The sequence below is a fragment of the Vanellus vanellus genome, assembly GCF_965231255.1.
Source record: "Vanellus vanellus genome assembly, chromosome: 11".
NCBI lineage: Eukaryota > Metazoa > Chordata > Aves > Charadriiformes > Charadriidae > Vanellus > Vanellus vanellus.
In genome coordinates, this window is record NC_138916.1 from 1,023,247 (window position 1) to 1,095,007 (window position 71,761).

Genomic DNA, 71,761 nt, shown 5'->3' on the forward strand with positions numbered 1-71,761 from the left:
AAAATGCCCTGAGCAAGGAAGCAGCCTGCACCACCAGGTCCAGAATCCTTTCTCCCGAGTGCTGAGTGAGACTAGCAGAGCCTCAGGAAGAGCCTCTTCTGGTTGTAGATCCACTCTCTCAGCCTCAGAAAGGACATCCCTCCTCCTGCAGAGGCAGAGCATCTGCCTGACAAAGGGCTGTCCGTTTCCCTGTGCTCCAGCCCTGGTAGGGGGTCCCTCCACCTCTTTGCAAGACCTTCAGAGGTTGGGCCCTGCTTTTGCTGCTCCCAGACACTCCTCCCACCCTGCTCAGTCCTGCAGATCCCAGGGAAGGGGGTTGCTGAGGAAAGACCTCAGCAATGCTGATTCTCTGGGACATGCACTCAGAGTTGTGACTCTGTAGAGATTGAACCCTTCTCCTGTGAGCAGGTGTTTCTCAGGTCCTCTCTGAATGTAACCTGCCATTTGATTTCTTAGGCTTGTGCATGACAGCATGATCTGTCTTGTGGATTCAGAACTTCTGGATCCCAGCCCCATGCTTTGGGCAGACCAAAGGTACCAGCAGGTTCTGTCCTCAGTGTACCCGGGCTGCATTTGAGATCCAGTAGACTGTCCCCACATGTGCTTGTTCCTGCCAGACTGCTGAGAGCAAGGGCCCTGCTCTCAACACACAGACTCAAAACTTGGCACAAGGAGGATAACACCACTGCGGCTTTTCCCTGCTGTGTGCATAGCTCCTTCTTGGGCGGGCAGTTTGGTGGTCCCAGGGCACGAGGAAAGGTTCCCTCAGGCTCACAGTGAAACGTACCTGAGTCTGTAGCAGCCTCGGGAGTAAAAACGGCGCTCTCACTGAGGGAGAAGCCACTTTGTGGCAGAAAAGGACAGTGTGTTCTCAAAGAAAGGACCAGGGTTTGAGGTCAGCCAGGACTACCCCAGCAGAGGAAGGCAGTCCAGCTTGTGCATCCCATAACAAGCTACTTTGGGTCCTCCTGCTAACTCTTTCCTCTGTTGAACTTTATCCCCTGCCCTTTCTCTTGGTCACCTAATTTGGCAAGGTCAGGAGCTCGGCTAGGATTGCAACCAGGAGTAAAGATATCTGGCTAATGGCTGCTTAGTATGAGCTACGAGGTAAGAAACTAGAGAGGCAGTAACTTGCAAATGCCGGTTGACAGGCTGTCCAACATGGGGGTGAAGGGAGGCAGCAGCAGAGACCACAAGTGCAAACATGGAACCACCAATTGCTGGGCCGTGAATGTGCTTTGTGAGGTGCAACGCTGAAGAAGTTCCACTGGAAACTTCATAACCAGGTCTAATCAGGAGAAAGCAAGATGTTCCCAGGCCGGGTCTTGTAAAAGAGGGCATGCCGGGCTTCTGCAAAGAGCTCTGCAGCTCCCTCAAATGGTTGAATGAATGCAGAGTGCTCAGTGGCCGTGGAAGAACGCTGTACTTGGTGATATCCAGGGAGATGGAGAGACTGGATGGATGTTGGACATCTCCAAAGATGGAAAATATACAACCTCCCCGCGCAACCATTTCCCATCTTTGACCAACACTGTTTCTGGCATTAGTTGTGTGTGCAGCTCAGTCCATTGCTTCTTCCACTCTCCATTTCTCTGAAAATGTTCTGTCCTGCTCTTGTCTACTTGCTTATTTTTGGTGCTCTGGTATCAGTTCAGGCAGTTTCACCCACAACTGGCAGTGCCCCATGCATGGGGATAGACTCACTATCATGGGAGAGAACAGGTTCTCCCTCTTCCTTGCAGGGGTGTTGGACAACTGGGCGAGGAAGAGAACAAACCACCACGAGTCTCCAGCTGTGCTGCACAAAGTCTTTAATGAGAAGGAGCAAATGCAGTGGCACAGACAGAGAAGAAGGAACAGGACTGCAGTGCTGAGGGGGACACAGAGAATGGCCCATTCCCCAACAACAAGCTCCACACAAAGCAGGCAAACATGAGTCATTGTGCTGTGGACTTCAGTGGACACAGTGCCCTAGTTGCAGACATGCCAGGGATAAAAGAGCTCATAGCCCCAAAGTGCCGCTTTACTCAAGGGCATTTCCTCTCATTTTAGCACCATTCCTGAAACAGCTGGTACCTCTTCACAAGCTTGTCGCACTGCTTCATTCCTCAGAATTGCCTTCCAGTGGCTGCTCACCATCTTGCCTCCACTCTGCCAAGCTCCACAAAGCTAGTGGAGCTCAAAGCCTAGTCCCCGGCCTACCAGCCAGGGACTCTCACAGCTGAACCTCCAAGGCCCAGAAATGGGCCACCAGGAGATGACAGTGAGGGTGTCGGCACTGCTAAGCAGATCCCAGGGTTACAGAGTGAGGTCTCAAGATGGACAGGAAGTAAATACCATAGGGCATCCAGAGGTGCCCTCTAACCTTCATTGTTCCAGGGTGCACTGAGTGTCATGGGCCCTTGATCAGCCACTGCAAAGCAATGCCTTGGAAGGCAGCTGCAGCACGAGATGCCAGAGAAGCAGCCGTTCTTTCAGGAATGGTGCTAAAATGAGTGGAAATGCCCTTGAAGAAAGCACCACTTTGGGAAGAATGAGGCTATGAGCTCTGGTATCCCTGAGGCTGAGGCTGGCACATCATGTCCACAGAAGTCCACAGCATGATGACACATGTTTGCCTGGAGCTCAGGGATTTTCCCAACTCTTCCACATCACGATGACTCCCAGGTGCTTTGGGACACTGATCCCAGGTCCCTTTGAAACTTGAAATGTGTAGAATGGGCCACCTCATCCCTGACCCAGGAAAAAGAGCCATGGGCTTTTGGCTCCCTGCCCTGGGCCCCTCCTCAAAAGCAGGCCATCCAGGATTTTGGTGTTTGGGATGCCCTTGCTGAGCCAAACAAGCCAATTTGGGTGTGAGTCTCTTTCAGGGAAGGATGTGGGCATCTCTTTGATCATCCTCCTATGCGTTGATTTTCTTGTTTCCAACAGGTTCTCCACTTCCCAAGCTGAGCACAGACCCCTGGTTGGAAGACCCCTGGTCCATAGGGCAATAAAGGAAAATGAAGGAAACCGTACCCCATGATGAGCAAAATGGGAGACCTTGCTAACAACTGATATGGAGAAGATGGAGGTAATCAACATCTTTTTGCCTCAGTCTTCACTAACAAGTGCTCTAGCCGCGCCACCCAATTCACAGAATGCAAAGGCAGGCACTGGAAGAATGAAGTACCACCCACCGTAGGAGAAGATGAGGTTCAAGACCATCTAAGGAACCAACCTGAATGTGCACAAGTCCATGGGACCTGATGAGATGCATCTGAGGGTCCTGAAGCAACTGGCAGATGAAGTTCCTAAGCCACTATCCATCATATTAGAGAAGTCATGGCAAACTGGTGAGGTTCCTGCTGACTGGAGAAGGGGAAAAATAGACGCCATTTTTTAAAAGGGGAAAAAGGAAGACCCAGGGAACTGCAGGACGGTCAGTCTCACCACTGTGCCCAAAAGATCATCCAGGCCAGATCCTCCTGGAACCTATGCTAAGGCACATGGAGAACAGAGAGGTGATTGGTGACAGCCAACACAGCTTCACTAAGGGCACATTGTGCCTGACAAACTTAGTGGCCTTCTATGACAGAGTGCCAACATTGGTGGATAAGGGAAGAGCAAGCGACATCATCTACTTGTGCAAAGCATTTGATACTGTCCTGCATTATCAAATGCTTGTCTCTAAAATTGAGAGACAAGGATTTCAGGGGTGGGCCACTTGGTGGATAAGGATTGCAAATGATACTGGACTGAATTCATAGCCTTGATCTTCTAAGAAAAAGCTACTCGGAAGAGTCTGTTTTTATTTCTCCTTGTTCTGACTGGTAGGTCACATTCAAAGAGTTGTGGTCAACGGCTCAATATCTTTCCATAAGCAGATGGAATCAGTGTCCATCCTTGCCAGAACCAGGAAACCTTCTTGGCCACCTGGGCACACCACTGGCTCATGTTCATCCAGCTGTCAATCAACACCCCCAGGTCCTTTTCTGCCAGGCAGCTTTTCAGCCACTCCTCCCCAAGCCTGTAGCGCTGCGACCCAAGTGCAGGACTCGGCACTTGGCCTTGTTGAAGCTCCTTCTATTGGCCTCAGCCCATTCACCCAGCCTCTCCAGGTGCCTCTGAAGACCCCTCCTACCCTCAAGCAGACCAACACTCTCGCCTAACCCTGTGTCGCCTGTAAACTTACTGAGAGTGCTCTCAGTCTGTGCATCTAGATCATTAATAAAGATGTTAAAGAGGAGTGGCCCCAACCCTGGGCCCTGTGCAACACCACTTGTGACCAGCCGCCAACTGCATTCACCACAGCTCTTTGAGCCTGGCCCTGCAGCCAGTGTGTGATCCAGCTGTGCGTACGCCTCTCCAAGCCTTGGGTAGCCATTTTTTTTCAGGGGAATATTGTGGGGAACAGTATCAAAGGCTTTACTGAAGTCTAGGTAAATAACATGCACAGCCTTTCCCTTCATTACCAAGAAGGAGACCAGGTTAGCGAAGCCGGGCCCAAGAAGGAGACCAGGTTAGTGAAGCCGGACCTGCCCTTCGTGAACACGTGTTGACTGGGCCTGGGAGACCCCAAAGTTCTCTGGGCAACTATCCAGGGCTTCAACACTTGAAGGCTGTGAGAGGAGTCAAGGGGAGTGTCTTGACCACCCTGTGGGAGCTGGACTTGCTGTGGGAAGCTGGGCTGTTTTGGAGCAGCAGAGGCAAGGCACTGTGGAGCCTAGCTGAAGAAAAGTTTGCTTGCGTTGGCCAGGAATCGAACCTGGGTCAACTGCTTGGAAGGCAGCTATGCTCACCACTATACCACCAACGCTCTGCATGGGCTGCTGACTCCTGCTCCTCCACACCAGAGCCTGCACTCCCTCCTGCTCCTCCACTTTCCCATCTCACCTGCCTTCCGCTCTTCCAGCTCACAAACTGGCCTGCCTCCTGCTTCTCCATTTTGCAGACTGGACGGCCTCCTCCTTCCGCACCCCTGCACGCACACACGACCTCAGGGCGCCGTGTGCGCTTCTCTGGGTGTGACACGTTGCATAGGCAAACTCAACATGCTCCACGCTGGTGGAGCAAAAAGGGGGGAAAGGGGGAAAATATATTATTGAATATATTTGTTTGGGACATGGACAGTGGGATTGAGTGCACTCTCAGGAAGTTTGGGGATGATTTCAAGCTCAGTGATGTGGCTGATAATCTAGAGGGAAGGGGTGCCATCCAGAGGGACCTTGACAGGCTAGAGAGGCAATCCGTATGGCACAAATCCACTTAAAATGTCTGCACAGCTAGCCTGAGAACTCCGAGTTAATTGGCCATATGAAGCTGGGACACAGATGAATCGTTTTGACGTTTGGTTCGTACGAAAAGGGAATGCAAAATTTCAGATGAAAGAGGTAAGGGCTTAATCACCAGTGGGACCTCGGCACATGGCAACTACTAGGTGTTCAGATGCTTCATGAGCAAGGAATGTTTGTGACCCCCCAGGGCTCTGCGACACAGCATAAAAGCCTGCACTACTCCAGGATCCGCATCTTCCTCTCTTGCCTCCCTGTCCTCCAGGAACTAGGTAAGCCTGAGTCTGTTCCATCTCTCCCTGTGGGCTGAGCTGCTGTCATGGTGGCTACTCAGGTTGCTACTTGGGCTGCCTGAGCTTGGCCCTGCAATGGAAACATTCAAGGGCTGTCACCTCTTTCCCTTTTGATGCGGGTGGCTGTGGAGAGCTGTGGAGAGAGGGGTACTTTCAATCAGAAGGGTGTCAATGGGGCTCAGCTGCAAGCAGGTCTGCCCACCAGAATTTGCACCTTTAACAGACGGTCTTTAACCAAATGGCCAAGGGCATCCAGTGTCTTCTTCAATGCAGCAATGTTTATTCTGGAGATGGGGTACGATCTTTCCACAGAGGCTTTAAACCCACTGTGCTGGGTCCTGTCCAAAACTGGGTGAGCCTTCCTGTGCCGTGACACAGGGAGGGCACAGTGAGGGCTGTGGGAGATGAAGGCCCACTTTGTGTTTTTAAAACAAGGAGGGTCAATGAAGAGAGCTGCGGGAAAGACAGACAGACCGATCTTGAGTTGTATTTTCCCTGCCTGCTCTGTGTTTCAGCTTTGCCTGCCTCACCCAGAGATGTCTTGCTTCAGACCCTGTCCCCCACGCCCCTGCGGAGCCTGTGGCCCAACCCCGCTGGCAAGCAGCTGCAGCGAGCCCTGTGTCGCCCGCTGCGCTGACTCAACGGTGGCCATCCAGGCGTCCCCAGTGGTGGTGACGCTGCCGGGCCCCATCCTCACCTCTTTCCCTCAGAGCACAGCCGTGGGATCCTCTCTCTCAGCTGCCGTTGGCAGCTCCCTCAGCACCGGGGGGGTTCCCATCTCTTCGGGGGGCTCCCTCGGTCTGGGGGGGTCAGGGCTGTGTCTGCCTATGCCCCGCTGCAGTCTGAACTGCTGAAGCCGGCGGATCATCCCCTGTGGAGCACGAAGGAAGTTGGGAACTCTCCAGCAGAAACATGCTCATGGCTTACAGCTGGGCTAGGTGTCCTCATTCCTTCAGGCAGGAGGGACCTGTGCCCGCTGCTCCTCGATGCATGGAGGCCTCGCTGTGCCTCCCCTGACTCTGCTGTATTCGGAGCTCTCTGAGAAATGGCTCATTCTCTTCTGCTTTGCTGAAACTCCTGCTGATGGGGAGAGGGTGCTGGAGTTAGGGACTGCTCTTGGTGGCCTGGGATTTCCCCCAGGAGTAGCAGAATGGGAAAAGGCAAGCGCTTTGTGTGGAGCTTGTTGTTGGGGAATGGGCCATTCTCTGTGTCTCCCTGAACCCTGCAGATGTGTTTCTTGGTCTCTGTTCTGTGCCACTGCATTTGCTCCTTCTCATTAAAGACTTTGTGCAGCATAGCTGGAGACTCGTGGTGGTTTATCCTCCTCCTCCCTCAGTTGTCTAACACCTCTTCAAGGAAGAGGGAGAACCTGTTCTCTCCCATGTCAGTGAGTCTGTCCCCATGCGTGGGGCACTGCCATTTGTGGGTGAAACTGCCTGAACTGATACCAGAGCACCAAAAAGCAAGTAGGCCAGAAAATGATAGAAAATCTTCAGAGAAATGGAGCATGAGTCTCTAACCTGGTCATCAACGTCCTTTGATGTGTCCCAGGCTCAGCCTTAAGTCTTGCCACTGAAAACATTCAAGGGCCAATCTCATGTCTTTTGCCAGTGTACCCATTTCGTCTTGCATGTATACTCAGGAAGTAGTGACTTTTCACCGCCTGCCCTGGCAGAGGACAGAAACAAGCTTATGAACTGGACTGACAACACTTCTTGATGTGGCAGGAAAAAATGGACGCGTGCTCAGCTGAGTTGTTGAGGGCACCTTCAGAAACATGCAGAGACTAGTTGCCTTTCTGAGCATGAATCTTAGGCAGAGTCCAGGCATTTGGAAGTCAGGTTTCTATCTCCTTTCCTTTTTCTGATGCACCTTGCTTTTCACGGGTGTTTTGGAGGCAAAAAGTACCTAAGCTGCTTGGCCTCCTACATGCAAGCATGCAGCCAATCACAAAGGAATATCCAGTGTTGCTATTTACTCTCTCGGATGGGGCAATTCTCTCCTCAATGCTGCACCACCAAAACCTCTAAACAGTCATTGCTGTTTGTGGTTCATGAACTTTGGGACAGGTGCACGTCTTCCCCTGACTGAATGTTGTTGCTTCTGCTTTCTCTTTTTTTCTAATCTGCTCCCCTCAGCAAGTGGAAACCCTTCTGCAAAATGTCCTTCCTCTGCGGGAAACCTGGACAGCTGCATGTCAGGTGCCTTTACAGGGACTTCAACAGGGTCATCGTGTGGCTGATTCCAACTTCTGCACAGCTAGGGGCTCTGTCAGCTCTGTCAAAGGGCCGCTGAGGTGACCAAAGACTTAACTCATCTGTCATACAAGGACAGGCTGGGACAGCTGGGGTTGGTTAGCCTGGGGAAGGGAAGGCTGAGGGGGCACCTTGTCCGTGTCTCCAAATGCCTGGGGTGGGAGGGATGACAGGCAGAGTAAAGAAGACAGAGTTGTCATCTTTTCAGATGTGCCCAGTGAGAGGGCAAAAAGCAATGGATGCAGGTGGAAATAGAAGACATGCCACACAGAGTAACCCTGTTTTACTGTGAGGATGGTCAAAGACCAGTGTCCCAATTGCTTAGATGTGAATGTTAATACAGACCTTTTCACAGATCCTCTCAACTGATGTACCTAAATGTCATATGAAAAACAGCCATTGCAATTCCTTCTTTCATTGGTTTTGTGGAAATAAACTCCAGGGGATGGGTATATGGAGTTGAAAGGAGGAGAGTGTTGGTTTTCAGGTCTGGACATAGGCAGTGTGACTGCAAGATGGGGTTAGGGTGAGCATTTCAGTAGGGAACTGAGTATGCGCAGTTACGATCCCACTCTTCATAACTCCACTTGTAGCACTGCTGGTGACAGAGTGGAAGTTTATACTGTGCCAACCCAAACCCTCCACTGCCCAGATTGGGTTTTCACTGTCAGCACACCAAAGAGCATTGCTTTTTTTTTGCTTTACGCAACCCTGCAATCAGACACTTGAGGATCTTTGTCCCCTTGAAGGCAAAGAGTCTAGTTGTGCGATGGTGTTTCCCTTGGCCCATAAGCCATAAGCTGCAAGAGAAGTGAGGGAGTCTCAGTTCTTAGCAGCCAGGAACATCATTACATCCAGTTCCAGTAAACTTCAGGATGCATCTGCAATGCTGGAGCCTGGACAAGATAAGTCAGTGGCCCTGCATATGGGCTGGTGGCATAGGGTCTCCCGGACATGCAGTCTTGATGGTTAAACAGAGTATTTCAAACCAAGTTACAGTGCGTACCAGAATCTGTTTTCAAGAAAGAATGTTAGAGAGGAAATAACACTGTGCTCTGAACACAGGCATTGTAAATACCAGCGTCCCCTCTGCAGGGGAAGAGACCCCACATTTGACCAGCCAGCACTGGAGAGATGCAAAAAATGTAGGAGGACAGAGAGCAAATTCACTCCAGTGTGATTTTGAGACATTATATAAAGAACAGGCATCCTCCCACTGTACCCCTGTATTGAGTTTACCTGGCAAGGTTTTGGTAGTGGGGAGGCTACAGGGGTGACTTCTGTGAGAACATGCTAGAAGCTTCCCCCATGTCCGACAGACCCAATGCCATCCAGCTCCAAAACAGATCTGTTGCTGGCCAAGGCCAAGCCCATCAGGAAGAGTGGTAGCACTTCTGTGATAACATATTTAAGAAAGCGGGGAAAACAAACAGCTGCGCAATCGCAGCCAGAGAGACGAGTGAGAATATGTGAGAGCAATACTCTGCAGACACCAAGGTCAGTGAAGGAAGAGGGGGAGGAAGTGCTCCAGGCACCAGAGCAGACATACCCCGCAGCCCGTGGTGAAGACCACAGTGAAGCAGGTTGTCCCCCTGCAGCTCATGGAGATTAATGGTGGAGCAGATATCCATCTGCAGCCTGTGGAGGACCCCACACCAGAGTCTCCCAAAGGAGGCTGTGACCCTGCAGAGAGTCTGTGCTGGAGCAGGCTCTTGGCAAGACCTGTGACCCTATGGAGAGAGGAGCCCACACTGAAGTAGGTTTTCTGGAAGGACCTGTGGCCCCATGAGGGACCCATGCTGGAGAAGTCCATTCCTGAAAATCTGGATCCTGTGGAAAGGACCCAAGCTGGAGCTGTTCATGAAGAACTGCAGCCTGTGAGAAGGGCTCATGTTGCATAAGTTTGCAGAGATATATTTCCCGTGTGAGGGACCCCATGCTGGAGCAGGGCAAGAGTGTGAGGAGTCCTCCCCCTGAGGAGGAAAGAGCAGCAGAAACAACATGTGATGAACTGACCACAACTCCCATTCCCCGTCCCTCTTGGCCACTGGGAGGTAGAGAAATCAGGATTGATTTTGAGCCCAGGAAGAAGGGAGGCATGGGGGGAAGGTGTTTTAAGATTTGAGTTTTATTTCTCATTACCCTACTCTTACTTCTAATTGAAAATAAATTTAATTAATTTCCCTGAGTCAAGTCTGTTTTGCCCATGGCGGTAATTGCTGAGTGATCTCTCTGTCCTTATCACAAGCCTTTCATTATATTTTCTCTTCCCTGTCCAGCTGAGGAGGAGAGTGATAGAGCAGCTTTGGTGGGCACCTGGCATCCAGCTGGGGTCAACCCACCACAACCGCCAAATTGCATGCCTGGCCTCATGAAGTACAGTGTGTGCCCTGGTCCCCACTGCAGCATTCTCGATCTTCATCTTTACACTGCCACTGCATGTGGTGGTATACTCTTCCCTTGCCCTGCCCTCTTCCCCGTCTCCTGCTCAAGCCGTAACTGTCAGTGGGGGTTGTGATGAGTTGCACCTGGAGTTTGGGGGATGGATGGCAACACAGCCAAACACAGTCTAGAATAGGGACCTAAATGTCTCGCTGCTATGCGAATATGACTATAGGTCAATCATCTTACTCTATAAATAGCGGACAGCACAGGGCCCATTGAGCTCTCCTGCATGGCAGCGGGCTGCACACCAGGATCTCCATTTGGGTAGAGATGACTCTCAAGGTTACTCCACAAGGTTAAGAGATACCTTGCCACAACAGATCCTCAGTAAGTGTTTGCATGCTAAATTTTGAAATCTTAGCTAAGTGATATAAAAGGATTGATTGTGCATATATGATCCTTTAGACATAAACCATTGACCAAGTCTGGGACTAAGAATGGATCCAGCCACACCTAGAGAAGGATTCTCTCTGAGAAGGATTTTAGAAAGCAAGGACGTCCTTTCTGAACCTCGTGACTCAACGGGAGGGTCTCCCTGACTGGTCTATCTGACCCTGTCCCCTATGCAGTAAATAACCGAGTGTGCCTTGCCATCGAATCTTGTTAAAACACTGATGCATTTACTATCAAAGTTTTTTAAATCCCTGTTTTATATTTCACCGCTTCTCTTCTTGTGCGTGAAGTGAATCACTCCATCCGTGACACAGGAGAGCATGCTTTTCTTGCCAGGTGAGATCAGCAGCATCAGGTTCAGCTCTGGACCAAGCTGAAAATCCCTCACCACCACAGCGCAGAGCCCAGCCTGGAGCCACCTCAGCAGAAAAAAAATACACTGATCTCAGCGGGGTGTCCTCCGAGGCCCCAGGCAGCTGACGCTGTATCAGCATTTCTCACCAGAATACCTGGGATCCCTGGGAGAACTAGGGATGAAGAGAGCGAGCCTGCTCAGGAAAAGCAGATGTGTCATGGCAGGGAATAGAGGACTGGCATAGAGGCTGTTGTCTCTCACCCAGGGTTACAAGGACAGCCCCCTGCCTCCATGCTGCTCCAATCACAACCGTCCAGAGCTGCACAACAGAACTTACAAGACCTGGGGCTATTGTTGGGGGACCCAGGAATAGGGCTGAGGCTTTCCCTCCTTACAGGCCTGGGAGCTGGCCAGAGATGCTTGGTTTGGGGGACACGGTGGTGTTGCCATAGGTTTTGTGGAATCAGGTCTGCTGTGGGCGCTGGGAGAAGCAGCAGGGGGAAGGGCTCCGAGCCTGCCTGCATGGCTTTTACAGGCAGCACCAGAGCTGCCTGCCAAGCAGCTGATCTGTGCTTGCTTCCTCCCAGGTGGGAGCTGCATTGCTGTGGGAAGCTGGGCTCTGCTTTGGAGCAACAGTCACAGGCACCACGGAGCCCGGCTAAAGCAAAAACCCTGCTTGCGTTGGCCGGGAATCGAACCCGGGTCAACTGCTTGGAAGGCAGCTATGCTCACCACTATACCACCAACGCAACTGCTGCACAGCTGTGTGCTGCTCCTCTGCTTCCCACACTGGCTGCCTCCTGGCCACCCCCAGCATGCATGCTACCATAAGCTGCTACAAAGCATGTGTGTTTCTCTTGGCTAGGAAACCTCAAGCTGCGCTAGCCACCGGCAAACCAGGACTGAGCTCCAGGAACTCTGCACAGACCTATGGTATGTCCCAGGGTTCAAGGGACCTGGTGGTGTGCCTGTCGGAGGGAGGGTCTTTGTGCATCCAGTGCTGATCTCCAGTCCTGAGCAGCCAGAGAGGAATCACAGAATCGTTTAGGTTAGAAGGGACCTTGAAGATCATCTGGTCCCACCCCTCTGCCCTGGGCAGGGACACCTCCCACCAGACCAGGTGGCTCCAAGCCCTGTCCAACCTGGTCTTGAACACCTCCAGGGATGGGGCAGCCACAGCTTCTCGGGGCAACCTGCGCCAGCGGCTCACCACCCTCAGAGTGAAAACTTCTTCCTCATATCTCATCTAAATCTCCCCTCTTCCAGTTTGTAGCTGTTAACCCTCATCCTATCACTACATGCCCTTGTAAAAAGTCCCTCTCCAGCTTTCTTGTAGGCCCCCTTCACATATTGGAAGGCCACTATAAGGTCTCCCCAGAGCCTTCTCTTCTCCAGGCTGAACAACCCCAACTTTCTCAGCCTGTTCTCATAAGAGAGGTGCTCCAGCCCTCTGATCATTTGTGTGGCCCTCCTCTGTCCCCACTCCAACAGGTCCATGTCCTTCTTGTTCTGAGGCCCCAGAGCTGGATACAGTACTCCAGGCGGGGTCTCCCCAGAGCGGAGTAGAGGGGCAGGATCCCCTCTGTCAACTTGCTGGCCACACTTCTTTTGATGCAGTCCAGGATGTGGTTGCCTATCTGGGCTGAGAGCACACATTACCAGCTCATGTTGAGCTTCTCATCAACCAACACCCCCAAAGGAAGAAAAGGGGGGAGGCATTTTCCCTCTGGTCTTTCTGACCCTTTTTTTTCTTCTTTCTCTCTCTGTCTGGCATTTTCTGCCCTTTCTCTATTGTGTTTTCATAGAGGCCACAAACTTTGCTGATGGCTCAGCTGTGTCCTGTAGTGGGTCTGCTGTGGAGATGGAACCAGCTGTGTCCAGCACAGGGCAGCCCCTTATCACTTCTCACACCCGTCACCCTGCAGCACCCCCTAACTCCTACACTACCAAACCCTTGCCACATATAGCCAGTATAGTGCCCACTGGGAATATCTGCTCAGCCCTGCTCCAAGCTGAGCTAGACCTGTGAGTGGGCATGGCAGCAAACAGACTAGGATGGAGAAAAACCACACATGGTCAAGTTGATTGCATGGGTCTTTCCCAAATGAGCACCAGCCTTGTCCTCCTCCCTACCTGCAGGTTCCTGCTTGTGGCTGGGAAGTTGGGATGGAGCTGCCTGCGGGAAGAGAGAATCACCTGTCCCCCCAGGACACCCATTTGCCTTGCTGAGGGGCACTTTGGGAGAGCTGGCTCCTAAGAAGACAAAGGAGAAAGAAGGTGGCAGTGACAGAGGGAAGGGGTAGAAGGTGCACGGATGGTCACAGCCATGGGTGCCCAGAGAGCAGGTGCACAGTGGTGCAGGTTAAAACTTGCTGAAGAAGGCGGGGGAAAGGTAGGGGCTGCCAGGAGCAGGGGAAAAAACCTACTAGCAAAGGATAGTTTTGATCATTCAACCTCTGGGTTATGGGCCCAGCATGCTTCCGCTGCACCATTCTGCTCCCCTTGGCACTTTAGCTGCCACTTCCCACAGCCCTGTGTGATGCTGCCGGGCATTGCCAGCACCAGCACTTGTGCCCAGGTCTCCTTCCCTTCCTCCTGCCTGTGTTCTGTGCATATTTTCCCTAAACAGGTTGAGTTCTTTGCAAGTAATCTCTGATTACTTTTGAAGTGAGACTCTGTTATTTGATATGGTCCCCCTCTGGACCCACTTCTCGGGTTGGTGTGGTTTGTCCTTCCACTTCTGAGATGGTTGGGTCCCTTCTGAGATCACTTAGTCCTACTCTTTGTGATAGTTTGCATCTGGCATTGGTTTAATGCCCTTGGTACCATATAAGTGCATGCAAGTGATCTATCATAAGTATATCTGATGTTATATTAATAAGTTCACTTTACTAGGAATAAGTTTGTAGTAACCTGTAGTATTATACATATACATTGCTGCAATTATTGAGTGCTGCTATTATTGTCACTGTTATTGATTGTTGCTATTATTTATTGCTATTATTATTGACTGCTGTTATACTATTGATCCGTGATAAAAATTTGTAATAGCTTGATATATATATTTGCTTATTAATCATAGGTATACTTGCTAGTGGCGATTTTTTTGTATTTGTGGTAATCTGGAATCTCTCCATCAACTTTGATAGGTCCTGGAGAACAGGTGAGCCGCTTGAGGACTGGAGGAAAGCCAATGTCGCTCCAGTCTTCAAAAAGGACAAGAAGGATGACCCGGGAAACTACAGGCCGGTCAGACTCACCTCCATCCTTGTAAAGATGATGGAACAGCTTGTTTGGGTTGTCATCTCCAAGCATGTGGAGGAAAAGAAGGTTATCAGAAGTAGTCAACATAGATTCACCGAGGGGAAGTCATGTCTGACTAATCTGATAGCCTTCTACAATGGCACGACTGGATGGGTGGATGAGGGGAGGGCACTGGATGTTGTCTACTTTGGCTTCAGCAAGGCTTTCGACACTGTTTCCCACATTATCCTCACAGGCAAGCTTAGGAAGTGTGGGTGAGATGAATGGACAGTGCGATGGATTGAACAGTGGCTGGCAGATAGAGCTCAGAGGATTGTGGTTAGCAGTGCAGAGTCTAGTTGGAGGATCTTTAACTAGCAGTGTTCCCCAGGGTTCGGTACCAGGTCCACTCCAGTTCAATATATTCATCAATGACGTGCATGAAGGGATAGAGTGTACCATCAGCAAGTTTGCTGATGACACAGAATTGGGAGGGGTCACTGACACGCCCGAAGGCTGTGCCGCCTTACAGCGTGACCTGGACAGGCTGGAGAGTTGGGCGGAGAGAAACCTTATGACATTCAACCAGGGCAAGTGTAGGGTCCTGCACCTGGGGAGGAATAACCCCATGCACCAGTACAGGCTGGGGGCTGACATCCTGGAGAGCAGCTCTGTGCAAAGGGACCTGGTAGTCCTGGTGGACAACAGGATGACCATGAGGCAGCAATGTGCCCTGGTGGCCCAGAAGGTGAATGCTATCCTGGGGTGCATCAAGAAGAGTGTGGCCAGCAGGTCAAGGGAGGTCATCCTCCCCCTCTACTCTGCCCTGGTGAGGCCGCATCTGGAGTACTGTGTCCAGTTCTGGGTTCCCCAGTTCAAGAAGGACAGGGAACTGTCAGAGAGAGTCCAGCATAGGGCTACAAAGATGATGAGGGGATTGGAGCATCTCTCTTATGAGGAAAGACTGAGGGACTTGGGTCTTTTTAGTCTGGAGAAGAGAAGACTGAGGGGGGATCTTATCAGTGCTTACTAATCCTTAAAGGGAGGGTGCCAGGGAGATGGGAACAGTCTTTTTTCAGTGGTGCCCAGTGACAGGACAAGAGGTAACAGGCACAAATTTGAGCATAGGAAGTTTCATCTTAACATGAGGAAGGACTTCTCTCCCATGCAGGTGGCAGAGCACTGGCACAGTCTGCCCAGAGAGGTGGGGGAGTCTCCCACTCTGGAGACATTCCAAACCTGCCTGGATGCCGTCCTGTGCAACTGTTGTAGGTGACCCTGCTCTGGCCTGGGGTTGGACTGGATTATCTCCGGAGGTTCCTTCCAATCCTGACTATTCTATGATTCTGTGATTCTGTAATAAAGTAGAGAAATTTTGAGGATAAAGCCTTCATGTTCTTGTATATCACTGAATCCTACAAACACACAGTCACAATCTGTACACAACCACAATCTGTACACAACCACAACCACGACCCTTTAGGTCGTGATGGCATAGGCAGCTCAGTGACACCTACAGCTTTGGGCAGCTAAACTGCACTCGGAACTGCATTCACCATATTATAAGATCTTTATTCTACATGCTGTGAATTCAGGCACTGAAGTCTCTGTAGGATCTGGCTTCATCCAGTCTTTGTTCCACCTCCTTATATCCTTTATTAGGTACAAGAGAAGAAGCAATAGCAATTGTTGGAGCTTTTGCTGGGCTTGAGTCACAGCACCCATCCCACTTCTGCCCCATGCACATCTGTGCAGGGCTTATAAAAGAGATTACCATTGTTGGTTGGATACCATCATTGTGGCCTGTACTTCCTCCCTCACAATGGCATGACAAGCATACATGAAGCCCTTGTTATCTATCTGCAACTTAGATAATATGATTGCAGTTTTAGAGATTTTGTTTTCCAGCTCAGTGCTGAAACTACTGGGCCACAGAACTCTTAGAATTATCTAAACTATTGGGCCACAGAACTATTAGAATTATCTAAAAACATGAGAACAGTGTTTAACATGGCAAGGGAGAAAAAAAAAGTCAGCTCTGCAGTCATCTATCCAGAGACAGGACCCTTCGGGGAATGGTCTGAAGGCTTGCTGACAAGGTCTCAAAGGTCTCTGTGTAGAATTATGCTCCCGTATACAGCAAGCAGTCACAGCCTGCTTGAAACTGTCAGAGATTCACTGAAGCCTGTGGAACCATGACTACTTAAAGACACTTCTGATTTCTCCTCCATATATGACTTCAAGGGTACAAAGGAAACACAAAAATATGGAGAAGCCTCATAAGATGGGACCAGTGCGTAGCTGATTCTCTTATATTCATGTGATGAGGCTCAAATTTTGGTCTTCTTCAGCCTTGCCTGTGAACTTCCTCAAGTCCCAGTCTTGTAAGTTCTTGCAACCAATGTCAGGATTTTATTTTGGAGAGATTTGTTGCACATGTTTATACCAGACATAAATTATGAGGCAGGTTGGATTGGTGATTATCTTTACAGAAAGATGCTAAATCCTCTTTCATGATTTTTTTTAATACATAAATTACATTTTGATAAATAAGTTTATTCTACATTTATATTTGGGCAAAACTGTGAACTACAAAGAGAAATAATGTTAATGTTAATATGGTGGTGGTTTAAAATAGGTTTCAAAAGTCAACAGTAATTATTTTTATTGAGATTTTAGTGTCAAATAAATTCCTTCTGAAATTTTGGAAGTTTCAGAGTCCTGATGCTGCACTGATCACTCCTGATTTTCTGCAATAAATTGATCACAGTAAAATGGCTGCAACTGCTATGACAGCTGTTGTTCTTGAACCCTGTCTAGTGGCAATTCATTTGATCTGAAAATTGTCATTGTCTAAATTTTAGCTGATCATCCAGGAATTGTACTCTACAATTAATGAGGAGAAAAGTGTATTAAATGGATCCAAAATTAGGTGTCAAAGATGAACCCTAACGTCTGATATGCTTTTTAGATCCAAGTCTGTAAACTGGTGAGAGATTTTAACTGAAATTGTTTCAATGATGTTGAAGGTTGCTTTTTTTCATAGGCAAAAATCATTTTCCAGCAAAATTGTTTTCACCTTCATGAACTCACAAGGATCATGATGACAATTCTTATTTTTAAAAATGAGAATAAGACAAAAAAACCCTATTATTTTAAAAATCACCATCTAAATATATTTATTTTATTATAGCATGAATACCTCAACAAGTTAATAAAAGTAGTGAAATAATGTATCATATTTGTTTTCACCTGTATTTTGCCTTTACATAGCATGTGGAAACAACTCTAATTTTCTTTTTTTTTTTTTTTCACCGAGTTAAAACGAAGCTGTTACAATTCGCCTAACAGAAATATCATATGCACTTCTTTAGGGTCATAGGATAATTCACGTTGGAAGAGACCTCAGGAGGCTTCTAGTACAACCTCCTGCTCAAAGTAGAATCAGCTCTGAGGTCAGAGGAGAATCAGGTCTCAGGTCAGATTAGGTGGCACAGAGCTTTGTCCTGTCATGTCTTGAAAATCTTCCAGGGTTTTTCAAGCAGAGCTTCTCCTCAGCCCATCAGTCCCAGGCTCATATTGCGGCAAGGTCTTCTTCCTTCCTAGTGGTGGAACTTTGCATTTGTCTTTCTTGAATTTCATGAGTTTCCTCTAGGCTCATTCTTCTGGCATGTCCAGATCCCTCTAGATGGCATCCCTGCCCATGAGCATATCAAATGGTGCCCTGGAAGTGGCGTCATCTGCAGATTTGACAAGAGTATACCTTGTTGCTGAAGACTGAGACAGAGAAGGAGTAAGTATCTCTGCTTCACCAGTGTCTGCTGTCACTTACTCATCTGTGTCATTCAGCAACAGGGACCCATTTTCCTTGTTCAAACTTTGACTACTAACGTAGCAGCAGAAGCTCTTCTTGTTGCCCTTGATGTCCTTTGCTGGTCTGAACTCTAGCTGAGCTTTGGCTTTCCTAACCCAACGCCTGTATCCCCGGAAAGTGCTTCTAAATCCCTGCTTTGTAGTTTCTAAATTCCTGCTTTATTTCCATCTCCTGTATGCTGCCTTTTTGCACTGCAGCTCCATTACGTGTTCCTTGTTTAGCCAAGCCCAGTTCCTGAATATACTGAAGTCTGTTGTCCTGAGTCTGTACTATGCTGTTGCTTTTTATTCCCTCTCAGGATCTTGAACTCCACTGTTTCACGGTTCCTTAGAGCCAGTGTTTCCTTTACCTTACAAAAACATAATGAAGTCATTGACACTTTATAGTCTCTTACTTGAAAATGTCACTTATGAAAAGGTGCATTTGGTTTAAACAATATCCTGGAGATCTGGGGGCGGGTGGTGTGTGCATGGTGGTTCTCTTTTCTTACAGCTAGAAATTATACTACTTAGGAATGTTTAAAAGTTAGGCTGCAAGATATACACCTAAAAACTGCAGTGGATTACAGATAAATAGGAGGGAAAGAGAGAGAAGGTATAAGAAAGAGAGAAGTAACGCGAGAGCCCAGAAAAGAGAGAGAAGGGGCAGGGCAGAGATTGCAACAGAAAGATAGAAACAAAATATTGTTTTGATCCTTTCTTCTCATTACTATTCTTTCCTGAAAAAAAAATATTTTAACGCTTTGATGTGATTTTTCAGATTGCCTAAGACAACAAAAGTTCCTAACAATATATCCCTAAGTGAAGGAAGAGGGGTGGAATTCAGGTGTCCACATGAGAACCACTACCTCTGAGTCAGTGCTCTAGACACCCTTTGATAGAATCCTTCTTTCTTAGCATCTGGGGTCTAACATCTAGTCAATCCAGTATTCTGTGATTAATGACAGAATTGGGCACCTCTTGATGATGAGTCATCCCACCTGAGGACAGATGTGTCAAGTAGCTGGAAGAGAACACACATATATTTACGGACGATTCAAGCAAAATCCTGGATTTAATCTAGGATATAGTCATGTTAACTGGCATGTAAACCCAGTTAATGGATTTCTCAAATATTTCAATGAAGTTTTATAAAGGAATGCTGAAGAAGTCAGACACCTGTGGTCAATATCCAGGAACTAGAATTTCTGTGTGATTATTTAATTTTTTCTTCTCAAGCTGAAATAAATTATTTTAATATCTCATTTTCCTAGGAAATGGTCCATCAACATAGTTTTAAATTTATCTTATAACAATGTAACAATTCTTGTAAATTTTCCCATTTTAAAAAAAAAAATAGTACATTCCACATACAAACTGTTTCAACAGGCGAAAATAGTGATAGGGGATGACCAGTTGTTGCTTCCCAATAACTTAAAGATCACAGTCCTGAGGCACTTGAATCCAAAAGACTAGATGCAACAACTAGAATGAAGGTAAACATAGGAACTGGAGGTGGGATTCATCAGAATGTACTATAAATGGCTTCTACTTGGACATCTATTCCCGTACTAGTCATCTACATTTCCCTTGTTATTACTGGACCTGCAGTTTTGATGCAGTGTATGTCATCCTAAGGTAGGTGTCAGTAGGTCAGATGAACTGCCTGTTTCTTTCCATTGACTGAAAGGGGAACCTACAAGGCACCCATATAAAGCTTAGTCAGACAAATCCTATCTAGGGTTTGGAATTTTTGTTCGACTTTTGACTTTACCATATTCTGTTTTCTTTTTTCCTGCTCTATGGTTAATCTCCAAGGCTCAGCTCTGCAATCCTTTGCATGGAGCAGAAGAATTCCACTCAGGTCCACGTGTTCCTCTTGCTAGGATTCCCATCCTTAGCACACTTGCATGTATTGTTCTCCATAGTATTTCTACTGACCTACATTTTAACTGTTTTGGAGAATGTGGTCATCATTGCCCTGATCAAGACAAACTGCGAGCTCCACAAACCCATGTATTTTTTTCTTGGTCACCTCTCCTTTATTGAGGTTTGGTACACCTCAGTCACTACCCCTAAACTCTTGGCAAATTTCATTGCTGAAGACAGGAGTATTTCCTTTGTGGGATGCATAACCCAACTGTTTTTCTTCAGCTCCTTCATGTGTACTGAGTGTGTCCTTCTCTCTGCAATGGCATATGATCGCTATGTGGCCATCTGTCAACCATTGCGCTATCCGGTCATAATGACATGCCAAATGTGCATATACCTGGTAGTTGTCTCCTGGTTCAGTGGGTTCACTGTGTCTTTGATCAAGATTTCCTTCATCTCGCAGTTGAAGTTTTGTGGTCCCCATGTTATCAACCACTTTTTCTGTGATATTAGCCCTGTGCTGAACCTTGCCTGCACTGATATGTCACTGGCAGAGATGGTGGACTTTGTGTTGGCCTTATTCATACTGCTTGTTCCCCTCTTCATCACTATTGTCTCCTACCTATTAATTATCATGACAGTCCTGCACATCCCCAATACCCAGAGTAAGAAGAAAGCCTTCTCCACGTGTTCTTCTCACCTAACTGTGGTCACAATTTTCTTCTCAGCCACCCTCTTCATGTATGCCCGTCCCAAGAAAATCGACCCTTTTGACTTGAATAAGCTTGTGTCAGCTGTGTATACCGTTGTCACTCCCATCCTAAACCCCTTCATTTACTGTCTGAGGAACCAGGAAGTGAAAAGAGCACTTAAAAAAGTTCTCTGTGAAAAAATTGGTGTCTCTAAGGTCTCCAGATCCATCCCTTCTCTCCAAATGCAAGGATAAGTTATGATAAACTGGAACTGATAAGCACACCATAAGGATGTCTGGCTAATGACTGTTCTAAAATGGACACAGACAGTGATCAGAAGCTGGAGAATGCTGACAACCTGATCCATCGGAATCAGTCACCCCTAAGACCATCAAAGGTGAATGGCTGAGCCGTTATCACTGGTACAGAAACCTACTGAGGTGATTCAACAAATTAAACTCTCCCAAGTGCTATGCAAACTAAAAGGGACTGCTGAATAAAGTTGTATAGAATTTGCTGTAGGAAGTCTGGGGGTGGAGGGAAAATTTGGGATTAAACAAAAGAATTGGAGATGTTACAGGTTTTTAGGGAAAAGGCCAAAGGAATATAAAGAAAGACATCATGCACAGGAAAATGAAGAGGACATAAAAGGGACTGGTCATGCATAAGCAGGCTGTTGGTCAACACACTTGCCTGGCCAACCACTGTACCTAGTTACCACCTTTCTAATAAACTATTTGCCTTTCTGTGTCCTGAACCAAGATTTTCTCTTTTATGTGTGCATGTGCACATATGTGAGTAATTTGGTAATGAGCATAAAGCTATCAAGTAGGACAAGAGGCCCAAAAGCCAGATTTTGGAGTGGCAGAAGTTTAGGGGACAAAAATTGGAAAGATTGGTGCCAGGGAGCACAGTACTGGAGTGACCATATGTCCAAAGTCCGACTACTGGACAGACTGGGACTCTGGATGTCAGACATTGAAAATACCAAGGTCCTGGGAAATCAAAACTGGGGAGACAAAAGGTCTGGTAGACAGAGAAACCCATGAAGGGGATTTTCTATTAGTAGAGATCCCCATTCATGCTGTCAGCGTTGCATGAAGACCTGTAAAGACAGTGTCCTCCTTGTCGGTATTGATCCCTTTGTGGCTCTGTGTGTGTGTGTGTACATGCACCTATTGGGAATTCATGCTCAGGCTCACTGCTAGTGGTGGTGGACTTGGCAGTGTTATATTAATGGTTGGACTCAACGATCTTAAAGGTCTTTTCCAACCTAAACGATTCTATGATTCTAGCAGGACATAAAAACGAGGGTAAGGAGCAGTCATTCAACTCCCACGCCCAGGACAGCAGGAACTCCTTAGCTCTTTTAGTAAATTGGATTCAGCTACTTTCAACACACAATTGAACGCAGTTCTCAGAATCTCTAAAATTCATCAAATTTGAAATTGTCTATGTGAGATACAGCAGCTAAATTAACATTCATTCACTCTAATGCAACCATTTTCTCATTAGTTCTTGTCACAGCTAATGTTTGGGCTTCTGGTTTTTTTTTTAAGGGTTTTGGTAGGGCTTTTTTGGCAATTCCAGGTTCCTCCATTCCAGATTATGTCTGTTTGGAAACTCGTCTTCTAGTATCAGAACCACAGCAGTAATCACAGTCTTAGTTGGTCATAAAGACTCAGATTAATTGTTTACAAGACATACTTGAAAATCACTTTTTCCAAACAGGTTTTTAGCACATATATACCTGTGACACAGCACTGGCACAACAAAAATAGAAAGTTCCACTAGGTGGAAACTATTCCATGAAAACACTGTATGGTCCCAAATGTCACTTTTGTACAGTGGCCAGCGGGGTGTAGACTACCTTACACTGTGTCTTGATACCACTCTGCAATTTCATACCTTCCATGGGGCATTGGTTTCTTATATGCTTAATAAGAATTTCCCCCATTTCTTTTTTGCAGGACGCTCAAACACCCTTTTAATTTCTTCCTGTTACCTCCAGGGTCACAGAAGAGACATACTGGGAAAAATATTAATAAAAAGTAAAATCACCACACCTTGCTAAGCTGCAGCAAACCCCCTTTTTGAGTTGAAAAATTTAAACAAGAACATTCACATTTTTGGAGTTGTGCTAGATGGCTACACACAAGATGAGAACCAAGAGGCACCTAACATAAACAGTATGCCATGTGGTCACGGGTAGTTTATTCCACAAGGTACAAGCTGTCATTTATTGGGCAAAAGAAGGTCTGCACCAACTGAGTCAGTAGCAGAGATCTCACTTTGGTTTGATCCACAAAGAGAGCACATGCACGGCCTTTCCCAGCACCACTGCAGCGCTGAACACCAAGCCGTGTCACACAGGGAGACAAACACTTTCTTCACTATGGGAAGCTTTTTGGAAAACAACGGACACGTTGAAATAATGAGCTTGTGAACTTTGTGCAACAGAAGAGATAAAAGACAAGCTGGTACAGTCTGAAGATTGACATGAAGGAGGAATTCACACGCTGATACTGAAACTGCTGCGACCCCTAAATAGATGTATTGCTAAAATACATACCCCCTAAATATGTATTGCTACAGCTGTATTTAACCAATAATAATTTGTATGTACAGGGTTAAAGGCCAATGAGCACAAGACACGATACTAACCCACGTTGTAGTAAAAGTATATAACACTTCAAGTATTGTAATAAAACAGCTTTCAGCACGATCATATTGGTCTGCGTCTGAATTCCACCGCACTTCACAACTTTCTACCTAAAAAAAAAGTGCATCTCTTCATGAACTGCAGGCCCCCGTGCTGAAGTTAGCTTCATTCCCATTCATTCTGATTCATCCTGCGTTGCAGTAAAGCTGCTATTGAAAGTGAAGTCTTATGTCCTCCTACATTATGCTGCAATGTATCAGTACTTCCAAATGTATTACAAAAGCTTGTCAAGTCTTCTCTCTGTGTCAGGGGCAGTTGTTTTTAATGGCCAAGAGTGGTGGAAGGAGCATGTGGATGGTCAGGGAGGGTGCACGTGGGGGCATCTATGCCTGGATGTCTTCAGCATCTGTTGCCAACATCCAGGAGTCTGTTCATGTCTTATATTGATACCACGCATGCTCCACAGGGTTGGCGCATATGAAGCACAACAAATGGATTTCTGTGCTTTCCAGAGCATCAGGTGTAGGACATGCATGTGTCTCCTATGATGGCTATGGATGCCTTTTCTTAGGCAACCAAATCACAGTTGTGCTCTTATAGCAAGTATAGGTTTAAATGCCTCACTGTCAGATGCTTAATGCTATTGCACGGATCTGAACTGTCACGCTGGAAAGGGTGAGACCTTTCTAAGCCTGTGGATTGCAAAGGCATGACCAACGGGGTCAAGGTATCATCTCCAGAAGTCACACCTGTAGTTGGGAGTTTGCCCTCCATTCTCTGCCTCTAGGCCATAATGCAGACAATTGGGAGTACCCCTGTATTCCGTCCTCAGTGATCCAAAAGGCAGACACAGCACCTCGAGTGCCCGAGAGTGTCAAATACTTTCCATCTTACTCTACGTGGAACTGCAGTGCAGGCTGAGCCTGGAGGTGGTGAATGTCTGTGTAAAGAACCCCAGCACGTGAAAATGAAGCACCTATAAACCTCTGCACTGCACATTAAAAGTGGGATTTAGTACATAGGTATAGGCACGTATCCAGTGCTATTAGGAACGTTCATACTCCTCAGGCATGAAGTATGACAAAGGGCCTGCAACAGACCTGTTCAGTTCTGGATCCACAGGCAAAGTCTGGGTAGGATACTGTCCTGGTTTGGAGTAAAACAGAACCAATTTTCTGTTCAGTAATTTTACTTTCCAACTAATCCTCTTCTGACTAACTGAACTCTGAAATTAGCAGCATATTGTGGAGACACTGTTTGCTCTCAGAGTGATAAGACCTGATTAGCTGTAATTTATGCAAATAAATTATATCTTGCTTATACTTATTGCGATAACAACCCAGGCCAGCTAACTTTGTTATTTGCCCCATTGGAGGGTCAGAAGTGGAAAAGTGTAGAGGGGTCGCACCCGCAGGGAGGAGCAGACAGCACGGTGACCCAAAACTGACCAATAGGGTATTCCATCCCATCTGCCTCATGCTCGGTAGAAAAGCTGAGGGATCAAAGGCTCAGCGCTCTTTCTTCAATGGCCAGCATCCAAGGAGGACTCTGTCTGTCTGCATTTGCTCCCTGCGTTTGTCCATTCCTGAATGCAGATAAGGAATCCAATTCAATTATTGAGTCCAGTCTGGGACGTCTTGGTGCCTGCTGGTGATGTGATTATCATCCCAGATCCAATACTGGTTTTGTAGATCTTGTACATATTTCATTATTTTCTTTTTCTGATTTTATTAATATTTCACTGAAGTAGTCTGTTTTCTTCTAAACTTATAAGTCTTTTTCACTCTCCCTCCTCTCCTTGCAGAGACACTTGGGATTGTTCAGCATGGAGAAGAAAAGGCTCCAGGGAGGCCTTATTGCAGCCTTCCAGTACCTGAAGGGGACATACAGGAAAGATAGGGACAGACGTTTTAGCAGGGCCTGTTGCAATAGGAAAAGGCTCTAAACTAAAAGAGGTAAGATTTAGACTTGATGTAAGGAAGAAGTTTTTTACTATGAGGGTGAGGAAACACTGGCCCAGGTTGCCCAGAGAGGTGGTAGATGTGCCATCCCTGGAAACAGTCAAAGTCAGGCTGCACGGGGCTATGAGCAACCTGATCTAGTTGAAATTGTCCCTCCTTCTTGTGGGGAAGGGTGGACTAGATGACCTTTGAAGATCCCTTTCAAACCAAACTGAAGATCATCTAGTTCAAAACCCCCTGCCTTATCCGCTCGGTGGTCCACCTGTCACATTTGTGTCACTCCAAGGTAGAGTATATAGAGCACATTGAAGGATACAAATCAAGGCAAGATAAGCCACACTGCTAAATCTAGTAGGAGTGAAACTCACATCCATTTTTAAAGTTTACATTTACATCTAGGTTCATTAGTAAGCTTCCCCTTATACTTAATGGAAAGAAACAGATCCCTCCAGAGGGCTGACTCAAGTCCAGTGTTGACAATATAATTTTCAGGCTACACCCAGCCAAAATGCAGCACTTGCTAGATCTCTACAGCATACAAAATGGTTCTGGATGACAGAAGAGTCATTCAGCTTCCTAAACATAGCCATCAAGTAAACACTTAATACTTTGGATTATCTGCATAGGTCTGTCAGCTGTGTCTCAAACCCTGCAAAACACACGCATGCTTCTGTATAGGAGGCTACAGACCCGACGGGGTACAATAAGAAATCTAAAAATGATGGAAGATGCATCAAGTCCTTGATTATCGCCCCTCATTTAGATCTATGCAATTAATTTCAAAATGTGTTGAAGTACGAGAGATAACCAGTAGTTTTTCAGTCTCTTGAAGTATACTGTCCTTTCGACCTCTTTCCTTATAAATATGAGAAGTGGAGTAACCACACGCTGAGCCTTGTCCTTGTTGTAGTCACTTTCCTCCAGGAAAAAGTTTCCTCCCCAACATTTTTTTCAAGGCAAATCTCACCTCCTGGTTCCTAAGAGTGTAGATCAAGGGGTTCAGAGCTGGGGTGACAGCACTGTACATGAGAGACACTTGCACATCCCTTTTAGGGAAGCCTCCTGAGGAGGGCGGTGTATAATTGCAGAGCACCGGTATGTATAACAGGGCCACAACAGCGAGGTGGGAGGCACAGGTGGAGAAGGGCTTCCATCTTCCTTCTTGGGACTGGACTTTATACAAAAGGAAAGAAATAATGTAGAGGTAGGAGAGGAGTATGAGAGTGAAGGGGCCTAGAGCAATAGTGGTAGTGACAATGTTGAGGAGGGTCATGTTGAGGCTGGTAGCACTGCAAGCCAAATTCAGTAGTGGCTTGATGTCGCAGAAGAAGTGGTGAATGTGGTTGTGTCCACAGAAACTGAGTTGCGCGGTCATGACTAAGTGCATCATGGCATGTACAAAACCGATGGACCAGCTGGCCAGAGCCAGGAGCAGACAAGTCCGTGGTCTCATGACAAGGACGTAGCGCAAAGGATTGCAAATGGCCACGTAGCGGTCATAGGCCATGGTGGCCAGGAGCACGGCCTCAGTACTGCCCAGGAAGTGGAAGAAGTGGAGCTGGGCCAAGCACCCTGCAAAAGAGATGGGCTGATGCCCAAAGAGAAAGCCAGTCAGCATCTTGGGCACAGTGACCGTAGAGTAGAAAATATCCAGGCAGGACAGGTTCCCAAGGAAGAAGTACATCGGTGTGTGGAGTCGGGGCTCCGATATCACCATGGTCACAATGGCACCATTTCCCAGAAGATTGGTCAAGTAGAGCAGCAGAAAGGAGATGAAGAAAAAGTGCTGCAACCCCTGGACATCGGTGACACCCAAAAGGATGAACTCACTGACCTCTGTCTGGTTCAGCATTGCTGGAAGAATAAGAAGCAAAGGCAAAATGTCAAGGTTCCACAGCTGTGAGGAGTAACAGCATTACAAAACTCATTTGTTTCTGTGCTATTTTAATACAAACAAATGCAGAAACAAGCGAAACACAGCACATGTAATGAAACCAAAGAGCTGCATAGAAACTCAGGAGATTAATGTGGACAAAAAGAACTGTAGTCTGCTCCTACTTTCAGTCTAGAACAAAGAAAACAGGAAAATATTAAGGGTGTGGGGGAATATTAAACACTTCTCTCTATGCGTAACCGCAGAATATGTAAGATGTAAAACATTGCTGCTACTTCACCTTCAGCCACATTCCTTTTTCAATTCTGCTCCTCTGTAACTTCCTGCTACAACCTTTGATCTCATCAGTAAAGTTTCTGCTTCTTAATGTGAATCACTCTTGATGCTTTCTTTCGTCTGTTGTGCCTGCATTTCATTAAGACAACTTCAACTTTCCCATTTCTAATGGTTACCACCTCTTCCAGACAGTTCCTTGAAATTGAACAATTTCCTTTTTTTTTTTGTTCTCCACAGCCCCCAGAATGTGCTCCAAGGTACTATACCGTCATCAGCATTTCCTTGGTATGTTGCTGTGAATAACGGAAAAGGATGCTTTATTGTGGGATCACAAACTGGTTCTGTTATTGGACTGTATCCTTGGCCTAAAGAATGTGTCCCTTTTGAGGAGCAGGAGCCAATGAATGGGACAAAAGCCAGCATATCATCTCCTACATCGGAGAGTGACGGATGGAGTAAGAATGAATTTGCCGGAGCCGATTTAGCTGGTGCAAGTTGCATACAAATGGACTCATCCCACTGAAAGCTGATAGTCCTGCCCCACTGAGACAATATGGTCAGTTCTGGCAGTATCGTTAGTCTTCTAAAACGCAATGGAGTATGCACATGTTTTCCCTCTTTTTTTTTTTTTTTTTTGTTTCAGCTATTGATCGCTATGGGTAAGTCCCAACCACTTGCAATAAGGAACAAAGCCCTGAGATTATTTTACTAGGGCAGGTAGGCACAGGTATGTCTAGCTTACAGTATAGACTGCAAGTTCTACAAGACGAGTAGGTTCCTCTGTACGTTCAATGCAGTGAGGATTAATATTGTTGAACAGCACTCATGAAAAAGTAATTGCTTCCACAATACTTCTTGTAAAGAGGTTTAAACACATATAGGTTCATTTCACAGTCTTTCTTTTCCATTCCGTTGTACCATAGACTCCTATTCACAATAGGTCATTTTTGAAAGTCAATAGGATATAAGTCCATAAAACTCATACTTCTTTACTTATTATTTCAGCATGAAAACCGTGAACAAACGGAAAACTTGGAATCCGATTCCAGCATAAAAGAACATGAGCATGTAGCCTAAAGGTAATTTATGCACATATGCATCAAAAACTGATTGTATTTCTCTGAAAAGACTGATCTTTGAACAAGCTCTGTTAGAAACATTAGACTGGGTAATATCATAGACTTATCAAAATTTTAATCAGTCACCTGCATTTGAAGAGGTATAGATGCAATTGTCTGTGAAATACAAATGCTTTGGTTTCTTACACATTATTTGCCACCTTTAGGCACCAAAGCCCTCCTCATAGAAATGCATCTGCAGAAAGACATTACTCCGTTACGGTGTGTGCGAAAACCTCATCTGATTCTGCCTGTTTGTCTCTGTTGACCCCAGGTGATCAAACCCCTTTCCTGAATTCCTTCCAAACATTTTTTCTTCTCTTTTTAACACATCCTTTCTGTTTCACAGATGCTGACTACTGTTTTCTCCAATTAGCTGATGAACACACCCAGTCACAGGAAAATAGTTCTCCCAGTCTTCTTTGGTTTATTTATTTGAGGACTCTTGCTTAAATACAAATGCAAAGACAACACTTTGTATGCAGAAGGCTGCCTCTTTTTCCAACTACATAAATTACGACACAGTTAAGAAAAAAGGTAATTCTGCACAAACCTCACTGCCAAGCCACATTCTTCTCAGTGCAGTAGGGCGCTCTGATAGAGAGCCAGAAAGCAAAGCTGAGGACAAACCAACTTATTATGTGGAGTTAAAAGGCGGAGAATTTCTGTTCTCTTTTTCTTTTCCATATCCGCTTGTCATTCCTCTAGCTGAGAGGTTAATACTGCACCTGTGATGACAAGGACTACCGCAAGTTCTCAGGGTCTCGTAGTTATTCAGGCAGGCTGCAAGGAGGAAACTTTGCACACTGTACCAGAAATCTCCGATGACTCAGTTAGAGGGGGGGGGAAAGTCTTTTTATCATGTCCAGAATGTGCAAAAGATCAACACCATCATGCGGGAAGTAAATTTCCTATTGCTCTGATCAGTCTCCTGAGAGGAGATTTGTGATTCAATGGTGAGTTGCAGAGCAACGAAGAATGCGTTCCATGAAAACAATGCACAGATGAGCCACCTGCACAACAGAAGACAAAAGTGAAGCAGCCCACAGAGACTAGCTAGTAACAAATGAAGAAATGAAAAGAAAAAAAAAAAGGCAAAAAGACACAGACACACAGAAGCCAAACACAAATATCTCCATCGCAGTGCACAGTGTTGAGGGCTGAGATGTCGACTGGCAATAGAGGCATGAGTGGTGCAACCTCATCTGAACTGGAGCAGTGTTTGGGCAACGTTTCCTAAATCTCTTTCAAAGAGTAGAATTTGTGCAACTGTTGACATAAAATTGACATAAACGAGGAAAATGAAATGTAAAATGTAATTGAAGCAACCAAGGAAACCTGCTGTTGCTCAAGTCCTCTATACTGCCCCAACGCTATTTCATTATTTACCTCATGTTAAAATAGAGACATAGTAGCTACACATGATTTATCTATGATTCGGTTAATGAACTAACCATGAGACAATGTAGCATTGTTGATAAGCAGGGTATTCCTGTCAAGAGAGTGATAAACTGTGGGCCTGGTCAGGTCCAAACCAAGAAAACCACTCGGAACTGCCGATATCACATGAGAAGTAGGTAAAAGGTAATTCCAGCAGGACGAGATCATGACTACAGATTCATTGACCACCTATCGAAATGGTATCACCTACACAAAGAGAACAATGGAAGAAGACAGAGTCTGCACAGTAATTTACGTCGGAAGCGAAGAAATCCTGACCAGTCATTAAAGAGAATAACAATGAATATGTATTAATTGTTTGAATATGTAACAATCAATGTATAAAAGTAGAGATTTTTTGAATTAAGTTTTGGGACGAGCTCCTGTTTTGGGACGAGCACCCCATTTCTGCGCATTAATGGAATAAACTTAGAAACAGTGGACACATTCTTCCAGAAGGTGATCTCAGAAGTGCCAAAGAGAGGGGAAGCATTGCTCCCTTCCACCAGCTGCCTGTGCTTTTGCCATTGCAGCCCAACGTGCCTTTGGGCTTCCTTGCAGCAAGGACACACCACTGGCACACATTCACCAATCATCCTCTGGCCTTCCCTGTGGCATGGGATTATTCCTTTCTTCCCAGATGTAAGAGTTTGCATTTGCTTCTGTTGAACTTGAGGAGGTTCCACGGAGACCATTTTTCAGTCCTGTCAATGTCTCCCTGAACACAGGCTCTTCCCTCCAGTGCATCACCACTCCCTCCAGTTTGGAAACATCAGCGAATGTGCTGAGAGCTTGCTCTTTTCCATCATCCAGGTTATTCATAAAGAAATTGAACTCCTCTAGCCGCAGTACTAATCCCTGAGAAATACTAGTACTAACGAGCTGCTAGCAGGACTTCGCTGGGTAAAATTTGGCAGGATGGCCAGGCCCAAAGAGTTGTGCTGAATGGAGTTAAATCCAGTTGGCGGCCGGTCACAAGTGGTGTTCCCCAGGGCTCAGTGTTGGAGCTGGTTCTCTTTAAGATCATTATCAACAAGCCGGATGAAAGGATCGATTGCACCCCCAGTAAGTTTGCAGACAACACCAAGTCGTGCGGGAATGTCGACCTGCTTGAGGGTAAGCAGGCTCCAGAGAGGGGTCTGGACTGGCCAAGGCCAATGGTATGAGGTTCTACAAGCCGAAGTACCAGCTCCTGCACTTGGGTCACAACAACCCCATGCAGCGCTACAGGCTTGGAGAAGAGTTGCTGGAAAGCTGCCTGGCGGAAAAGGACCCGGTGGCTGTTTGTGGACAGCCAGCTGAACATGAGCCAGCAGTGTGCCCAGGGGGCCAAGAAGACCAACAGCATCCTGGCTTGTGTCATTAATAGTGTGGCCAGCAGGACTAGGGAAGTGGTGGTCCCTCTGTACTTCTGTGGCCGCACCTTGAATACCATGTTCAGATTCGGACCCCTTGCTACAAGAAAGATGTTGAGATGCTGGAGCGCGTCCAAAGAACAACAAGCTGGTGCAGGGTCTAGAGCACATGTCTTGTGAGGAGTGGCTGAGGGAACTGGGGTTGTTTAGTCTGGAGAAAAGGAGGCCGAGGGAAGACCTTATAGCTCTCTACACCTACCTGGAAGGAGGCCCATTCACCAGTGGATTTAAATTTTCCTTTGCCTTCCTTTTGCTGTCAATGTACCTCTAGAATCCTTCTTCTTCCTCTTCCAATATGTTGATAGTTCCAGCTCCAGCTGAGTGCTGGCTTTCCTAATTCCATCCCTGTATGGTCTATATTCCTTCTGGTTTGCCTTTCCCTGTTTCCACCTGCTGTGCACTTCCTTTCTTCTTTGAGCCAGGGGAGTCAGAAGTCACCCCAAGGGCTCCAGTTATCCTTTCTGAAGTAAAACAGCCACCCACACAAAATGTTGGAGCAATACAGAGATGTGGCTGCCCTACATACCACTCTAATAGTACAGACAGTTTTGCTTATTATCATTCCCATCGTCTTCCAGTAATGTCCTAATAGACCTTGCATCTTCCCACACACCCAGAACACAGAATCTGCTCTAAATACACCCACTGGCTGGAAAAGGGGAAACATAACCCCCATTTTTAAAAAGGGAAAAAAAGAAGACCCAGGGAACTACAAGCCCGTCAGTCTCACCTCTGTGCCTGGCAAGATCACAGAGCAGAAACTCTCAGAAACTCTGCTAAAGCACATGGAAAATAATGAAGTGATTGGTGACAGCCAACAAGGTTTCACTAAGGGCAAATTGGGCCTGACAAATTTAGCGGCCTTCTACAAGAACATGATAGTGTTGGTGTATAAGGGAAGAGCAACTGACATCATCTACCTAGAGTTATGCAAAGCATTTGACACTGTCCCGCACAACATCCTGGTCGCTAAATTGGAGAGATGGATTTGATGGAGGGACCACTCAGTGCTTAAGGAATTGGCTGGACGGTCGCACTCAAAGAGTTATAGTTTAAGGCACCGTGTCTGGGTGGAAACCAGTGACGAATGGTGTTCCTCAGGGGTTAGGACTGGGACCAGTGCTGTTCAACATTTTTATTGGCAACATGGACAGTGTGATTGAGTGCACCCGCAGCAAGTTTGCCAACACCACCAATCTCTGTGGAGTGGTCAACATGCTGCAGGGAAGGGATGCCAGCCAAAGGCACTTGGACAGGCTTAAGAGGTGGGTCTGTGCAAACCTCATGAAGTTCAACAAGATCAAGTGCAAGGTCCTGCATGTGGGTTGAGGCAATCCAGAGCACACATACATGCTGGGAGAAGAACAGATTGAGAGCCGCACTGAGGAGAAGGACTTGGAGGTGTTGATTGATGAGAAGCTCAACATGAGCTGGCAATGCGCACTTACACCCCAGAAGGCCAACCGCATCAAAAGCATAACCAGCAGGTCAAGGGAGGGGATTCTGCCCCTCTACTCTGCTCTGGTGAGACCGCACCTGGAGTACTGTGTCCACCTCTGGGGCCTCCGCACAAGAAGGACATAGACCTGTTGGATTAGGGCCACAGGAAGGCCACAAAGATGATCAGAGGACTGAAGCACCACTCTTATGAGGACAGGCTGCAGAAGAGAAGGCTCCAGGGAGATCTTATAGCAGCCTTCCAGTACTTGCAGGGGGCTACAGGAGAGCCGGGGAGGGGCACTTTATCAGGGAGTGTAGCAGTAGGTTGGGTTGTAATGGTTTTAAACTGAAAAAAGGTAGGTTTAGATAAGATATTAAGAAAAGGTATTTTCCTGTGCGGGTGGTGAGACACAGCACAGGTTGCCCAGAGAAGCTCTCAATGGCCCATGCCTGCAAGTGTTCAAGGCAAGACTGGATGGGGCTTTGAACAACCAGGCCTAGTGGGAGGTGTCCCTGTCCATGGTGGGGGGTTGGAACTAGATGGTCTTTAAGGTCCCTTCCAACTGGAACCGTTCTGTGATTCTATCATTCTGTGATCCTCTCTGCTTCATTTTGTCTCACACAGCCATTTTATTACCTATAAACTCTTAAGGAATCTTAACAAATGACTTCACAGAATCACACAGAATCACAGAATCATCAGAGTTGGAAGGGACCTCTAGAGATCATCTAGTCCAACTCCCCTGCTAAAGCAGGATTGCCTAGAGCACATTACTCAGGACTGCATCCAGGCGGGTCTTGAAAATCTCCAGGGAAGGGGACTCCACAACCTCCCTGGGCAGCCTGTGCCAGTGCTCTGTCACCCTCACCGTAAAGAACTGTTTCCGTGTATTTGAACGGAACTTGTGTTCTAACTTGTGCCCATTGCCCCTCGTCCTGTTACTTGGAACCATTGAAAAGAGCCTGGCTCCATCCTCCTTCAACCCACCCTTTAGATACTTGTACGCCATAATAAGGTCTCCCCTCAGCCTTCCCTTCTCCAGGCTAAAGAGTCCCAGCTCTCTCAGCCTTTCCTCATAAGGCAGATGCTCCAAGCCCTTAATCATCTTAGTTGCTCTTCGCTGGACTCGCTCCAGCAGTTCCCTGTCCCTCTTGAACTGGGGAGCCCAAAACTGGACACAGTATTCCAGTTGTGGCCTCACCAGTGCAGAGTAGAGGGGGAGAATGACCTCCCTCGACCTACTGGCCACACTCTTCCCTATGCAGCCCAGAATTCCATTGGCCTTTTTGGCGACAAGGGCACATTGCTGGGCCATGGATAATTTACTGTCTACCACAACCCCCAGATCCTTCTCCTCCAAGCTACTTCCCAGCAGGTCCGCCCCTAACCTGTACTGGTGCCTAGCATTCTTCCTCCCCAGGTGCAGGACCTTGCACTTGCTTTTGTTGAACCTCATTAGGTTCTTCTCTGCCCAGCTCTCTAGTCTGTCCAGGTCACGCTGGATGGCAGCACGGCCCTCTGGGGTGTCAGCCACCCCACCCAGTTTGGTATCATCAGCAAACTTGCTGAGGATACACTCTGTCCCCTCATCCAGGTCATTAATGAATATATTAAACAAAATTGGACCAAGTATTGACCCCTGGGGGACACCACTGGTTACAGGCCTCCAACTAGACTCTGTGCCCCTGATCACAACCCTCTGAGTTCTGTCCCGCAGCCAACTCTCAATCCACCTCACTGTCACCTCATCTAGCCCATACTTCCTCAGCTTCCTAATGAGGATGTCATGGGAGACAGTGTCAAAAGCCTTGCTAAAGTCAAGGTAGATGACATCCACGACTTTCCCCTCATCCAGCCAACCAGTTATAACATCATAGAAAGCTATCAGATTGGTCAAGCATGATTTAGCCTTGGTAAATCCATGTTGACCACTTCCAATAACTTCCTGTTCCTCAACGTGTTTGGAGACGACATCCAGAATGAGTCGCTCCATTACCTTCCCAGGGACAGAGGTTAGACTAACTGGTCTGTAGTTCCCTGGGTCCTCCTTCTTGCCTTTTTTGAAGATTGGAGTGATGTCGGCCTTCCTCCAGTCCTCAGGCATCTCTCCTGTTCTCCATGACAGTTCAAAGACGATGGAGAGTGGTCTAGCAATAACATCCGCCAGCTCTCTCAGCACTCGCGGATGCATGCCATCAGGGCCCATGGACTTATGAATGTCCAGCTTGGCCAAGTGGTCTCCGACACGGTCCTCCTCAACTAAGGGAAAATCTTCCACTCTCCAGACCTTCCCCTTTGCCTTCAGAGTGTGGGATTCACGAGGGACAGCTTTAGCAGTGAAGACCGAAGAAAAGAAGGCATTCAGTAACTCTGCCTTCTCTGCGTCCTCCACCACTAGGGCACCTGTCTCATTCATCAGTGGGCCTACATTTTCCCTAGTCTTCCTTTTTCTATTGATATACTCAAAGAATCTCTTCTTATTGTCTTTAACTGCAGTGGCCAAGCTGAGTTCTGATTGAGCTTTGGCCCTTCTCATTTTCCCCCTACATAGCTTTGTTATATCTTGATAGTCCTCATAAGTTGCCAACCCCCTTTTCCAGAGAATGTAAACTTTCCTTTTTTTCCTGAGGTCCAGCCAAAGTTCTCTATTTAGCCAGGCTGGTCGTCTTCCCCGTCTGCTCGTTTTTCGAGACAAGGGGATGGCCTTCTCCTGCGCTTTTAAGAGCACCTGCTTGAAGTATGCCCAGCCTTCCTGGGCACCTTTGCTCTTCAAAACTGCCTCCCAAGGGACACTCTCGACCATGCTCCTAAACAGGCTAAAGTCTGCCCTGCGGAAATCCAAGGTGGCAGTTCTGCTGGCTCCCTGCCTTACGTGATCAAGAATTGAAAATTTTATCATTTCGTGATCACTCTGCCCAAGGCGACCTCCAACCTTTACATCCCCCACAAGACCTTCTCTGTTAACAAACAGTAGGTCCAGTAGGGCACTTCCCCTAGTTGGTTCCTTCACCAGCTGTGTTAGGAAGTTGTCTTCCACACACTCCAGGAACCTCCATGACTGTTCCCTCTCTGCTGCATAGTATTTCCAGCAGACGTCTGGGAAGTTGAAGTCCCCACAAGAACAAGGGCAGATGATCGTGAGACTTCTGCCAGCTGCTTATAGAATACTTCATCGGCTTCTACATCCTGATTAGGAGGTCTATAACAAACTCCCATCACGATGTCTGCCTTATTGGCCTTCCCCTTAATTCTTATCCATACACACTCAGTGTTGTCATCCACACTGTTAAGTTCCAGACATTCAAAATTGCCCCTAACATAGAGGGCCACCCCACCACCTCTCCTTCCTCGCCTATCCTTTTTGAAGAGTTGGTAGCCATCAATTACAGCACTCCACTTGTGTATGTCCTCCCACCACGTTTCTGTGATGGCAACTATATCATAGTTTCCTTGCTGTACAATGGCCTCCAGCTCCTCCTGTTTATTTCCCATGCTGCGTGCATTAGTATAGATGCACTTCAGCTGGGCTAATTGTCCTGCCACTTTCTTGGGGGGACAAGCCCTAATTCGCACCTGATCATACTCAGACACTACTGTAGCTACCAAATTATCACTACCCCTCATGTCTTGGCTGTCACACAATTCACCATCCCCCACCATCACTGGGACAGGCTGCAAGACCTTGCTAACACTTTTACCCAGAAGTACTGGTACACTTCTCCCAGGCACCACTTTTGTAATCCTGGTCTCATCCCCATCCCTCTTCAAACCTAGTTTAAAGCCCTATAGATGAGCCCTGCTAGCTCTTGTCCCAGGATCTTTCTTCCCCTTCGGGTTAGGCTTCCCCCACCTGTTGCCAGCATGCCTGGTTTCCTGTAGATGAGCCCATGATCAAAAAAGCCAAAGTTCTGCCAGATACACCAGTCTCGGAGCCAGGAGTTAATTTCCTGACTCCTCCTATTTATCCCCTCGTCAAGCCCTGCAAATGGTGGGATAAAGGAGAACACTATTTGTGCTCCCGATCCCTTAACCAGCCGTCCCAGGGCCCTAAAGTCATTCTTCATTGCCCTTAGACTTCTGGTACCTACCTCATCACCACCTACCTGAAATATCAGTAGTGGGTAGTAATCTGATGTCTTAACCAGGGAAGGGAGTTTTCTCCTTATGTCCTTAATTCTGGCCCCAGGGAGGCAGCTGACTTCCCTGTGGGATGGGTCCGGTCTACAGATAGGGCCCTCTGTTCCCCTCAGAAGGGAGTCACCTACCACAATTACCTTCCTTTCTTTCTTGGTTGAGGAAGTCCTGAGGCGGCGGGGTGAGTGCCCAGCACTGGGCGCCTCACTGGATGGATCAACCTTTCCATCCTCGATCGCCTGGTCTTCGAATTCCAAAGCCCCATACCTATTCTGGAAGGGCAATTGGGATGGTGAGGGGGGCTGTGAGAGGTTCCGCTTGCCTCTCCGGGGAGGGATCTGACTCCACTCCTCCTTATCCCTTAAGTTCTCTCCTTCCGCCTGGTGACAGGAGGGAAGGGGATCAACCACTTCCAATGGAGCCTCTTCCTGCTTAAATGTCTCAAGTCTAAAGAGGAGCCCCATTGGAGTGATGCATGTACAGGCTACTCTGGTAGTGTGCTTCAAGCTATTATTGACCCAAACAATGAGGGGAATAAAGCTGTAGATAGAAGAGTATCCCTAGGCACCTGGGAAGATGTCTCAGACTACTACTAAAGGTGTAAGTGTGAAGAAGTACTAAAAGGTGACCCTCAAAAGTAAAAGAATGACAAACAAACAATCCAAAAGCAGAAGATAACCCTCATTACTGCCCCTAATGACACCTACAATTACCTCACAGCAAGCAGAAATGGAAGAACTGTTGAGCAATGCTGACAGTCAGGCAGAGTCTTTTGGTCTAAATGGCTAGGGCATATACAAAGTTGGGGAATCACCAAACCAGGGATGACTCCAAAAACTAGGTGGTATCAATGTGGACAAGCATCTCCTGCAGGAAGCAGGAGCCACTTGGGCCACCTGAACTGCGGAACGGTCGCAGCTCAGGAAATGGCAGTAAGGCCATAAACACAGTTATCTCTGTTCCCTCTGGGGCTGAGCGCAGAGCATAGCCTCATTCCAACTCTGTGTGGTTTTCCCCTTAAGGCTGTTAAGTGAGGTTGGAGCACGGCCACCTCCTCCAGCTTCTCTGGCCCAGGACCCTCCTGCCCTGCTGCTGGAGCCCAGCGCGCTGCCCCGGCACCCGAGGTCTCTGCCCAGCTTGAGGGACGCAGCTGCCGCTTCCCTGTCTGGAAATTCAAGCAGCAGTGAAGCTGAGCACATGTCCCAGAAACAGACGCAGATACACACGCAGAGGGGACACCGACAGAGCCGGTCACACACATTGCCCCAGACAACCTGCTGCCTTTGGCAGCCCCTTCATACAGGGCTCACATAAAACATGAGCACAGACAGCACCTTCCCCCCATCCCTCCTTACTATTCTTAGGCTCAACTTCACCCCTTCATTCCCAAATCTTCTACCTCCTCCCAGCCCCAAGCTGCCCCTGCGGCTTCTTCCTCCCCGTGCTTGTCACCTGCTCCAGCATGGGTCCTCTCTAGGGGCTGTGCTCCTTCAGGATGAACCTGCTCTGGTGTGGGCTTGCCACCACCTGCGCTTCCCCACTCCTAAAGCCTTGCCACGTATACCCAGGACACCAGGAATTGTAGAATTGTCCTCTTGTATTTCTAGCAGAGTGCCTTTGTTACTTCTTGTCTAAGAGACAGTGCTCTAAAGTAGGTATGAATCACACCAACTGGAAGAGAAAATGCTGCTTGGATATAGGCAAGAGCAGAATTGGGGCTGAAGTGAGACTGAAACAAGCAGAGAGAAAATAAAAGGACAAGTCACGTTTTGCTTTAATGAACACTCCATCTGGCAAGCCAGAAAAAGAAGTAGAGAGAAAGTATCAGGTTCAATGAGTTCAGAAACATTCCCCTCCCATAGCTTGCTGCCAGCCTACAGGAGATGGGAATGAGTTGCAACAAAGCTACCGCGGCTCGCTGGCAATGTTTCAGTTTATCCTTTCTGGTTCAAAGTGAGCAAGTGACTAGCTAGTGTGGGAAAGAGATCTTTGTTCTAAGAGGAAAAAAATCAGATCATGTCTCGGCCTGAATCCTGTCTCTCCCATCAGTAGGAAGGACACGTCCAGGAGACACAGCTCCTCCCCTCCCATCATAAGGCACTAACTTTTTTCTCAACTCATTGTTGAGGGGTTTGTTGTGGGGTTTCTTGGTGGTTTTTTTTGGGGGGTGGAGAAAGTCCGGGAGATAGGAGCGAAGTTCCAGTCCATCACTTTCTCTTTGATTGAGAGGAAAACAAAGTTCTTTTTTCCCAAGCCAGAGACTCTATGTACTTATGGACATGGTGGTATAATGATGGGGGAGGGTGAGAATTTTATAATCCACTTTTGTAATATTCCTACCCCGAGTCAGCTTTACTTAGTTGTTTACAAGGACAGAGTTACAACAACTATAATTTATTCTAATATGCTGAGTAAAAATGGCCAGATATTTTATGGATTTAACAGCAAAGGATTGTAAAATAGCACAGATATTTTTCAAAGGCATTTCACTTCATTCCTAAATTCCATTTTTTTTTTTTTCACTAGGGAAACTCTTACGTTCTGTTGGCTACAAGGAATCCATCACCTGGATGGAGGAAATATGGCCATCTGCTTCCTAAGTAACCACTTGTCAATGCATCTCCTCAGGCTTTGCTTGACTTCCTGGTTCCTCAAGCTGTAGATGATGGGATTGAGCATGGGGGTGACAACTGTGTAAGAAAGGGAAACCATTTTCTTCATGTTGGATGAGAGGCTGGACTTGGGTCGCAGGTGAATGATGCCAGTTGTGCTGTAGAAAAGAGTCACTACCACCAGGTGAGCTGCACAGGTGGAAAAGGCCTGCCTCTGTCCCACAGCTGAGGGTATCTGAAGAACAGCATGGATAATGCGAAGGTAAGAGATGGCTATCAGAGAAAAGGGAATCATCACTATTATGACAATAGCAATAAAAATCAATAGTTCAAACAAGGCTGTGTCTGCACACACCAGCTTCAACACAGGAGGAACATCACAAAAGAAATGATCGACCTTGTTTCTCCCACAGAAGGGCAGAGTAAATAACCATGTGGTGAAACCCAGAGCCACAGGGACACCAGAAAGCCAAGACCCAATAACCATCTTGAAGCAGCGATCCCTGTTCATCATGGTGGCATAATGCAACGGGTAGCATATTGCCACTTGCCGGTCATAAGCCATGGCACCTAAGAGGAAACACTCACAGGTGACAAAAAGAATAACGCAGTTGAGCTGCAAGGCGCAAGCTGTGAAGGAAATCCTTTTTCTCTCCACCAGCAGAATCGCAAGCATCTTGGGGACAATGCTCATGCTGTAGCAGATCTCTGTCAAGGCAAGATTCTTTAGGAAGTAGTACATGGGCGTGTGTAGGTGAGGGTCAATGGTTGTGATCACAACAATGAGACAGTTCCCTACCAAGATGGCCAGGAACATGATGGAAATCAGCGTGAAAACCAGGAGCTGCATCTTGCCTTGGAAGGCAAACCCCAAAAGTAAGAAGTGAGTAGTGATGGTTTGGTTTCCTGGCTTCATTTCCTCAACAGGTCCCACCCTAAAAGAGGAAAAAAAAAACACACTACAAAAGGGTTAGTAGCTTGGGACAGACTTGTGATCTCAGAAATAGCTACAGCTTCAAGTAGAATGGGGTTTAAAACATGAGGTGAAACTTGGATTGGATATAACAGTGTAAAAAATCTCAGCTGAGGAGCCTGTACAAGATCATCTAAACAGTCACAGGCTGGGATTCATCTTCTCTAAATTAGGTGAACAGAAGATAGACATAAACATTTTAAATAATCGTTCTGTATTTATTTTATACAGAAAGAAATGTCTACCTCCACGGGGTAGATCACCTTATTGTAAGAGTGGCATCTATGATGAGATGGAAGAATTTCACTTTGGATGGGCTGGCTCAGTTAACTTCAGCATCTAAATGTCTATAGACATCTAAATGTGAGCCAGTTATCTTAAAATCACTTTATACTGAATGATGAGAAATACAGCACAAGGCAGAAGCACAATTTTTTTAGTTCTAAGATGGATATCCAAGGGCAACAGGATTGGCGGTATCATTAATAATGAAGTGAGCATACAATGACCAAATTTTTGGATAGCTAGAATTAACTGAAATTCATTTACTTCTTGGTGCTCTAAGCCAGGTGATATGGACATCCTGGGGCTTTCCAGCTCCCGGTTTGACTCAAGCAGAAGTGATCTACCTACATTATTTTCATTCTTAACCCTGCAAAAGTACGATCCAAACCTAAACAAGTTTAATTTAATAAAAGTGTTCACACAGTTATGTTCTTCTCGTCAAATCATTAAAATCCATATTCTGAGTTTTCATTTAATGTAAGCTCTGTGGAGTAAAAATATGCTCAGCATACAAACAGCTGCCCACATAAAAGTGGTTGCCAGCGTCTACACCTTCCTGTAATTTTCTGAGAATTTATCAGCTCATCAGATCTGTTAATGGAATTATTTGTTTGGGAAACTTCCTGGACTGTTTCAGCCAAAATATATTTGTCTGCTTTTTGGAAAGGTACATAAAGAGAATAATGTAATCTACATATAGAATCAAACCTTTTTTTCTGTATTTACACCATTGGGATTGAGGTAATGTGGCCCACAAGATCTGGAGTTTAGCTTTACTCTAAAAGAACTAAGGTTTAATATTTTCTCTTCAGGATCCACATGCATGAGATGAGAATATAAAGATATATATAAGTATGTATAACAAAAAATCCAAACTAATGATGAGAAATAAATTGCTTAGACTATCATGGAATATTAGTATGTCCAGTGGGGTTTGGGCTTCCATCCACAGATGAAGGAAGACTCTTGCTACCTACACAGCAGTCAAGCTGTATCACTAATAATCACAGAACAGCTTAAGATTTTGGAGTCTTTGGGTTTTCAAGACTTCTGAAAACGTATTTTTCTTTTCCTTAGCAATGATGAAAAAGAAAATGAGGATATGAGAAGGCTAGGAAGACATAGATAGACAGATAGATGCTGTAATTCATTTGTTCAACATATTTATCAGCAAAGTAGGCAGTTACAGTTGCCAACATTTTCTATAGACAATAGACATAAGCAAGTGTACTCTCAGTATAATTAATGTTTCTCCTCCATAGACATATGAATCACTGATGCCACAAATGTTCCTTTTTCTCTCGGGTGAGTGAGTGAGTAATTCAGATGTGAAAATCTGCATTGCTGGTGCCTAAAGGTAGATGAGATAGATTCCTCTTGTATATCGTAATAGCAGCTCCAGGCTCAAATTAGAAAAATAAACGGTGGAAACACACATGTTTTGGTTTTGCCTTAGGAACAAACTAAGAATGAGGAATAGAAATTGAAATATTACCTCACGTCACTAAAATAGGTAGAATTTTCTCTCTGTCTTCGGTAGGGGCAATAATTCCAAAGGCAGAGAGGAAGATAAATTATGAACAGAGAGAACAAAAAAAAACCAATCAAACAAACAAAAGAAATGTTTTGCTTTCCTCTGTAAAAGGCAGCATCTCCTCTCTGATTCCAAAGGCTTCTACCACTGATGGGTGGAGGTATTTGAATACTTATGCCCTCCCAGTAGGATCAAGTCTCCAGACAGCAACTATTTTGTATGATTAAATCATATGTTAAATGATCTTTTTTCATCCACAGTCTGTAAAAATCTGCAGTATGTTTTAGGGCACACTAGCAGTCTAAGTATAGAATAAGCAAAGTTTCCTCCCACGTCTTCAGAGTTGTATAAGTAATTGATATAATTGTTAACAGTAATAATAGGATATTCTCACACTCTTTTTCTGATCTAGTTTACTACCATTAGGGGAAAAAATTGAATTTGACATATGTTCGTTTCACGGTAGCTAAAAAGACTTTCAAGAGATCATTGAAAATGCTTGAGTAACAATGGTGTTATGAATATAGAGCATTGCAATACGATACCAATGTATTACAAAGCCATAAATAGGGCAATCAATAGTACAATAACAGCTTATGTTATAGGTCTTAGTCTTTTTGCCTACTTTTCTCCACTTTACTCTGGAAATGGAAGATTCTTATTTTTTAGGTAGATATTTGCCGGTCGTCTGAAGCACTCTCCATGATGGTGTGGTAACTCAACGTAAGACACAGGTGAAAAATTAGGTGATGTGAATTCAAGACTGAAGTGTGTAACAAAATTCACTCCAGTAAAGTCTAGGTTTGTATCTCAAAAAAATCTAGAAAGACAAATCAAACAGGTGCAACAAGGAGGAAGTTGTTGTATCACATGTGGGAGACATCACAGAGGAGCCATTAATATGCTCCTGGTGCAAAAGGTTTCAATCTTGAGCCCCGACTCCCTGACTGTACACTGTGTACAGCAGGATCTCATCCCACTTCTGGTCTGCCACGAGTTACACGGCTTTCTCTTTTGTGTGAATTCTCGCATTCGCTCGCCCGCGTGAATGCAAATGTCTTTAGCCACGTGTGGTGGGCTTTCTTTGGCCAGCTGCCAGGCACCCACCCAGATGCTCTCTCACTCCCTCTCCTCAACAGGACAGGGCAGGGGGAGAAAATCAGACGGGAAAGCTTACGGGTCAAGATCAAGGCAGGGAGACCACTTACCAATTACCATCATGGTCAAAATAGACTGGTCTGGGGGCAAAAAAATTTAATTTATTGCCAATTAAAATAGATTGCATGGTGAGAAACAAAGACAAAACTAAAACACCTTCTCCCCACCTTCCCCTTTCTCCTGGGCTCAACTTCATTCCGTCATTCCCAAGTCTTCCACTTCCTCCCCCTCCGAGCGGCGGGACATTGCGGTCAGTTCACAACAGTTTGTCTCTGCTGCGCATTCTCCCTCATGCTTCTCCTCTGCTCCAGAGTGGGTGCTCTCTGGGGGCTGTGGTCCTTCAGGATAAACCTGCTCCAGTGTGGCCTCTCCCCGTGCTGCAGTTCTTTCAGGGAACAGTCCACTTTAGGGACTGAGGTCAGGCAGAAAAGTCCATGACAGGTCAGGTTATGCAGCCATGTGGCTGCACACACATCTGGTCAGCTCATCCAGCTCTCACCTGTGACGCTGCTGGGTGATCAACAGATTTCTGGCCCTGGCAAGGCTTGCTTCCACCCTAAAAAATACACAGGCTATGTTACTTTAACAATATTCATAACCCCAGCATGAATTTTGCCCTGCATTTAAGTACAACCAGTTGTTATAGGTTTTGCCCATTTGCCAAAAAATAAATAGTAAAAAAGTACCCTCCAGTTTCTTTTCATATTGAGATTATTTTGGTTTCTTTTTCAACAGCTGTGAACAGTTGCTCCATCATCCTCCCCCAAGCCTCAAGGGCTCCTAGCCTCTGCTTGCCTCTTGAGAGCATTCCTTCAGTGTGTAGTGCATGTGCGTGCATGCATGTGTGTGGGTGGGGATTTTTTGATCAGCCACACAGCTATATTCCCTAAAGCATCTGGCTGGCAGTTAGAATGAGGAAAACGCGTAACATAATTAAGAATTATTATTTTTCAAATGTTCTTTCTCTGTCTGAGCATGCAGAGATGCAGTTACGACAGTCAAAGCCGAAATGGAGTTGAATCTGGCCAGACAGTGAGATGGGCTTCTCTAAGTACAAAGGTGAAAAAAGGCAGACGAGGGAGAATGGGGGCCCATTGTTGAACGAGTTGGGAGACCTGGAAAAGGCCGATGTACTGAATGCAGCCTTTACCTTGGCCTTTACTAGCAAGACCAGCCTTCAGGAATCCCACGCCCTAGAGACCAGGGGGAGAGTCTGGAGCAATGATTCGAAGGTCAGGTCAGGGAATACCAGACATACATAAAAGGGTACATTTAGATTAGATATTAGGAAGAAATTCTTTACTCGAACGGTGGTGAGACACTGGAATAGGCTGCCCAGAGTTGTGGAGGTCCCCTCCCTGGAGGTGCTCAAGGCCAGGTTGGATAGGACTTTGAGCAACCTGGGCTGGTGGAAGGTTTCCCTGCCCATGGCAGGGGGTTGGAACTAGATGATCTTTAAGGTACCTTCAAGCTCTAAGCATTCTATGATTCTGTGATAAGTCCATGAACCCTGATGAAATGCTGCTATGAGTGCTGAGGGAGCTGGCTGATGTCATTTTGAGGCCATTCTCAATAATCTTTGAATGATCATGGTGATTGGGAGAGATGCCTGAGGACAGGATGAAAACAAATGTCACTTCTGTCTTTGTAAAGGGCAAGAAAGAGGACACAGAGAACTACAGACTGGTCAGCCTCACCTTGGTCCCTGGGAAGGTGATGGAGCAACTAATCCTGTGAACAATTTCCAGGCACATGAAGAACATGAATTTAGTCAGCATAGCTTCATCAAGGGGAAATCATGCTTCACTAACCTAATAACCTTCTTTGATTAAAGGACTGGTTTGGTAGACAAAGGGAGAACTGTTAGATATGCCCTTCTTTGCCCTCGCTGCGAGGAAGGTGAATGGTATCTTGGGCTGCATTAGGGCAAGTGTTGCCAACAGGTAAAGGGATATGATCCTTCCCCTCTACTCAGCACTGGTAAGGCTGTATCTGGAGAGCTGTGTCCAGTTCTGGGCTCCTCAGTACAAGAGTGACATGGACATACTGGAGAAAGTCCAGCAAATGGTCACCAAGACGGTGGAGGAACTGGTACACCGCACATGGGAGGAAAGGCTGGGAGAGCTGGGACTGTTCAGCCTGGAGAAGAAAAGGCTCAGGGGGATCTCATCAATGCATATCACCACTTGATGGGGCGAGTAAAGAAGAAGGAGCCAGTTTTTTCCCAGTGGTGCCCAGTGCCAGGACCAGAGGCAATGGGCACAAACCAGAAACACAAGAGGTTCCCTCTGAACACCAGGAAATGCTTTTTTACTGTGAGGGTGACTGAACATTGGCACAGGTTGCCCAGGGAGGTTATGGAGTGTGCCTCCTCAGAGGTATTCAAAAGCAGCCTGGACACCGTCCTGGGCAACTGGCTCTAGGTGTCCCTGCTTCAGCAGGAGAGGGTTGGATGAGATGACCTCCAGAGGTCCCTTCCAACTTCAACCATTCTGTGATTTTGTGATTTTGTGATGTTGTTTCCCTTGATTTCAGAATGACTTTTGATGTGGTCTTCCACAGGATCCTCATAGAGAAACTGATGAATTATGGCCTGGATGAGCAGATAGTGAGGTGGATTGAAAACTGGCTGAATGGTCAGGCTCAGAGGGTTGTGATCAATGGCACAAAATCTAGTTGGAGGCCAGTAACTAATGGTGTACCCCAGGGGTCAGTACTGTGTCCAATCCTGTTCAACACTTCACTGATTATCTGTATGATGGCGGCCTTAGCAAATTTGCTACTAACAAAAAACTGGGAGCAGTGGCTGATACACCAGACAGTTATGCTGCCACCCAGAGGAACCTCAACAGACTAGAGAAATGGGTCGACTAGAACATCATGAATTTCAACAAGGCGAAGGGCAAAGTCCTGCACTTGGAGTGGAATAACTCCATCTAGGACAGGGGGATGAAGACTGTGAATTGTTAGATAGATTAATAGATTATCTGAAAAACAGATTCTGTCCCACTGCTTGTTTTTCAAAAAATCTTTCAATATTAAGGACCTATCTCCAAAACTTAGACAGCAAAGACACAACAGTTGATAGGCTGGTAAGCATCTGGAATAGGCATGGAAACATCTGAGACCAGTCTGGTGGGAACTAGGGCTTCTTCCTCCAAGAAGGCAGCAGGATCATTAGCCCAGCTGAAGTGCATCTATACCAACACACGCAGCATGGGCAATAAGATGGACAAAATGGAGGCCATTGTGCAACGAGAAAACTACAATATAGCTGCCATCATGGAAACACGGTGGGACAACTTGCATGACTGGAGTGCTGCAACTGATGACTTGCAACTTTTCAGAAGGGACAGGTGAGGAAGGAGAGGCAGCAGAGTGGCCCTCTATGTCAGGGAGAGATATGAATGTCTAATACTTAATGACGGTGATGGTAAAGTCAAGTGTTTATGGCTAAGAATCAAGGGGAAGGCCAACAAGGCAGATATAGTGGTGGGATTTTGTTACAGACCACCCAATCAGGAAGATGAGGCTGATGAAATACTTTATAAGGAGATGGGAGAGGTCTCACGATCACTACCTCTTGTTGTCATGGGGTACTTCAACTTCCCAGATGTGTGCTGGGAATACAATACAGCAGAGAGGGAACAGTCCCGGAGGCTCTTGGAGTGTGTGGAAGATAAATTCCTGACACAGCTGGTGAAGGAGCCAACTAGAGAGGGTGCCCTCCTGGACCTGCTACTTGTTAACAGAGAATTTGTAGGAGATGTAACAGTTAGAGGCCCTCTTGGGCATAGGGATCATGAAATAATAGAGTTTTCAATTCGCAGTGAAGTAAGGAGGGGTTAGCAGAACTGCCACCTTGGACTTCCATAGGGCGGACTTTGCCCTGTTCAGGAAACTGATTGGCAGAGTCCATTGGGAGGCCGTCCTGAAGGTTAAAGGAGTCCAGGAAGGTTGGGCACTCCTCAAGAAGGAAGTTTAAAAAAAGCAGGAACAGGCCATCCCCACGACCCAAAAGACAGGCTAGCAGGGTAGAAAACCGGCCTGGCTGAATGGAGAGCTTTGGCTGGAACTCAGGAACAAAAGGAGAGTTTATGACCTTTGGAAAAGGGAGCGGGCCACTCAGGAGGACTACAAAGATGCAGTGAAGTTATGCAAGGAGAAAATTAGAAGGGCTAAAGCCCAACTAGAACTCAATCTGTCTATTGCTGTAAAAGACAACCAAAAAATGCTTCTATAAATACATTAACGTCAAAAGGACGACTAGGGAGAATCTTCCTCCTTTATTGGATGCAGGGGGAAACACAGTGACTAAGGATGAGGAAAAGGGTGAGGTACTTAACGTCTTCTTTGCTTCAGTCTTTAATAGCAGGACTAGTTGTTTGCTGGGTACCCAGCCCCTTGAGCTGGAAGACAGGGATGGGGAACAGGATGAGACCTCCATATCCAAAAGGAAATGGTTAGTGACCTCCTGCAACAAATAGACACACACAAGTCTATAGGGCCGGATGGGTTACACCCAAGAGTGCTGAAGGAGTTGGCAGATGTGCTCACCAGACCACTCTTCATAATTTATCAGCAGTCCTGGCTAGCCAGGGAGGTCCCAATGGACAGGACTTCAGTAAAGCCTTCAATACTGTTCCCCACAGCAATCTCCTGAAAAAAATGGCTACCCAAGGCTTGGACAGGCATACACTCTGTTGGATCGCACACTGGCTGCATGGCCAGGACCAGAGCATGGTGGTGAATGAAGTTAAATCCAGTTTGCGGCTGGTCACAGGTGGTGTTCTACAGGTCTCAGTGTTGGGGCCACTCCTCTTTAACATCTTTCTTAATGACCTTGACGAAGGAATTGAGAGCACGCTCAGTAAGTTTGCAGGCAACACCAAGTTAAGCGGGAGTGTTGATCTGCTTGAGGGTAGGAGGGCTCTTCAGAGGAACCTGGAGAGGCTGGATGAATGGGCTGAGGCCAATAGAAGGAGCTTCAACAAGGCCAAGATCCAAGTCCTGCACTTGGGTCACAACAACCCCACGTAGCGCTACAGGCTTGGGGAGGAGTGGCTGAAAAGCTGCCTGGCAGAAAAGGACCTGGGGGTGTTGATTGACAGCTGGATGAACATGAGCCAATGGTGTGCTTAGGTGGCCTAGAAGGTCAACAGCATCCTGGTCTGAGTCAGGAGTAGTGTAGCCAGCAGGGCCAGAGAAGTGTTTGTCCCCCTGTACTCAGGACTGGTGAGGCCGCACCTTGAGTACTGTGTTCAGTTTTGGGCGCCACAGTATAAGAAGGACATTGAGGTGCTGGAGAGGGTCCAGAGATGGGCAACAAAGCTGGTGAAAGGTCTAGAGAATAAGTCTTATGAGGAGCAGCTGAGGGACTTGGGGTAGTTTAGTCTGAAGAAAAAAAGGCTGAGGGGAGACCTTATCACTCTCTACAACTAACGGAAAGGAGGTTGTGGAGATGTAGGCATTGGTCTCACAAGTTACAACTGACAGGACAAGAGGAAATAGCATCACGTTGATCCAGAGAGGGTTTAGGTTAGACATTAGGAAAAACTTCTACACTGAAAGGGTTTTCAAAGACTGGAACAGGCTGCCCAGGGAAGTGGTTGAGTCACCATCCTTGGTGACTTAAAAGCCATCTAAATATGGTGCTCAGCGACATGGTTTAGAAGTGGGCCCAGTAGAGTTAGATAACCGTTGGACTTGATGGTCTTTTCCAGCCATAACAAGTCTATGATTCTGTGATCTGAAAGTTAGAGATCCACTGTAAGTTGTTCTTCAACTGATTCCTCAGTTAATAGAAATCAAGGACCCTCTAGCCAGAGGGACACTCCATGCTGATGCACTTTATCTTGGTGTTGGTAGAGAAGGCAGCCTGTAATGTCAAAGCATTGTTTCTGCACAGCTTCAAAGCGCAAGCATGTGAGTTTTTTATTCCTGGTGGCACAGTTTGAGAAGTCATATCCGGCTCATTAAGAACCACACTTCTTCAAGAAAGAAAACTCGAGAGAAAAAGATGGAAATTAGCAATGCACGGCTCCAAGCAAATCCCAACCTAATATACTAATTCCTGAAAGTCATGCTAACTCTGACATAACTTGCAAAGAACCCGATGACACTTTAAACGTCCTGAGAACATTAGAAGTCACAAACACCTCCAGATAGCAATCATTCTGTATGACGTAATTATCAAGACAACTGGGATGGCAGTGGGAAGTGCCTATGTTTTTCCATTTTTCATAGAGGTAGTCTAGGACTGGTATTCAGTTATGTAAACATAGGTGTAGGGAAAATTTTTAGGCCCTATGGAGCGTCCCAGCTGGGCTCTGAATAGCATTCCAGAAGGATAAAGGATTAACCTTAAGTTCTATGTTTGCTATATTTGTTAACATACTTTTAAGCTTTTAAGCTTTGCTCTTTCTTCGCTCATCTGCAACTCCATGTTAGATCCATATTTTCTGTATGGGTTCTGTTTTATGTATCTTAACTATTTCTTCTTTGTCGTCTTTGTTACCCCTGAAACCAGTTTTGGCCAGCTCATACTTAGTTTTTCTAACATCTTTTGGGGAAGAGACAAGAAAATACTTCCCTCATTTGCTCACATTTTACTAATTTATTTATGCTAATATATTTATCTCTGTCTTTACAAGTCCATACTTACTTGGTGATTTTGCTACTTACAAAGAAAAATAATATACCAGCCCCTCCTCCAAGAAGGAGGCATTCAGACAGAAATAATGCAAATTTTTCAATTTAAATTTAAAAGAACCACATCATGTCTGACTTTTAAAATCTAAAATGCAGAAATCCACCTCTTACCTAGTAAGGATTAGTGTATAACTAGTGGAGACAAATATATGTTTATTATATATATGAGTCCCAGACTTTGTGGGTAACAGAGAAAGTCTGGACAAAGCAAGACTTTCCCTTGGTTGATGAGGAACAAGTTAGAAATCAGTTAGGTAAACTGGATATCTACAGGTCCATGGGCCCTGATGGGATGCACCTGCAAGTGTTGAGGGAGCTGGTGGAAGTCATTGCTGGGCCGCTCTCCATCAACTTTGATAGGTCCTGGAGAACAGGTGAGCCGCTTGAGGACTGGAGGAAAGCCAATGTCGCTCCAGTCTTCAAAAAGGATAAGAAGGATGACCCGGGAAACTACAGGCCGGTCAGACTCACCTCCATCCCTGGAAAGATGATGGAACAGCTTGTTTGGGTTGTCATCTCCAAGCCTGTGGAGGAAAAGAAGGTTATCAGGAGTAGTCAACATGGATTCACCAAAGGGAAGTCATGTCTGACTAATCTGATAGCCTTCTACAATGGCGTGACTGGATGGGTGAATGAGGGGAGAGCAGTGGATGTTGTCTACCCTGACTTCAGCAAAGCTTTTGACACTGTTTCCCACATTATCCTCACAGGCAAGCTTAGGAAGTGTGGGTGAGATGAATGGACAGTGCAGTGGATTGAACAGTGGCTGGCAGATAGAGCTCAGAGGATTGTGGTTAGCGGTGCAGAGTCTAGTTGGAGGATCTTTAACTAGCAGTGTTCCCCAGGGTTTGGTACCAGGTCCACTCCAGTTCAATATATTCATCAATGACCTGGATGAAGGGATAGAGTGTACCATCAGCAAATTTGCTGATGACGCAGAATTGGGAGGGGTCACTGACACGCCCGAAGGCTGTGCCACCTTACAGCGTGACCTGGACAGGCTGGAGAGTTGGGCGGACAGAAACCTTATGACATTCAACCAGGGCAAGTGTAGGGTCCTGCACCTGGGGAGGAATAATCCCATGCACCAGTACAGGCTGGGGGCTGACATCCTGGAGAGCAGCTCTGTGGAAAGGGACCTGGGAGTCCTGGTGGACAACAGGATGCCCATGAGCCAGCAATGTGCTCTGGTGGCCAATAAAGCCAATGGTATCCTGGGGTGCATCAAGAAGAGTGTGGCCAGCAGGTCGAGGGAGGTCATCCTCCCCCTCTACTCTCCCCTGGTGAGGCCACATCTGGAGTACTGTGTCCAGTTCTGGGTTCCCCAGTTCAAGAAGGACAGGGAACTGTCAGAGAGAGTCCAGCATAGGGCTACAAAGATGATGAGGGGATTGGAGCATCTCTCTTATGAGGAAAGGCTGAGGGACTTGGGTCTTTTTAGTCTGGAGAAGAGAACACTGAGGGGGGGTCTTATCAGTGCTTACAAATCCTTAAAGGGAGGGTGCCAGGGGGATGGGAATAGTCTTTTTTCAGTGGTGCCCAGTGACAGGACAAGAGGTAACAGGCACAAACTTGAGCATAGGAAGTTTCATCTTAACATGAGGAGGGACTTCTCTCCTGTGCAGGTGGCAGAGCACTGGCACAGGCTGCCCAGAGAGGTGGGGGAGTCTCCCACTCTGGAGACATTCCAAACCTGCCTGGATGCCGTCCTGTGCAACTGCTGTAGGTGACCCTGCTCTGGCAGGAAGTTGGACTGGATGAGCTTCAGAGGTCCCTTCCACCCCTGACCATTCTGTGATTCTGTGATTTTCTTGGTATTTATCTCATGAATGAGTGTCCTGGTTTGAGAGACACAGGACTAATTTCTCTTCTAATGCTTGGGAAAAATTCACTTTTGGAAGACTCCAGTGTCTGAATTTGTGAAAATATTTACTTTACAGCCAGCTATGGTGTGTGGGTCTCAAGGTCTCAGTGTTTTCGAGCTAGCCAGGTGCAGGGATGAGGAGGAGCGAGACCTGGGCGCTTGACCCAAGCTGGCCAACAGGATTATTTCATACCATCAACAGCACACTAATTATAAATTAGAAAGTTTGCTGTGAAGTTGGCTCTCTCCCTTGATGGCTGCCATCCTGAGAACTTTGTGACCTGGTGCCGGAGCCCTGAGTCCTTCCCTTCCTCCTGAAGCCGTAGCACTTGCAGTGTCCGACATTTGCTGTCCACTGCTGGGAGTGCACAACTTCCTACTGATATAATTGGCTGAGTAGAATCTTTGCATATTCTGCATTGGTGTCGGGATCAATATCAGCTCTTTAGTGCTGTTAATGTTAATTATCTAATCTTATTCTATTAAATATGTTTATACTTCAGCTCCCAGGTTTTCTTGTTTTTTCTGATAGAATGTGATAGAATGATTATCTAAATGACAACAAATTGTTATGGGTCTCTCAAACCATAACAATGAGATAAGTCATTCCTTTGGAATTCCTGTTTCTCTCTGTAATGACTGCAGTCAACAATTAATTAAAATATAAATGGCTATTTGTTAAGCATTTTAATCTGAACACATGAATACCTCTAAAGGTGGAATGATTTTATTAGCTCAGCAAGAAACAGATAACAGTAGTTAAAGGGTATCAATGCCAAAAATTAAAACTCACTCATCAGTTGCTAGTCACTTCTAATACAAGGCTGTTGTCTCTTCCACAGGCTCCAAATAGCATCAGCTTCTTAGGTTAGCTGCGAAGGGCCAGTGAGTTACTGAAGCTTCAAACAAGAAAATCACCTGAGAGAAAAGCAATGGGGTGGAATTCTCGCAACACTTGCTGTGCTTATCCTGCTTAAAGAGATGATGTCCCTCCCCCTAACGAACTGTTCATGTTGTCCTCCGTAGTTCCTGGCTCCGGGGTATAGTCTGAAGCTGTTGCTGCTGGGGTGATTCTCTTTGTTCTATAGCAACGCTCTTTCATTACTCTAATTCACTAAGTAATGTAAGAGATTCAGCTTTATATTGCATCTCAGATGAAGTCTAGGGTTAAGCTTTAGCTGGTTGTGTAAAATGGCTTCATCTGCAGTCAAAAGAAACGTGCTTTCATGGGCAATGTCATCTAAAACATCTTAGACATTCATATCAGGCTGAAGTGTGCCGCTCCAGACAGGTAAGAAAAAGATTGGTGCCTGCTGGTGAAGGGAACTCATCTACGGGGTTCTGTTAGTCCTAAAGGTCGGAATCTAAATCAAGTCTTCCTTTACAGTCTGTGGAGAGAATATACATCCAGGCTTTACTATGGGTTATGCCTCTGAGATAAGAAGGAGGTCACTACAGCATTTAGATCTTAGGAAGGTAGGTTGGGTTGTTAGGCAGCTTAACCCCATGACACAGAGAGACAAAGATATGTATTACCTGTAATTTCTATATACACAGGCTGCAGAGGAACATGTGGAACGTAACTCAATGTGGCAGGATATTTTTACCCTTTAAATGCCAAAGGTCAGACATAAAAAGATTTAAAAGAAGATTAAAAAGAAAAAGGCACTCTACTACAAATACAAGAGGACAATTCCACAATTCCTGGTGTACTGGGTGTATGTGGCAAGGTTCTAGGAGTGGGGAACTGCTGCTCACGAAAAGCCCATGCAATAGCAGGTTCATCCTGAAGGACCACAGCCCCCAGAGAGCACCCACTCTGGAGCAGAGGAGAAGCATGAGGGAGAATGCGCAGCAGAGACAAACTGTTGTGAACTGACCGCAATGTCCCGCCGCTCGGAGGGGGAGGAAGTGGAAGACTTGGGAATGACGGAATGAAGTTGAGCCCAGGAGAAAGGGGAAGGTGGGGAGAAGGTGTTTTAGTTTTGTCTTTGTTTCTCACCATGCAATCTATTTTAATTGGCAATAAATTAAATTTTTTTGCCCCCAGACCAGTCTATTTTGACCATGATGGTAATTGGTAAGTGGTCTCCCTGCCTTGATCTTGACCCGTAAGCTTTCCCGTCTGATTTTCTCCCCCTGCCCTGTCCTGTTGAGGAGAGGGAGTGAGAGAGCATCTGGGTGGGTGCCTGGCAGCTGGCCAAAGAAAGCCCACCACACGTGGCTAAAGACATTTGCATTCACGCGGGCGAGCGAATGCGAGAATTCACACAAAAGAGAAAGCCGTGTAACTCGTGGCAGACCAGAAGCGGGATGAGATCCTTGATTTGTCTTTCTAGATTTTTTTGAGATACAAACCTAGACTTTACTGGAGTGAATTGTGTTAAACACTTCAGTCTTGAATTCACATCACCTAATTTTTCACCTGCATCTTTGTCGTAGTTTAAACCCGACCGGCAACTTGGACCACACAGCCATTCCCTCTGCACTCTGCAGTGGGATAGGGAGAAGAGGGAGAAAAAGGAAAAAAAAACTCATGGGTTGAGATAAAGACAATTTAATAGAACAGTAATGGAAGACGTAATAATAATAATGATAAAAGATTATACAAAAGAAGTGATGTGAAATAGTCACCAGTCGCTGATCCATCCATCTGTTCCCGAGCAGTGATCCCCAATTCCTGCCCCCTGGCCAACCCCCATTTATATACTGAGCATGACATCTATGGTATGTAATATTCCTTTGGCCAGCTTGTCCTCTCTATGCTCTCTCTAGTGTTTATGGGAAGCTGAAAAAGTCCTTTACTTAACATAACCATTACTTAGCAACAAAAAAAGCAACATGTGTGGTAGTGCAACTCCCCCACCCCACTACCCTTAGGCCTCTCAGTACTTGGCGTGATTTCCTCCCCATCTGGGCCACATAATAATACAATGGCCACAATGATACATAATGGTCTAACACAAAAGAAAGAAAAGGTGGAGAGCAATGGACTAGAACACTATGGCAACCCCCTAGTGTGCCTGGTTCCATGGCTCTTACTGTTTGAAAATAACTATAATTGATCACTCCTGACAACATACGGATTGTGGCCACGGGGGGGGGGGGGTGGGGGGGGGGGGTAACAGGACCACAAGTCCTAGCAAGTCCTGTCTGGCGTAACCAATGGAAAGTACTGGAATACTCCATTGTCTGAGTTGGGCCAGAGTGGAAAAGTGGAAAAGTACTTGATGAAAGTTAATTATCTTGGATCCTGTAAGTAGCGGTTCTAGTAAAGACCCTTGGAGCTCTTCAGGATAGCAGCAGGCTTCAGCCAGTATCTCCCCTGAGTTGGGACACTGCTCAGGCAGACGCCTCGAGGACTGGAAGGCCAGGGTGGGACAACCCTTCTGGAGCCTCAATTATCACCCACTGAGGAACGCCAATGCATTGTGAGTATTTACTCTAACTCAAGAAAAAGGAAATTTTAAGTATAGACTAGTCTCTCTTTCATTCACCTCTCCACTTATATGTTTATGATATATATACATTAGCTTTATGGATGTGGATCTTCTGTTTGTCCATGAACACATAGGGGTTAGAAAGGGTACCAGCCGGTTCGTTAGAATCATGTGATAATAAGGGATCTTTGATGTCAGAGATTATAGACTGGGGGGGGGGCATGGGGGGGTGTGCGCGCATACGTGCAATTATATGCTTTCCTTATATGTATATTCATTAATTTGAGGACTGTGCTTTTGCTTATATGTATATTTCTTGATTTAGGATACCTTACAGTAAGTTAGTGTGGATCTTGCCATGTTTGAATCTGTAATTAAGATGCTCTTCAGTTATTGTTTTAAATCACTTTGTATGCCTTTAAATCAGTTAATGATCAAGTGCTGCTAGAATTCAACCTCTTAATCTGCCTCAAATCATTAATAAATGTTAAATTGCTGCTAACTCATAACTGTGTCAAATATTTACATCCGCAACAACGTGTTATCAAGATTATTCTGATCAAAATCCAAAACACAGCAGCTACTAGGAAGAAAATTAATTCTATCCCAGCAGGACAGCCTTACTCTTAGTTACCACACCACCACAATCAATATCTAGCCATTTTTACTCAGCATATTAGAATAAATTATAGTTATTGTAACTCTCTCCTTGCAAACAAATAAGTAAAACTGACTTAGTTTAGGAATATTACAAAAGCGGATTATAAAATTCTCACCCTTCCCCGTCATTATACCACCGTGTCCATAAGTACATAGAGTCTCTAGCTTGGGAAAAAAGAACTTTGTTTTCCTCTCAATCAAAGAGAAAGTGATGGACTGGAACTTTCCTCCTATCTCCCAGACTTTCCCCAGTTTAAAACCATTACTTGTGATCCATCATTACACTCTCTGAGAAGGGGTCCCTCCCCAGCTTTCCTGTAGGCCCCCTTTAAGAACTCGAAGGCTGCTAGAAGTTCTCCCCGGAGCCTTCTCTTCTCCAGGCTGAACAACCTGTCTTCATAGGAGAGGTGCTCCAGCGCCCTGATCATCTTTGTGGCCCTCCTCTGGACTCACTCACAGAGGTGTATGTCCTTCTTATGTTGGGGGCTCCAGAGCTGGATGCAGTACAGGCAAAGGAAAATGTAAATCCACTGGTGAATGTGCAGCAGACCTCATGACCCAGGACATTGAAAAGGCTGGGGTACGCACTGCCTTTTTTACCTTATATTTCACTGATGGGATCTGCATTCAGTGTCCCCAGTTCCTTAAGCTTATTAGCAAAGTATGTGAGAATGAATCAGCATGAACAGGGTAAGAAGACACAGTTAGAGCACTCAGATCAATTTTATGTATCAAAGTTCATGACACTGGAAGGGAAGATCCCAAGTGCGGTGTTCAAGGAACTGGTTGATGCCCGTGCAAGTTCACCCTCTTTTGTCTTTGAAAGGTCATGGTGACCATAGGAAGTCCTGATGCCTGGAAAAAGGCAAACACCACAACCCTCATCAAGAAGGTTAAGAGAGAGGAGCTGAGGAACTACAGCAGCATTTTCTCTTCCAGTTGGTGTGATTCATACCTACTTTAGAGCACTGTCTCTTAGACAAGAAGTAACAAAGGCACTCTGCTAGAAATACAAGAGGACAATTCTACAATTCCTGGTGTCCTGGGTACATGTGGCAAGGCTTTAGGAGTGGGGAAGCGCAGGTGGTGGCAAGCCCACACCAGAGCAGGTTCATCCTGAAGGAGCACAGCCCCTAGAGAGGACCCATGCTGGAGCAGGTGACAAGCACGGGGAGGAAGAAGCCGCAGGGGCAGCTTGGGGCTGGGAGGAGGTAGAAGATTTGGGAATGAAGGGGTGAAGTTGAGCCTAAGAATAGTAAGGAGGGATGGGGGGAAGGTGCTGTCTGTGCTCATGTTTTATGTGAGCCCTGTATGAAGGGGCTGCCAAAGGCAGCGGGTTGTCTGGGGCAATGTGTGTGACCGGCTCTGTCGGTGTCCCCTCTGTGTGTGTATCTGCGTCTGTTTCTGGGACATGTGCTCAGCTTCACTGCTGCTTGAATTTCCAGACAGGGAAGCGGCAGCTGCGTCCCTCAAGCTGGGCAGAGACCTCGGGTGCCGGGGCAGCGCGCTGGGCTCCAGCAGCAGGGCAGGAGGGTCCTGGGCCAGAGAAGCTGGAGGAGGTGGCCGTGCTCCAACCTCACTTAACAGCCTTAAGGGGAAAACCACACAGAGTTGGAATGAGGCTATGCTCTGCGCTCAGCCCCAGAGGGAACAGAGATAACTGTGTTTATGGCCTTACTGCCATTTCCTGAGCTGCGACCGTTCCGCAGTTCAGGTGGCCCAAGTGGCTCCTGCTTCCTGCAGGAGCTGCTGGTCCACATTGACACCACCTAGTTTTTGGAGTCATCCCTGGTTTGGTGATTCCCCAACTTTGTATATGCCCTAGCCATTTAGACCAAAAGACTCTGCCTGACTGTCAGCATTGCTCAACAGTTCTTCCATTTGTGCTTACTGTGAGGTAATTGTAGGTGTCATTATGGGCAGTAATGAGGGTTATCTTCTGCTTTTGGATTGTTTGTTTGTCATTCTTTTACTTTTGAGGGTCAGCTTTTAGTACTTCTTCACACTTGCACCTTTAGTAGTAGTCTGAGACATCTTCCCAGGTGCCTAGGGATACTCTTCTATCTACAGCTTTATTCCCCTCATTGTTTGGGTCAATAATAGCTTGAAGCACACTACCAGAGTAGCCTGTACATGCATCACTCCAATGGGGCTCCTCTTTAGACTTGAGACATTTAAGTCATTTGTTAAGATTCCTTAAGAGTTTATAGGTAATCAAACGGCTGTGTGAGACAAAATGAAGCAGAGAGGATCACAGAATGATAGAATCACAGAACGGTTCCAGTTGGAAGGGACCTTAAAGACCATCTAGTTCCAACCCCCCACCATGGACAGGGACACCTCCCACTAGGCCTGGTTGTTCAAAGCCCCATCCAGTCTTGCCTTGAACACTTGCAGGCTTGGGCCATTGAGAGCTTCTCTGGGCAACCTGTGCTGTGTCTCACCACCCGCACAGGAAAATACCTTTTCTTAATATCTTATCTAAACCTACCCTTTTTCAGTTTAAAACCATTACAACCCAACCTACTGCTACACTCCCTGATAAAGTGCCCCTCCCCGGCTCTCCTGTAGCCCCCTGCAAGTACTGGAAGGCTGCTATAAGATCTCCCTGGAGCCTTCTCTTCTGCAGCCTGTCCTCATAAGAGTGGTGCTTCAGTCCTCTGATCATCTTTGTGGCCTTCCTTCCACTGAGTGGTCCCTCCATCAAATCCATCTCTCCAATTTAGAGACCAGGATGTTGTGCAGGACAGTGTCAAATGCTTTGCATAACTCTAGGTAGATGATGTCAGTTGCTCTTCCCTTATACACCAACACTATCATGTTCTTGTAGAAGGCCGCTAAATTTGTCAGGCCCAATTTGCCCTTAGTGAAACCTTGTTGGCTGTCACCAATCACTTCATTATTTTCCATGTGCTTTAGCAGAGTTTCTGAGAGTTTCTGCTCTGTGATCTTGCCAGGCACAGAGGTGAGACTGACGGGCTTGTAGTTCCCTGGGTCTTCTTTTTTTCCCTTTTTAAAAATGGGGGTTATGCTTCCCCTTTTCCAGCCAGTGGGTGTATTTAGAGGAGATCCTGTGTTCTGGGTGTGTGGGAAGATGCAAGGTCTATTAGGACATTACTGGAAGACGATGGGAATGATAATAAGCAAAACTGTCTGTACTATTAGAGTGGTATGTAGGGCAGCCACATCTCTGTATTGCTCCAACATTTTGTGTGGGTGGCTGTTTTACTTCAGAAAGGATAACTGGAGCCCTTGGGGTGACTTCTGGCTCCCCTGGCTCAAAGAAGAAAGGAAGTGCACAGCAGGTGGAAACAGGGAAAGGCAAACCAGAAGGAATATAGACCATACAGGGATGGAATTAGGAAAGCCAGCACTCAGCTGGAGCTGGAACTATCAACATATTGGAAGAGGAAGAAGAAGGATTCTAGAGGTACATTGACAGCAAAAGGAAGGCAAAGGAAAATTTAAATCCACTGGTGAATGGGCCTCCTTCCAGGTAGGTGTAGAGAGCTATAAGGTCTTCCCTCGGCCTCCTTTTCTCCAGACTAAACAACCCCAGTTCCCTCAGCCACTCCTCACAAGACATGTGCTCTAGACCCTGCACCAGCTTGTTGTTCTTTGGACGCGCTCCAGCATCTCAACATCTTTCTTGTAGCAAGGGGTCCGAATCTGAACATGGTATTCAAGGTGCGGCCACAGAAGTACAGAGGGACCACCACTTCCCTAGTCCTGCTGGCCACACTATTAATGACACAAGCCAGGATGCTGTTGGTCTTCTTGGCCCCCTGGGCACACTGCTGGCTCATGTTCAGCTGGCTGTCCACAAACAGCCACCGGGTCCTTTTCCGCCAGGCAGCTTTCCAGCAACTCTTCTCCAAGCCTGTAGTGCTGCATGGGGTTGTTGTGACCCAAGTGCAGGAGCTGGTACTTCGGCTTGTAGAACCTCATACCATTGGCCTTGGCCAGTCCAGACCCCTCTCTGGAGCCTGCTTACCCTCAAGCAGGTCGACATTCCCGCACGACTTGGTGTTGTCTGCAAACTTACTGAGGGTGCAATCGATCCTTTCATCCGGCTTGTTGATAATGATCTTAAAGAGAACCAGCTCCAACACTGAGCCCTGGGGAACACCACTTGTGACCGGCCGCCAACTGGATTTAACTCCATTCAGCACAACTCTTTGGGCCTGGCCATCCTGCCAAATTTTACCCAGCGAAGTCCTGCTAGCAGCTCGTTAGTACTAGTATTTCTCAGGGATTAGTACTGCGGCTATAGGAGTTCAATTTCTTTATGAATAAACTGGATGATGGAAAAGAGCAAGCTCTCAGCACATTCGCTGATGTTTCCAAACTGGAGGGAGTGGTGATGCACTGGAGGGAAGAGCCTGTGTTCAGGGAGACATTGACAGGACTGAAAAATGGTCTCCGTGGAACCTCCTCAAGTTCAACAGAAGCAAATGCAAACTCTTACATCTGGGAAGAAAGGAATAATCCCATGCCACAGGGAAGGCCAGAGGATGACTGGTGAATGTGTGCCAGTGGTGTGTCCTTACTGCAAGGAAGCCCAAAGGCACGTTGGGCTGCAATGGCAAAAGCACAGGCAGCCGGTGGAAGGGAGCAATGCTTCCCCTCTCTTTGGCACTTCTGAGATCACCTTCTGGAAGAACGTGTCCACTGTTGGACTGCCCAGTACTGGAAAGACAGTGCCCAGTGGAGCGAGTGCGATGAAGGAACAGAGGGACAGCAGGGTGATTAATGGTCTGACACACCTCCAGGACGAGGAGGGGCTGGCAAAATGGGGTTCTTCATCCTTGGGTCTTCCTGGGGGAAGGAGATCGTAGTGCTGTCTGCTCCTGCTTAGTGTGGGGGAGGATTCTCTCTGAGAAAATGGGGGCAAACATTTCTCCGAGGAGCACGGTGATGAGATGCGAGGTGATGGGCGCAAGTCAGGACAGGGGAAATTTGGATTAGATGCTAGGGGATACTTTGTCAGCTTTAGGGTATTTGGGCTTGGAACAGGCTGCCCAGAGAGATGCCCTAAATACCCTTGAAATTGTTGAAAACTTGACTGGACAAGACCCTATGCCGTTGGTCTGCGTTGAGTCGGGGAAGGACCAGAGCCTGCAGAGGTTTCTTCCAACCTACATTATTCTCGGTGTCTACAAAACTATGCTGAACAGAATGGGTTTCAGACCCCAGGTCAGCCCGGAGCTGAGCTGCCAGCAGCTTTATAGAGGAAGCGTGAACGCCGCCTTCCTGGACAAAGGCGTCTGTGTGATTCAAAAGTCCTGTGGCATTTACACAGTGACATCAGAACTGCTTGGACTGCAACTGAACGTGTTACTTCTGTAAACAGCTGTGGAAATTTTTCGACGGCATGGAAAATGAAGCCTTTTGGGATGCCAATTTGGGATGCTTTTGACTACAAAGAGGCCAGAAACGCCCCCTTGTCTGTGAAATGCCAACACAAATAAAACATCAGAAATCCTAGCACATCAGAATGGATGGAACACATACTTCGTTGTGTTTCCTAAATCTGGGTCCTTTACCTGGTGTGCAAGCCAATAACACACAGAGTCGAGGTATTTCTAAGTTTATTCCATTAATGCGCAGAAATGGGGTGCTCGTCCTAAAAGAGGAGCTCGTCGCAAAACTTAGTTCAAAAAATCTCTACTTTTATACATTGATTGTTACATATTCAAACAATTAATACATATTCATTGTTATTCTCTTTAATGACTGGTCAAGATTTCTTCGCTTCCCACGTAAATTAGTGTGCAGACTCTGTCTTCTTCCATTGTTCTCTTTTGCGTAGGTGATACCATTTCGATAGATGGTCAATGAATCTGTAGTCATGATCTCATCCTGCCGGAATTACCTTTTACCTACTTCTCATGTGATATCGGCAGTTCCGAGTGGTTTTCTCGGTTTGGACCTGACCAGGCCCACAGTTTATCGCTCTCTTGACAGGAATACCCTGCTTATCAACAATGCTACATTGTCTCATGGTTAGTTCATTAATTGAATCGCAGATAAATCGTGTAGCTACTATGTCTCTATTTTAACATGAGGTAAATAATGAAATAGCGTTGGGGCAGTATAGAGGACTTGAGCAACAGCAGGTTTCCTTGGTTGCTTCAATTACATTTTACATTTCATTTTTCTCTTTTATGTCAACAGTTGCACAAATTCTACTCTTTGAAAGAGATTTAGGAAACGTTGCCCAAACACTGCTCCAGTTCAGATGAGGTTGCACCACTCATGCCTCTATTGCCAGTCGACATCTCAGCCCTCAACACTGTGCACTGCGATGGAGATATTTGTGTTTGGTTTCTGTGTGTCTGTGTCTTTTTGCCCTTTTTTTTTTTTTTTCATTTCTTCATTTGTTACTAGCTAGTCTCTGTGGGCTGCTTCACTTTTGTCTTCTGTTGTGCAGGTGGCTCATCTGTGCATTGTTTTCATGGAACGCATTCTTCGTTGCTCTGCAACTCACCATTGAATCACAAATCTCCTCTCAGGAGACTGATCAGAGCAATAGGAAATTTACTTCCCGCATGATGGTGTTGATCTTTCGCACATTCAGGACATGATAAAAAGACTTTTCCCCCCCCTCTAACTGAGTCATCGGAGATTTCTGGTACAGTGTGCAAAGTTTCCTCCTTGCAGCCTGCCTGAATAACTACGAGACCCTGAGAACTTGCGGTAGTCCTTGTCATCACAGCTGCAGTATTAACCTCTCAGCTAGAGGAATGACAAGCGGATATGGAAAAGAAAAGGAGAACAGAAATTCTCCGCCTTTTAACTCCACATAATAAGTTGGTTTGTCCTCAGCTTTGCTTTCTGGCTCTCTATCAGAGCGCCCTACTGCACTGAGAAGAATGTGGCTTGGCAGTGAGGTTTGTGCAGAATTACCTTTTTTCTTAACTGTGTCGTAATTTATGTAGTTGGAAAAACAGGCAGCCTTCTGCATACAAAGTGTTGTCTTTGCATTTGTATTTAAGCAAGAGTCCTCAAATAAATAAACCAAAGAAGACTGGGAGAACTATTTTCCTGTGACTGGGTGTGTTCATCAGCTAATTGGAGAAAACAGTAGTCAGCATCTGTGAAACAGAAAGGATGTGTTAAAAAGAGAAGAAAAAATGTTTAGAAGGAATTCAGGAAGGGGGTTTGATCACCTGGGGTCAACGGAGACAAACAGGCAGAATCAGATGAGGTTTTCGCACACACCGTAATGGAGTAATGTCTTTCTGCAGATGCATTTCTATGAGGAGGGCTTTGGTGCCTAAAGGTGGCAAATAATGTGTAAGAAACCAAAGCATTTGTATTTCACAGACAATTGCATCTATACCTCTTCAAATGCAGGTGACTGATTAAAATTTTGATAAGTCTATGATATTACCCAATCTAATGTTTCAAACAGAGCTTGTTCAAAGATCAGTCTTTTCAGAGAAATACAATCAGTTTTTGATGCATATGTGCATAAATTACCTTTAGGCTACATGCTCATGTTCTTTTATGCTGGAATCGGATTCCAAGTTTTCCATTTGTTCACGGTTTTCATGCTGAAATAATAAGTAAAGAAGTATGAGTTTTATGGACTTATATCCTAATGACTTTCAAAAATGACCTATTGTGAATAGAAGTCTATGGTACAACGGAATGGAAAAGAAAGACTGTGAAATGAACCTATATGTGTTTAAACCTCTTTACAAGAAGTATTGTGGAAGCAATTACTTTTTCATGAGTGCTGTTCAACAATATTAATCCTCACTGCATTGAACGTACAGAGAAACCTACTCGTCTTGTAGAACTCGCAGTCTATACTGTAAGCTAGACATACCTGTGCCTACCTGCCCTAGTAAAATAATCTCAGGGCTTTGTTCCTTATTGCAAGTGGTTGGGACTTACCCATAGCGATCAATAGCTGAAACAAAAAAAAAAAAAAAAAAAGAGGGAAAACATGTGCATACTCCATTGCGTTTTAGAAGACTAACGATACTGCCAGAACTGACCATATTGTCTCAGTGGGGCAGGACTATCAGCTTTCAGTGGGATGAGTCCATTTGTATGCAACTTGCACCAGCTAAATCGGCTCCAGCAAATTCATTCTTACTCCATCCGTCACTCTCCGATGTAGGAGATGATATGCTGGCTTTTGTCCCATTCATTGGCCCCTGCTCCTCAAAAGGGACACATTCTTTAGGCCAAGGATACAGTCCAATAACAGAACCAGTTTGTGATCCCACAATAAAGCATCCTTTTCCGTTATTCACAGCAACATACCAAGGAAATGCTGATGACAGTATAGTACCTTGGAGCACATTCTGGGGGCTGTGGAGAACAAAAAAAAAAAGGAAATTGTTCAATGTCAAGGAACTGTCTGGAAGAGGTGGTAACCATTAGAAATGGGAAAGCTGAAGTTGTCTCAATGAAATGCAGGCACAACAGACGAAAGAAAGCATCAAGAGTGATTCACATTAAGAAGCAGAAACTTTATTGATGAGATCAAAGGTTGTAGCAGGAAGTTACAGAGGAGCAGAATTGAAAAAGGAATGTGGCTGAAGGTGAAGAAGCAGCAATGTTTTACATCTTACATATTCTGCGGTTACACATAGAGGGAAGTGTTTAATATTCCCCCACACCCTTAATATTTTCCTGTTTTCTTTGTTCTAGACTGAAAGTAGGAGCAGACTACAGTTCTTTTTGTCCACATTAATCTCCTGAGTTTCTATGCAGCTCTTTGGTTTCATTACATGTGCTGTGTTTCGCTTGTTTCTGCATTTGTTTATATTAAAATAGCACAGAAACAAATGAGTTTTGTAATGCTGTTACTCCTCACAGCTGTGGAACCTTGACATTTTGCCTTTGCTTCTTATTCTTCCAGCAATGCTGAACCAGACAGAGGTCAGTGAGTTCATCCTTTTGGGTGTCACCGATGTCCAGGGGTTGCAGCACTTTTTCTTCATCTCCTTTCTGCTGCTCTACTTGACCAGTCTTCTGGGAAATGGTGCCATTGTGACCATGGTGATATCGGAGCCCCGACTCCACACACCGATGTACTTCTTCCTTGGGAACCTGTCCTGCCTGGATATTTTCTACTCTACGGTCACTGTGCCCAAGATGCTGACTGGCTTTCTCTTTGGGCATCAGCCCATCTCTTTTGCAGGGTGCTTGGCCCAGCTCCACTTCTTCCACTTCCTGGGCAGTACTGAGGCCGTGCTCCTGGCCACCATGGCCTACGACCGCTACGTGGCCATTTGCAATCCTTTGCGCTACGTCCTTGTCATGAGCCCACGGACTTGTCTGCTCCTGGCTCTGGCCAGCTGGTCTATCGGTTTTGTACATGCCATGATGCACTTAGTCATGACCGTGCAACTCAGTTTCTGTGGACACAACCACATTCACCACTTCTTCTGCGACATCAAGCCACTACTGAATTTGGCTTGCAGTGCTACCAGCCTCAACATGACCCTCCTCAACGTTGTCACCACATCTATTGTTCTAGGCCCCTTCACTCTCATAGTCCTCTCCTATCTGTACATCATCTCCTTTGTCTTCCAGAAAGTCCGACCCCAAGAAGGAAGATGGAAGCCCTTCTCCACCTGTGCCTCCCACCTCACCGTTGTGGCCCTGTTATACATACCGGTGCTCTGCAATTATACACCGCCCTCCTCAGGAGGCTTCCCTAAAAGGGATGTGCAAGTGTCTCTCATGTACAGTGCTGTCACCCCAGCTCTGAACCCATTGATCTACACTCTTAGGAACCAGGAGGTGAGATTTGCCTTGAAAAAAATGTTGGGGAGGAAACTTTTTCCTGGAGGAAAGTGACTACAACAAGGACAAGGCTCAGCGTGTGGTTACTCCACTTCTCGTATTTATAAGGAAAGAGGTCGAAAGGACAGTATACTTCAAGAGACTGAAAGACCACTGGTTACCTCATGTACTTTAACACATTTAGAAATCAATTCCTAATATAAATCAACAGAGATATAATTATTTGCTGTTCTAAATCAGGGGCGATAATCAAGGACTTGATGTGTCTTCCATCTTTTTTAGATGGCTTCCAATACAGAAGCATGCGTGTGTCTTGCAGGGTTTGAGACATAGCTGACACAGCCATGCAGAGGTCCTGGATAACTGAATGCATTAAGTGATTCCTTGATGACTATGTTTAGGGAGCTGAATGACTCTCCTGTCATTCAGACCGTTCTGTAGAGCTGAAGAGATCTAGCAAGTGCTGCATTTTGGCTGGGTGTAGCCTGAAAATGATATTGCCAACATTGGACTTGAGTCAGCCCTCTGGAGGGAACTTTTCTTTCCATTAAGTATAAGGGGAAGCTTACTAATGAACCTAGATGTAAATGTAAACTTAAAAATGGATGTGAGCTCCACGCCTACTAGATTTAGCAGTGTGGCTTATCTTGCCTACATTTGTATCCTTCAATGTGCTCTATGTACTCTACCTTGGAGTGACACAAATGTGACAGGTGGACCACCGAGTGGATAAGGCAGGGGGTTTTGAACTAGGTGATCTTTTGTCGTAGAACCATAGAATAGTTCCAGTTGGAAGGGATCTTCAAAGGTCACCTAGTCCGACCTTACCCACAAGAAACAGGGACAATTTCAACTAGATCAGGTTGCTCAGAACCCTGCCCCATCTGCCCTTGAATGTTTCCAGGGATGGCACATCTACCACAGGGTAGAATGTTTCCAGGGATGGCCCATCTGGCAACCTGGGCCAGTCTTTCCCCACCCTCATTGTAAAAAACTTCTTCCTTACATCTAGTCTACATCTTCCCTCTTTCAGTTTAAAGCCATAATCTCTTGTCCTATTGCAACAGGCCCTGCTGAAACGGCTGTCCCCATCTTTCCTGTAGGTCCCCCTCAAGTACTAGAACACTGAACAATTCCAGTGCCCTCAGCCAGGGGACTTCTAAGGTCCCTTCCAACCCAAACCATTCTATGATTCGATGAAATGTATTTATGTCTCACGCTACTTTTCCAGATTCACATTGTAGTCGATGATGAAACAATTGATTTTCACTTAAATGGACTACCACAGACATGTTAAACATCCTCAAGTATCCTACCCAGACTTTGCCTGTGGATCCAGAACTGAACAGGTCTGTTGCAGGCCCTTTGTCATACTTCATGCCTGAGGAGTATGAACGTTCCTAATAGCACTGGATACGTGCCTATACCTATGTACTAAATCCCACTTTTAACGTGCAGTGCAGGGGTTTATAGGTGCTTCATTTTCACGTGCTGGGGTTCTTTACACAGACATTCACCACCTCCAGGCTCAGCCTGCACTGCAGTTCCACATAGAGTAAGATGGAAAGTATTTGACACTCTCGGGCACTCGAGGTGCTGTGTCTGCCTTTTGGATTACTGAGGACGGAATACAGGGGTACTCCCAATTGTCTGCATTATGGCCTAGAGGCAGAGAATGGAGGGCAAACTCCCAACTACAGGTGTGACTTCTGGAGATGATACCTTGACCACCCCGTTGGTCATGCCTTTGCAATCCACAGGCTTAGAAAGGTCTCACCCTTTCCAGCTTGACAGTTCAGATCCGTGCAATAGCATTAAGCATCTGACAGTGAGGCATTTAAACCTATACTTGCTATAAGAGCACAACTGTGATTTGGTTGCCTAAGAAAAGGCATCCATAGGCATCATAGGAGACACATGCATGTCCTACACCTGATGCTCTGGAAGGCACAGAAATCCATTTGTTGTGCTTCGTATGCGCTAGCCCTGTGGAGCATGCGTGGTATCAATATAAGACATGAACAGACTCCTGGATGTTGGCAACAGACGCTGAAGACATCTAGGCATAGATGTCCCCATGTCAGCTAAGCGTCTCAATTCCATCAGGATACAAATACCTCCACGGAGGAGCTTGCTGCCACTTCACATGCTCAAAGGGATCCTGTGTGGCCTTCAAGCTGCCACTTCAAAAGGACATGCTGTTCTTGTTGGTCCTTGACCAAACCTACGGACTTGTTCTAAAGGCTTGGCTATAAAAGAGTATCTGTAATGGCATCAAGTGCCTATCTTCAGACAATTGCATCAAGCACTTTGAGCTGAGTTCCGCTCTCCCGCCCATCTTACTTACCCCTGACTGTGATCACAACTTTCCTCAAGACCTATAAACATGGTGGCCCCAGCTTCCCAAAATGCATTAAGAACAAGATAGACGTTCGTTCTTTCCACACGATCATGTCTCATTGAACAACCACGCAGTACTTCTTCACCCTCTCTGAGTACTCACATGCTCCTTGCATCACTCTTGGCCATTAAGTACAACAATGTCCCCTCAGCCTCCTTTTCTCCACACTAAACAACCCCAGTTCCCTCAGCCACTCCTCATAAGACTTGTGCTCTAGACCCTGCACCAGCTTTGTTGCTCTTCTTTGGCAATGTTTCTGAATTGTCCATTCCTCTTTTCCAATTTTTTTGAAGTAGATATATGATGCCCATCACCAGGAGCATCCTCACCACTCTTCTGGCTTTGGTTTACTCTTATTCACTGGAATTCTGGGATTAGTCCTTGGAGACCTGCTCCACCATCCTGCCCAAGACCCTCGCTGCTCATATCACTGCAGAGGTAACCGTTTCTGTTAACAGTTTGTCCTGTTTTAGTGCCAGCCAGCAACAAAAGACCACACGGTCTTTCACTCACTCCCACCATTGGTGGGATAGGAGGAGAATCAGAAGGCAAAGGCAAAGGAGGAAGGACAAGAAGGTGCTTGGGAACGGCCAGCATAAATACAATAAGGGCAAAGCAGGCCTGTTCAATCTGACTGACTTCTATGATGAGATAACTGTCTGGATAGACAGCGGAGGGCCATGGATGTTGTATATCTTAATTTGAGCAAGGCCTTCAGTGCAATCTCCTACAAACACCTTAGATCTAAATTTGGAAGTTATTCACTGGGTAAGTGGATAATAATGCCAATGGTCAGGATTACTGGGCTCAATTGGCTCTGTGGTGAGAAGTCCTGCTAGCAGGTAGTTTGTAACATCATAGAACCATAGAATGGCTTGGGTTGGAAAGGACCTTAAAGATCACCTAATTCCGACCACACCACCATGGGCAAGGGCACCTGCCACTAGCCAGGTTGCTCAAAGCCCCATGCAGCCTGGCCTTGAACACCTCCAGGGATGAGGCATCCACAACTCCTCTGGGGAACCTGGGCCATTTCCTCACCACCCTCACAAGAAAGCATTTCTTGCTAATATCTATTCTAAATGGACTCTCTTTCAGTTTGAGGCCATTACCCCTCGTCCTATCACTACATTCCCGGATCAAGAGTCCCTCCCCAGTTTTCCTGTAGGCCCCCTTTAAGGACTCAAAGGCTGCTATATGGTCTCCCCAGAACCTTCTCCAGGACAAACAACCCCAACTCTCTCAGCCCAGCTTCATAGAAGAGGTGCTCCAGCCCTCTGATCATCTTCGTGGCCCTCCTCTGGACTCGCTCCAACAGGTCCATGTCCTTCTTGTGCGGAGGCACCAGAGCTGGACACAGTCCTCCAGTTGGATCTCATGAGAGTGGAGCAGAGGGGCAGAATCAAGTCCATCACGCTGCTGGCCACGCTTCTTTTGATGCAGCTGAAAATGCAGTCTGCTTCACTGGACTGCCACAACTTCTCAGATATGATGGGTAGTGGCTTAGCAACTTCATGCACCAGTTCCCTCAGGACCCACGGATGAATCACATCAGGTCCCACGGACTTGTGCACCTTCAGGTTCCTTAGATGGTCTTAAACCTGGTCGTCTCCTACAGTGGGGCTGTTTCTCATTCTCCCAGTCCCTGTCTTTGCCTTCGGCAACTTGGGTCATGTGGCTAGAGCACTTGCGGGTGAAGAGTGAGGCAAAAAAGTGATTGAGTACCTCAGCCTTTTCCATATCCCGGGTGACCCAGTCTCCCATTTCTTTCCAGAGAGGGACCACATTTTCCCTTGTCTTCCTTTTATCACCAACATACCTATACAAGTTTTCCTTGTTGCCCTTGATGTTCCTGGCCGCATTTAATTCTATCAGGGCTTTAGCTTTCCTCATCTGATCCCTGGCTGCTCAGACAATTTCTCTGTATTCCTCCCAGGCTACCGGTCCTTATTTCCACTCTGTGCAGGCTTTGTTTTTCAGTTTGAGTTTCTCCAGGAGCTCCTTTTTCATCTACGCAGGCATCCTGATGTTTTTGCACAACTTCTTCTTTGTTGGGATGCATCGCTGCTGAGCTTGGAGGGGGTGATCATTGAAGATTACCCAACTTTCTTGGGCCCCTCTTCTCTCCAGGGCTTTATCCCACAGGACTCTACCAAGCAGATCCCTGAAGAGGCCGAAGTCTGCTCTCCTGAAGTCCAGGATAGCAAGCTTACTGTGGGACCTCCTCACCGCCCTAACGATCCCAAACTCTACCATCTCATGATCACTGCAGCCAAGGCTGTCCTGGAGCTTCACATTCCCCACCAGCCCCTCCTTGTTGGTGAGAACATGGTCTAGCATGGCACCTCTCCTCATTGGCTCCTTTATCCCTTGGAGAAGACAGTTGCCATCGACGCATTCCAGCAACTTCCTGGATTGCTTATGCCCTGCTGTGTTGTCTCTCCAACAGATATCAGAGTGCTTCAAGTGCCCCAGAGGACCAGGGCTTGTAAATGTGAGTCTACTCTTATCTGTCTATAGAGGGCCCCATTCACTTGGTCATCCAGGTTGGGTTGCCTGTAGCATACACCCTGTGTAACATCACCTGTCCCTGCCCTCCCTTTAATCCCTGACCCTGTCCCTGACCCACCTGTCCCTGACCCATAAGCTCTTGGTTGGCTCCTCATCCATCCCCAGACAGAGCTCCATTCACTCCAGATGGTCATTGACATAGACGGTGACACCCCTTCCTCATCTCCCCTGCCTGACCTTCCTCAAGAGCCAGTCAGAGGAGCCATCCCACCACATCTCCATGATATGATAGCCCTCCAGGCATATTCATGTCTCTCATTCCTCCTGCTTATTCCCCACGCTATGTGCGGTTGCATAGAGGCATTTAAGTTGGGCTCTCGATGAAGCTAACTGACTGTCTGGAGTGGCTGGAATTCCTTTGAGCTGCACTGCAGTTGCTCTCCTTTTGACCTGCAATCTTTCTCCTGGCTCTGGGCATTGATTACTGTATCGGCATCATACTGGTAGGCGTGGGATGGATTGAGGTTCCCCTCCCCCAGCAGCTCTAGTTTAAAGCCCTCTTCACCAGCTCTGCAAGCCTCTGACCGAAGATACGCTTCCACTTCTCTGACAAACGGACCCCATCAGGTCCAAGCAGACCAGGTTTCCCAAATCCAGTCCCATGGCCTAAGTAGCCAATCCCCTGGCCTGTGGCACCAATCCTGTAGCCATTTGTTGATTTGCCAGGTTCTATAGGCCCTATCAACCAACCCCCTTCCCTTTGAGCGGGAGGACTAATGAAAAAACTACCTGCAGCCCAGAGTCCCTGACTGCTACTCCCACAGCTC

General features: G+C 46.4%; 4 protein-coding genes across 4 annotated transcripts; 2 read left to right on the top strand and 2 right to left on the bottom strand.

The window, feature by feature from the left end:
- Nucleotides 1–19,949: 19,949 nt before the first annotated feature.
- LOC309676382 (olfactory receptor 6B1-like) lies at nt 19,950–20,927 on the top strand (the record flags this gene model as incomplete). The annotated part of the gene is made up of 1 exon (XM_082488920.1): nt 19,950–20,927. One exon carries the CDS (start codon nt 19,950–19,952, stop codon nt 20,925–20,927), a length of 978 nt encoding a protein of 325 aa, XP_082345046.1.
- Nucleotides 20,928–26,206: 5,279 nt separating this feature from the next.
- Nucleotides 26,207–27,148, bottom strand: LOC309676167 (olfactory receptor 12D1-like; the record flags this gene model as incomplete). Its single annotated transcript, XM_082488657.1, has 1 exon — nt 26,207–27,148. The coding sequence occupies one exon, from the start codon at nt 27,146–27,148 to the stop codon at nt 26,207–26,209; it is 942 nt and encodes a 313-aa protein (XP_082344783.1).
- Nucleotides 27,149–39,576: 12,428 nt separating this feature from the next.
- LOC309676383 (olfactory receptor 10A7-like) lies at nt 39,577–43,636 on the bottom strand (the record flags this gene model as incomplete). The annotated part of the gene is made up of 2 exons (XM_082488921.1): nt 39,577–40,561; nt 43,596–43,636. The coding sequence occupies 2 exons, from the start codon at nt 43,634–43,636 to the stop codon at nt 39,577–39,579; spliced, it is 1,026 nt and encodes a 341-aa protein (XP_082345047.1).
- A 21,498-nt stretch (nt 43,637–65,134) lies between these two features.
- Nucleotides 65,135–66,076, top strand: LOC309676168 (olfactory receptor 12D1-like; the record flags this gene model as incomplete). Its single annotated transcript, XM_082488658.1, has 1 exon — nt 65,135–66,076. One exon carries the CDS (start codon nt 65,135–65,137, stop codon nt 66,074–66,076), a length of 942 nt encoding a protein of 313 aa, XP_082344784.1.
- Between the last annotated feature and the right edge of the window lie 5,685 nt (nt 66,077–71,761).